Source organism: Gossypium raimondii, chromosome 4 (genome assembly GCF_025698545.1).
Source record: "Gossypium raimondii isolate GPD5lz chromosome 4, ASM2569854v1, whole genome shotgun sequence".
Classification (NCBI taxonomy): Eukaryota; Viridiplantae; Streptophyta; class Magnoliopsida; order Malvales; family Malvaceae; genus Gossypium; species Gossypium raimondii.
In genome coordinates this window covers 9,714,262-9,786,350 of record NC_068568.1, presented here as the reverse complement: position 1 = coordinate 9,786,350, position 72,089 = coordinate 9,714,262, and the positions used below count along the sequence as shown (strand labels likewise).

The 72,089-nt window shown below is 34.5% G+C and overlaps 2 protein-coding genes, 1 long non-coding RNA gene and 3 pseudogenes across 4 annotated transcripts; 4 read left to right on the top strand and 2 right to left on the bottom strand.

The window, feature by feature from the left end:
• Nucleotides 1-10,204: 10,204 nt before the first annotated feature.
• Nucleotides 10,205-16,366, bottom strand: LOC128040583 (uncharacterized). Of its 2 annotated transcripts, XR_008195354.1 has the most exons (3): nt 16,113-16,366; nt 11,262-11,428; nt 10,205-11,047 (listed from the first exon to the last, which is right to left on the bottom strand). It is a non-coding gene; the product is annotated as an uncharacterized LOC128040583 (long non-coding RNA). The 2 variants fall into 2 exon arrangements; XR_008195353.1 differs by lacking the exon at nt 16,113-16,366 and having other exon boundaries at nt 11,262-11,977.
• A 590-nt stretch (nt 16,367-16,956) lies between these two features.
• Nucleotides 16,957-17,304, top strand: LOC128040419 (josephin-like protein). The gene has a single exon (XM_052629164.1). It carries the CDS (start codon nt 16,957-16,959, stop codon nt 17,302-17,304), a length of 348 nt encoding a protein of 115 aa, XP_052485124.1.
• Nucleotides 17,305-19,369: 2,065 nt separating this feature from the next.
• On the bottom strand, nt 19,370-22,131 carry LOC105780415 (26S proteasome non-ATPase regulatory subunit 7 homolog B). The gene is given in 9 exon segments (XM_052629430.1): nt 19,370-20,095; nt 20,211-20,268; nt 20,449-20,571; nt 20,720-20,778; nt 20,863-20,938; nt 21,123-21,219; nt 21,308-21,389; nt 21,508-21,600; nt 21,822-22,131. Coding segments are annotated over 9 exon segments (897 nt in total). The 5' UTR covers nt 22,009-22,131; the 3' UTR covers nt 19,370-19,973.
• A 39,213-nt stretch (nt 22,132-61,344) lies between these two features.
• LOC128040380 (photosystem I assembly protein Ycf4-like) lies at nt 61,345-61,903 on the top strand (annotated as a pseudogene).
• An 827-nt stretch (nt 61,904-62,730) lies between these two features.
• LOC128040389 (chloroplast envelope membrane protein-like) lies at nt 62,731-63,585 on the top strand (annotated as a pseudogene).
• Nucleotides 63,586-63,817: 232 nt separating this feature from the next.
• LOC128040388 (cytochrome f-like) lies at nt 63,818-64,743 on the top strand (annotated as a pseudogene).
• The last annotated feature ends 7,346 nt before the right edge of the window (nt 64,744-72,089 follow it).

Sequence of the window (72,089 nt, the reverse complement as noted above, 5' to 3'; positions counted from 1 at the left end):
ACCCAAGGATTAGCTCAATGTGAATTCACGTATAAATGTGATGGTTACAAGAAGAAGATACGAGAAATGACTAATGCTTAGAGGCAGACTCGTGGAATGAAGAGGTTGGCAGTAGGTCCATCAACGACTTCTGAATATATCGAGTGGCTAAACAGAAGGATCAATGACAATATACCTGTGCCAAGTCAGGGAGACAATCAACTAGCAGAAAAGCATGTACGAGTTGTCCCTTCTGAGCTAGAAATTATAAGGCAGGATTTTGAAAGAAGAAATTCAGAGCTCGAAAAGAAGATAGAGTAAATAGAAGAGGAGAAGATGAATTTAAAGTTGGACATAGATGTTCAGAAGCTGGAAACCGAAGGCCTGAGAAAAGGAAAGCGCAAAATCGAGGAAGATTTGAATAGCTTGAAGACGGATTATAAAAGACTATGTCTGTCAGTAAGAACTGCTGGGTTGGGAAAAACCTCAGAGCAGTGGCGTCAAGAAGTTCAAGAAGAAAAGGTCAATGCTGGTAGGTGGGAAAAGAGATTTCAGGAGGCTCAGACGCAAAATAAGTCCCTTGAGAGGAGTTTGTCGGAAAGCCAAAATGAAAAGGATGAACTAAAAGCTAGGGTGGCCGAGCTGGAGAAAACTGTTCATCAATATCGAAATAGCAATGTTGTGATAGAGTTGCAAGCAAGCTTGAGCAGGATCGAGCAAATGAAGAGAACTGTAGAAGGATTAGAGATGGCATTACAGAACTGTAAAACCATGATTGAACATCTGGAAGCAAATGAAGATCATCAAAGTGAACAGCTTCACTATCTCCAGGACCAAGTCGTAAAAAGGGATCACATTATGAGAGAAGCTGTGGTTCAGATTCAAGGGGTAGCTGAGCACCTGCAGACTTTGGAAATACAAGCTGATATACTAAGTGTGAAGTACGAATTGGAATCAAATTAGGGGCAGAAGTTGGCATCGTTACTTAGGGAGATTAAAGTTCTAAGTGTTAGGGCAAAGCCTTATTTATAGCCAGTTTATGTAAAGATTTTTTTTTCTCTAGTAAAGTTTTCTAAGTAGGAATTGAATCATAATTAACACCTTTTTTGCATTCATCTCATGCATCGCATCATATGCATTAAAAACCTTTAATTGATCCTAATTAACTAAAATCATTGCTCAGTTAACCTGGAAACCAACCAACCAACTGAACACCGATACGGCACTCGAGCAAAGACAAAAGGCATGGATCAGAGATTGAAAAAGCTTGAACAGTACCAGAAGGAGATGCAAGACCGACTTCAGCTACAAGTACAGGAGCGGTTAAACAAGATGCAACAGGATATGTCTGAGAAAATGCAAGAACCCCAAAAGGATATGATGGCAAAACTAACCAAACTGTTGACCAGAGGAGATGATAAGGGAAAGGGTCCCATGGCTGATGGCGAAGAGGGTAATGAGGATGAATCACTCTATCCTCCAGGCTTTACTCCTCCACATGTGCGAGCTCAAGCTGAATATCCGCACAAGCCTGCTGTCACAATCAGGCCTCAGCAGTCCCAGGCCGGTGCTTCAAACTTTCAAGTTGGATTAGGCTCTAACCCAAGAAACAACCCTACTAGCTTTGCCATTCCCGACTTCGATGAAGTGGCTGAGAAGGAAAGAATAAAAGAGGAGTTACCGAAACAGTTAGAGGAAAGGTGCAAGTGGCTCGAGGAGAAGTTCAAGGCGATGGAGGTCACTAAAAGTTATCGAGGCATTGACGCTAAAGAGCTGAGTTTAGTTCCAGATTTAGTACTCCCTGATAAGTTTAAGATGCCTGAGTTCGAAAAGTACAATGGGACAAGCTGCCTAGAAGCTCATATCACCATGTTCTGCAGGCGAATGGCGGGATATGTTAACAATGACCAGCTCTTGATATATTGTTTCTAGGATAGCCTTGCAGGGGCAGCATCTAAGTGGTACAATCAATTGAGTCGTACCACGATTGGTTCATGGAGGGATTTGGCACAGGCGTTCATGAAACAGTATAGTCATGTAATAGACATGGCTCTTGATAGGATCACCCTTCAAAATATGGAGAAGAAGTCGAACAAAAGTTTTAGGCAGTACGTACAAAGATGGAGGGAAGTCGCAGTCCAGGTTCAACCACCGCTTTTGAAAAAAGAAATGACTATGCTATTTATTAACACACTGAAGGCACCGTTCATTACACATATGCTAGGGAGTGCTACAAAAAGCTTTCCTGATATAGTCATGAATGGTGAGATGATTGAGAATGCCATAAGAAGTGGGAAGATCGATGCTGGAGAGAGCAACAGAAGGTTGGCCTCGAAGAAGAAGGAGAATGAGGTTAACAATATGAATATGTACAACAAAGGTTATTCGAAGTCAATAACGGTGAATCAGCCAAGAGGGGTGGCCGCTAACCAACAAGGCTCGTCAAGACAGGAGCCCGTTACGAGACAAAACACTGAGAGGCCTTAATCCACGTCAATTATGATGTCGTATAGAGAGCTGTATAAGAATTTGTTTGATGCACACGTGGTTTCCCCTTTATATTTAAAGCCCTTACAACCCCCGTATCCCAAATGGTATGACGCGAAGGCACAATGCGACTATCATACAGGAATTATAGGACATTTCATAGAAAATTGTACTGCCTTTAAGAAAGTGATGGAAAAGCTCATCGATTTGGGTGTGGTCAAATTTGATGATTCGACCAGTGCAGAAAATCCATTACCAAACCACACTGACAATGGGGTAAATATGATGAGCGAAAATAGAAGAATTAAGGCAGACATCGCGGATGTAAAAACTCCTTTGAGCTGGGTCTAAAAAGAGATGGTGAAAAGGGGACTGATCATTTCGGAAGGAAATTGCGAAAAGAAGGGGAACTACTTTGAGTACCACCATAAAATAGGACATGAGATCCAAGAGAGTGCGGAGTTTAGAGCTATGGTACAATTTATGATAGATAATAAGAAGATGGAGTTTTGTGAAGGAATTAAAGAAGAGGAACATGTATACGCATTAGAGTCAGTATTGGAGGTCCCAAAAGCTAACTATCCTATGGTCATCATTTCGTGACCTAAAAATGGTGAGGCAGGAGCATGGGTAACACCGAAGGTTATCATTCAAAAACCTGCTATCTTTTCTTATAGGGATAACAAGAGGGTTCCCTGGAATTATGATTGCAATGTAACAATTTCAGGGAAGGAGGATGTAATAAGTAAGAAGGATCAGGATGAGGGTTCCTGTACTTATAGTGGAAAACACTACGATCAGATGAAAACTCGAGTAGAGCTAACAAAAGAAGAAGCGTCAACTGAAAAGAAGGGGAACGTGGTCGAACCTAAATTATTGGTTAACGAGCCAATAAAAGAAGAGGAAGCTAGAGAGTTTTTAAAATTCCTGAAGCATAGCGAGTACAGTGTTATAGAGCAGTTGCACAAACAGCCAGCTCGCATATCCGTGCTAGCTTTACTTCTGAGCTCGGAGGGGCATCGAAATGCACTGTTAAAAGTACTAAACAAAACCTATGTGGCCGATGATATTTCTATCAACAAACTGGATCGACTGGTCGGTAATATAAGCGCCGATAACTTCATCTTTTTCAATGATGACGAAATACCACCTGGAGGTATGAGTTCTACTAGAGCTTTGCACATCACTACTAGGTGCAAAGGATACACATTACCGGGAGTTCTGGTAGACAATGGATCAGAATTGAATGTATTGCCCTTATCCACGCTCAACAGGCTACCTGGGATAGTTCGCATATGAAGTCGTGCTAGAATGTAGTACGAGCATTTGACGGCACCGAGAGGAGGGTCATGGGACGAATTGACATACCCTTGTTAATTGGCCCAACTATCTATGAGGTAGACTTCCTGGTTATGGACATTAAGTCTTCTTATAATTGTTTATTAGGAAGGTCATGGATTCATTCAGCAGGAGCGATACCGTCATCGTCATATCAAAAACTGAAGCTAGTGTCAGAAGGCCGGCTAGTGACGATAAATGCTGAAGAAGATATCATTGCATCTGTAGTCAACGATGCACCGCACTTGGAAGCGAGTGATGATGCAGCTGAATGCTCCTTTCGGTCTTTAGAGTTTGTAAATGCTACATTCATCTCCGAGAGAAACGCGATCCCAATGCCGAGAATATCAAAGACCACAAAGATGGGTCTTCAGTTGATAGTTGGAAAAGGAGCTTTACCAAGAAAATGATTGGGGAGATATCTTCAGGGTCAAGTTGAAGCCCCATTGTTGAAGAACAAGAATGACTGTTTTGGCTTAGGATACAAGCCAGATGCTAAGCAAATGAAGATAGAGCAAGAGAAGAGGCGAGGGAGAAGAAGGGCTCGTTTGACAGATGATGAAGCCAAATGGGAGCCTATGACCTTTCCTCACATCTCCAAAACTTTTGTATCAGGAGGATTTGTTTATCAAGGAATGCCAGAAGTTGGAAGTATTAATACAGAGTTGGGAAATATTAATGTCGTGTGTGAAGAAGCATCAAAGGGAGGAACTTTGTTGGATATTCGCCCTTACGGACCGAGAAGTGTGCTAAATAATTGGACTACAGAAGACATTCCTGTAGTTTTTAGGACATCCTCAAAGTAATGTCCGGAACACCCTTATTGCTGTAGCCTAGAAGCGATAAGGATTCCTTTGTGAAATAGGCTCATGTCTAAATATCGTTATTTTAATAAAGTTCATATTTGCAATCATTCTTGGAGTAAACTTTTCTTTCTTTCCATATGAGTAGCTGTTTTGAATTTTTCTTTCAAATTATTCTTGCATCTCATTCATGACCATACTGCACAAGTAGTTATTCCTGAATCCATATTGTTTTTATACCTATAATATGTCCCTCGATATCAATGATACGAATGTCACTCTTACAAATTTAGAATCTCCTTTTGACCGAAACATGTGTTTAGAGGGGTCACAGGATTTTGAAGATGACGAAGATGGTGATTTGTCTCCTGATTTGTTGAAGATGGTAGAACGAGCCGAGAAACAAATCCTACCTCACAAGGAGTCGATAGAAATTGTGAGCTTAGAGGAAGGAAAAAAGGTGAAGATCGGATCTGATATCTCTGCAAAGACAAGACAAGACCTCATCAGACTACTCCAGGAATTCAAAGATGTCTTTGCATGGTCATACCAAGATATGCCTGGGTTAAGTACTGACATTGTAGTCCATCGCCTTCCTATAAGAGAAGATTGCAAGCCAGTGCAGCAAAAGCTCAGAAGGATGAGGCCTGATATCGTGTTGAAGATAAAAGAGGAGGTCCAGAAGCAGTTTAATGCCGGATTTCTGCAAGAAGTCAAGTATTCTGAGTGGGTGGCCAACATCATACCAGTTCCAAAGAAAGATGGGAAAGTACGAATGTGTATGGATTACCGGGATTTGAACAAGGCTAGTCCAAAAGACAACTTCCCATTACCCCACATCGACACATTGGTAGATAATACGGTAGGTTATTCATTGTTTTCCTTCATGCATGGTTTTTCGGGGTACAATTAGATAAAGATGCATCCTGAGGACATGAGAAAGATTACGTTCATTACATTATTGGGGACGTTCTGTTATAAAGTGATGTCGTTTGGATTAAAGAATGCGGGAGCAACATACCAAAGAGCCATGGTAGCCTTGTTCCATGATATGATGCACAGGGAGATCGAGGTTTATGTTGACGATATGATCGCGAAATCTAGAACGGAGGAGGAACATGTGCAGGTCTTGAGAAAATTATTCTTAAGATTAAGAAAGTTTCAGCTCAAGCTTAATCCAGCGAAGTGCACTTTTAGGGCCAGGTCAGGAAAATTGCTAGGCTTCATAGTCAGTGAAAAGGGAATCGAGATTGACCCAGACAAAGTGAAGGCAATACGAGATTTACCTCCACCTCGCACTCAGAAAGAAGTTCGAGGTTTCTTAGGAAGACTAAATTACATTGATAGGTTCATTTCACAATTAACTGAGAAATGTGACCCAATATTTCGTCTTCTGAAGAAACATAATCCTGGTACTTGGGATGATGAATACGAGGAAGCCTTTAACAAGGTGAAACAGTATTTGTCTAGTACTCCAGTGCTGTCACCACCTAGCCTGGATAGGCCGCTGATATTGTATCTGACAGTGTTTGATAATTCCATGGAGTGTGTGCTAGGTCAACATGATAAAATGGGAAGGAAGGAAAGGGCGATATATTACCTCAGTAAGAAATTCACTGACTGTGAAATGAGGTATTCGCCTATTGAGAAGTTGTGTTGTGCCTTGATTTGGACAACTCGAAGATTAAAGCAGTACATGTTATACCACACGACTTGGCTAATTTCAAAGTTGGACCCGTTAAAGTATATGATGGAGTCAATTGCTTTGAATGGGAGGATGGCCCGGTAGCAGATCTTACTATTTGAATTCGATATAGTCTATGTGAGTTAAAAAGCTGTAAAAGGGAGCGCAATAGCTAACTTTCTGGCTAGCAGGGCTTTGGAAGATTACGAACCGTTAAGTTTTGATTTTCCGAATAAAGACTTGTTGTATGTAGTCGCTACTGAAGAAAATCCCCAAGAAGGTAACAGTTGGAAGCTAAACTTTGATGGAGCCTCAAACATTGTGGGCAATGGAATTGGGACAGTCTTAGTATCCCCGAATGGTGATCATTATCCTTTCACTTGCAAATTGGATTTTGCTTGTACAAACAACATGACAGAATACGAAGCGTGCATCATGGGTATTCGTGTAGCTATAGAGAGAAGAATCAAAGTGTTAGAGGTCTATGGAGATTCGGCATTAGTGATATACCAGCTTAAAGGTGAATAGGAAACGAGAGATCCCAAATTAGTCAGTTATCGAAAGTTGGTCCTTGAATTGATTAAAGAGTTTGAGGACATTACTTTTCGCTATCTCCCGCGAGACGAAAACTAGATGGCTAATGCACTGGCTACTCTAGCCTCCATGATCAAGGTGAATAGACAAGAGGACATGAAGCCTATCCAAATGAGTATCTATGAAGACCCGGCTCATTGTTACAATATCGAAGAAGGAGAAATCGATGATAACCCTTGGTATCAAGATATACTACGACATGTAAAAAATTGTGAGTATCCTGGCCAGGAAACGGAGAATGAAAAGAGAACTCTGAGAAGGCTAGCCATTGATTACGTCTTAGATGGGGAGATCTTATACAAGAGGGGAAAAGATCAGGTACTGTTAAGATGTGTGGATGCCGTGGAAGCAAAGAAAATCTTGGAGGAAGTCCATGGAGCATCTGTGGAACGCATGCCAGTGGGTTCACAATGGCTAAACAGATTATGAGATTCAGGTATTACTGGTCCACCATGGATGAGGATTGCATCAATTATTCCAAAAAGTGCCATAAATGTCAAATTTATTGTGATAAAATGCATGCACCTCCTTCGCCTCTTCATGTCATGACTTCTTCGTGGCCTTTCTCCATGTGGGGTATGGATGTCATCGGGCCAATATTGCCGAAGGCTTCAAATGGGCATCGTTTCATATTTGTGGTTATTAACTACTTCACCAAATGGGTAGAAGCTGCTTCGTATGCTAACGTTACAAAGTCATCAGTCAGTAAGTTCTTGAAAAGAGAGATCATATGTCGATATGGAATGCCTAAAAGAATCATATCCGACAATGCATTGAACTTGAACAATAGCTCAATAGCAGAAGTCTGCAGTCAATTCAAGATCAGACATCACAATTCATCGCCGTATCGCCCAAAAATGAATGGTGCAGTGGAAGCAGCCAATAAAAATATAAAGAAGATTGTGAGGAAAATAACCGAAACTTACAAGGACTGGCATGAGAAATTACCGTTTGCTCTCCTTGCTTATCGAACGTCAATCAGAACCTCCATCGAGGTAATGCCTTTCTCTTTAGTCTACGGTATGGAGGCAGTTTTACCCATCGAAGTTGAAATCCCTTCTCTCCGGGTGTTGGCTGAGCTAAAGCTGGATAAAGCAGAATGGGTCCAATCTCGATACGATCAGTTGAACTTAATAGAGGAAAAAAGGCTAAAGGCTATTCAGCATGATCAAATGTACCTGAAAAGAATGATGCGAGCCTACAACAAAAAGGTCCGTCCCAGAGAATTTCATGAGAGGGACCTGGTGCTGAGAAAAATTCTTCCTCTACAAAAAGATTTTAAGGGGAAGTGGATGCCAAATTGGAAAGGTCCTTACGTTGTAAAAAATGCATTTTCTGGAGGAGCCCCGATCCTGGCTGAAATGGATGGAAGAAACTTTCCTAATCCAGTAAATTCAGATTCGGTCAAGAGATATTTCACTTAAGAAGGAGAAGGAACCAAGGTGAAAACCCGCAAAGGGTGCTTTGATTAAAAAAAAAGAAAATAGAGAGGCTAGGGTGAAAACCTGCAAAGGGCACTTTAAGACCAAAGAGGATTTGAGTTGAAAACCCGACAAGGGTGGCTCAAATTTTGATTGAAGAATGTGGTGATATTGTTGTACCTAAATCGGTAAAAAGGAATGTACGACATCTTGGGGCATCAACAAAGTACTGTGAACCTCCTAGACACGTGTTGAATTCAGAAGGGTTTTCAGAAAGTTGTATAGGGAAATTCAAGCAAAGATATCTGGGGCACTTGTTCATAGTATTTGTATTGAATTTGTTGTTTCTAAAACACTTCATTCTTTTTCAATATAAGTGTTTCCAGTCAATTTCTCTTTTAGACCTGTTTTTCTTTATTATCCATCGTTATGATCTTTTCACAAGCATGTTGCATTAGAATAACGATTAATGGACTAATAAAACTTTTACAAGGAAAGTTTTTTCATATTACTCTAGAAATTTCTAAATAATACAGGAACCTGAAACAGGACTATTGTTTAGACTTCACCGGGTTAAAAGCTTGGAGATATCTAGGAGTAAAAAGCCAAGATTAAATTTTTCAAGTTTTGTCGAAGCGTTGTTGTCACAAAGGAGGCTTAATGAGCAATAACGACTTTAACATTCAATATTCATTTTTCATGACATAACATTCAAATGTCATTCATTCACGCCTAGTTAGGAGCATTTGATTCATTTGATCATGACATCCTAATCATTAGGCATAATTAGGTTCATAAAGTGAATTATACAGGTCATGTTCCCCAGAGAACAGATCGGAAAAATCATAAAGCCTTAGCTCCCTGAGCAACAACGGAGCAGGTTGAAAAGTAGCAGGTCATGTCTTCCTAAATTGGTAACAAAGTGGATTAAATATAGCAGATCTTGTCTTTCCATACTGGTGGCGAAGTAGATCGAAGAAAGCAGATCTTGTCTTCATGTACTGGCGTGAAGTAGATCAAAGATACCAGATCTTGTCTTCCCATACTAGTGGCGAAGTAGATCGGAGAAAGCAGATCTTGTCTTCATGTATTGACATGAAGTAGATCAGAGATAGCAGATCTTATCTTCATATATTGATATGAAGTAGATCGAAGATAATGGATCTTGTCTTCATGTATTGACATGAAGTAGATAAGAGATAGTAGATCTTGTCTTCATGTATTGACATGAAGTAGATCGAGGATAATGGATCTTGTCTTCATGTATTGACATGAAGTAGATCAGAAATAGTGGATCTTGTCTTCCCATATTGGTGGTGAAGTAGATCGAAGATAATGGATCTTGTCTTCATGTATTAACATGAAGTAGATCAGAGATAGTGGATCTTGTCTTCCTATACTGGTGGTGAAGTAGATCGAAGATAATGGATCTTGTCTTTATTATTGACATGAAGTAGATCAGAGATAGCAGATCTTATCTTCATATATTGATATGAAGTAGATCGAAGATAAAGGATCTTGTCTTCGTGTATTGACAGGAAGTAGATCAGAGATAGCAGATCTTATCTTCATGTATTGACATGAAGTAGATCGAAGATAATGGATCTTGTCTTCATGTATTGACATGAAGTAGATCAGAGATAGTAGATCTTGTCTTCATATATTGACATGAAGTAGATCGAGGATAATGGATCTTGCCTTCATGTATTGACATGAAGTAGATCAGAAATAGTGGATCTTGTCTTCCCATATTGGTGGTAAAGTAGATCGAAGATAATGGATCTTGTCTTCATGTATTAACATGAAGTAGATCAGAGATAGTGGATCTTGTCTTCCTATACTGGTGGTGAAGTAGATCGAAGATAATGAATCTTATCTTTATGTATTGACATGAAGTAGATCAGAGATAGCAGATCTTATCTTTATATATTGATATGAAGTAGATCGAAGATAAAGGATCTTGTCTTCGTGTATTGACAGGAAGTAGATCAAAGACAGCAGACCTTGTCTTCCTGTATTGGCAGCGAAGAAGATCAAGGGTACAAGTCTTATCTCCTTGAAGTATCAGTGGAGCTGACCAATCCTATCTCCTTGAAGTTGCAATGGAGTGGATTAAAACCACAGATCTCATTTCTCTGAAGTTGCAGTAGAGCAAATCGCATCAGATTTCTCTTTAAGTTGTAGCAGAACAAGTTGAAGCTATAAGTCTTATCTCCTTGAAGTCGCAGTGGAACAGATTAAAGATAGCAAATTTCGTTCTTTTGAGAAGCTACAACGTATGAATCCTATCTCCCTGACATTGCAGTGGAGTAGATTGAAGCACCAGTTCCTATACCTCTGAAGATGCAGCAAGAAGGAACGATGCTACTTGAAGAGGAAGAACGCCAATGTCCATACGACCAGGAAAAAATTGGTCTTTTTAAGTCCTTGTTCCATTCTCGTTCCACGATAACGAGCAAAGAGGGGCAGCTATAATACCAATTATTTGCCCTAGCCCGCATGCAGAACCAAAACAAAAAAACAAAATAAACGGCCCAGTTTTTACAAAGCCCAATTACTAACCTAAGCCTAATTACCCAAACAACTAACCCAAACCCCCAAAACACCGAAACCCTAAGCAGGTAGCAGTAGCTTTGGTGCCGCAGCATTCAGCCCTCCAGTAGTCTCCAGCATTGCCAGCAAGACGCCAATCGGCGCACGTTTCGGAACCAACCACTCCCCACGATACCTGTAAACACGAACTAAGAGTCCAAGAAGAAAATATTGTAAAAATAAAGCATTTTATCGGGCTATATAAAGCCAAATTTGTATACTGAAAAGGGGAGAATACTGTAAATTGAGAGATTGAAAACAAAGAAATAGAATCAAAAGAGGTGAATTGCATATCTGTTTTTTTATTTTCGGTGTTTTATCTATTTTCTGTTTTTATATTGAATAAAAAAATAAAAATATTACCTCCAGGGTTTCGCCGTTGAGACCCATTCTGCTTCACCTGAATCGGAACCGAATTTGGTGCCGGGATTCGGATCGGCCGAATCACCTGAGAACGGCGGCGCGAAGGGCGGGTTGAAAGAAACCCTAGCAGAGAAGAGGGGCTGCACCTTTTGTTTTAAATTTTTATGCTGCAAATGTTTTGTTTTGGGAAATAAAACTGTTTTAAAAAGCAGAGCAAAACGGCGCCATTTGGTGCCTTGACCCGCGCGGTAACCTGACCCAGAGGGGAGGATTCGCGCGTTCTGGCCTGAATGGGGAAATTGCGCGTTTAGTCCCCCTTTTTTTGCATTGTGTTTCAATTAAACTCATTTGTTTCTTTTTAAATTGAGCCGCATATTTAATTTTTGTTTCAATTTGGCCCATCGCTGCGCAGCATTTTGGAAGGCGGGGATAATTTCCTTTTTGGTCCTCCATTGTTATGCGCGCATTCAAGTTGGTCCTGCTTTTTTTTAATTCATTCAAAATCTGCCCCATTTTTTCGTTTCAGTTCAATTTAGTCTATTTCAAGCTATTTTATTATTATTTTCTTCTGCTTTTTTATATTATTATCATTATACCATTTATTTATTTATTATCAATGTTATTTCTATGTTCCTAAGCACACATTTTTTATATGTACATATATGCATTTTTGTGTAGTGTATGTACTTGTATATATTTCATACCGTTTCTTTTTATTTTTATTTTTACTTCTTTTACTTCTATATACGTATATATATACTATTATGTTTTAGTTTTTTTCTTTTATAAATATGCATATACGTTTTTAATATTATTTTCACTTTTTTAAAACATATATATGTATACATACGTATTTTAAAGTACACGTGTTTCCCATATTTTACAATTCAAAATACACATTTTCATAAATATATATTATTTTATATATATCCTATTATTTATATACTTATTATACATATATATATAAGTGTTTTAATATACATATACGTATTTTCATGATTTTCCAACACATATATACTTATGCATTTTTATTTTGTAAATTTATACACATATTCATACTTTTGTTTATTTTCACGATTTTCAAATACATACGTGCATTTTATTACTTTTTGATTGATATATCCCATTTCATCTTTTTATATGTATCCTTGTATATTATACTTGTACATATATATTTTGTAAATACATATACACATGTACTTCATTATTGAAGTATTTGTTTTGATATTATACATCCACTTTTTAACATGCCCTTTAGAAAATATATTTTGGTTTTGACAATACATCAAAGTTATTCTCTTGATTCAAAGGTTTTTTTTAATAAAAGTAATATTCAAAAGTTTGAGATTTTCAAGGAAAATTGAGCCCTAACGTATTGGGTTCTGATTTTCTTTGATGATCTTAAATAACTGAGGATATTCTTTATTCAAAATGCATGAGTATAAAAATTATTTTTGGGAACTTAACTTGTAGTGTCCTAACGTATTGGGTGTGGCATGTTATTTTCTCAAAATGAAGATTTTCACATAAAATAAAGTGATATTCAAAGTTCGGGAATTATGAAGAATTGTACCCTAACGTATTGGGACTCGATTTCTTTACATGACTTGAGCAATTGATTATCTTTTTTTTCAAATTTCATCGTTTGAGTTGATTTTTAATTTTTTTTAAAACCTTCGACACTAAGACATCAAATAATCAATTTGGTACCGATTTTGGGCGTTACGAGGGTGCTAACCCTTCCTCGTGCGTAACTGACTCCCGAACTCGTTTTCTCAAAATTCGTAGACCAAAATAAATTTTAAAGGTGAGCCGATCACACCTTAATAAAGGATCGGTGGCGACTCCAGTTTTATTTTTAAAAGTCGACAACTAAATTTTTGTTTTCAAAAAGATAGTTTCGACACTTATAATATTTTGATACTTCCTCATAATTTTTGTTATGGACTTGGAAGGAGAAATATAATCTTGAAGTAAAAATTTTTTTTTTTAAATATTAATAAACTTCATTGGTATTTTGTAGATGGATAAAAATTGTAACATTTAAATTATTATTATTTTCATGCTATTGTTTGGTACGGAATTTTTCTTTATATGTAATGATAAGTTTTAAAATATGATAAATTAAATAAATGAAACAATTTTAATAAGACCAACCAAATTTTGTCTTTTTTCTTTTGTACTCTTTCATTTTTTGGTATTTCCTCGTAAATTTTAGTATCCCTCAAATATTTTAACATTTTCTCATAATTTTAGTATTTCATTGTATTTTTGTGTTCCTCATAATTTTTGGTATAGCCTTAGAAATTTTGCATTTCTCATATTTTTTTGTATTTCATCATAATATTTAGTATATTCTCCTAATTATTTTATGTTTTGGTATCGCATTATAATTTTTTTTCGTAGGTTTCAAATGAAGTTTTGAAATGAGATATAATTTTGGAGTAAAAAATATTAGTTTTGAATATTAAGAAATTTCAATAAGATTTTGTAATGAAAAATATTGGTTAACCTATAAATTATCTTTTCATGCTAATATTTAATACTGAATAATTATGTATAATGCTAATTTTTAAAGTTTTGAAAGATATTAAATAAATTAAATAAATTTAACAATACCAACCCATTTTTGGTAGACCCTCATAATTTTGGTACTCACTCATGTTTTTGGTACTTCCTTATAAGTTTTGGTATTTCTTCAAAATTTTGGTACCTTTTAATATTTTTGGTATTCTCTTATAATTTGTTGGCACACTATTATAATGTTTTGTATTTCTCATAATTTTGGTATCCCTTCATAATTTTTAGTATGGTTTGAAATGAAGATTTAGAACGAATTATAGTTTTAGAGTAAAAAAAATACAATTTTAATATTAAAAATTTCAATGGAATTTTGTAATGGAAAAAATTGACAAGTTTTAAATTATTGTTTTCTCATGCTAATATTTGGTAATCTTTAAAGTATTAATTTTTCAAATTAATATCTGGTACTAAAAGTATATAAGATTAATAATATTGAAAATTAAATAAATAGAATTTTATAAGATGAACCAATATTTGGTAATCTCTTATAATTTTTAGTTAGATCTATTCATGGGTTGGACTATCCGTCTAAGCTTGAAGGTCACCCAAATTATGGGAGGATTTGGTAAAAATATTAGGCCAAAAAAATGGGCTTAGACAACAAAATTAAGCCTGTTTAAAATATGAATTGGGCTCGGGCTTGAGCATTCAAGGTCCTAGCCTGACCTATTTTAAAGCTTATAATACTTTATATTATTAATTTTTATATATTATATAATTTATAACATATTAAAAAAAATAAACCTATACTAAATATATAATACTACTATAATGTAAACATTAAAATAATGTTAAGATGATTATATAAAAATTTAAATAAAAAATAAAAATTATTAAATACTAAATTAAAATAATATATTATTTTTAAAAATTTAAAAATAATATGGGTGTGCCTAAAATGGGTTTGAGTTACTCTTTTACAAATATAGACAGACATAAATTATATTAATATCATGCTTAGACCCGATCCGAACTTAACCCAACCCATGAATACCTCTATTTTTTGTACATCCTCTTGATTTTGATATTTCATGACTTTTTATATTCCCTCATAATCTTTAGGACTTTCTCTATATATATTTTTTGGTATTTCCTCAAAATTTTGATATTCTTTCCTAATTTTAGTATCCTCGTTGTTTTTTATTCCCTCATAAATTTTGATACACACCTTATAATTTTGTATATTCCCCATGTTTTTTTGCACTTCCTCGGATTATTTTGGTATTCCTCTTAAATTTTGGTACAAGCCTCATAATTTTTATACTTCCCATTTTTTTTATATTTCCTCATAATTTTTAGGCTCCCTCATATTTTTTGGTATGCTCTCCTAATTTTTGGTATTCTTTCATAATTTGTTTTGCATGCTTTCGAAGTAAGGATTTGGGATCAAAAATATATTTTTAGTGAAAAAATATTATTGATCATATTAATAAATTTTAAGGAAATTTTGCTAACGGAATGATAATTTTTAAATTATTAATTTTACATACTGGTACTAAAAATATTATATATAAGGATAAATTTAAAATAGTGAAAATTAAATAAATAAAATAAATTTTATAAAATGGACCAATATTTGATAATCTCTTATAATTTTTATACTTCCTCATATATTTTGATCTACTCTTAGAATTTTTGTATTAATATTTCCTCTCCTCATATTTTTGATATTTCATCATTTTTTTGGTATTCCTCAAAATTTTACCAAAATTACGAGAGAATATAAAAAAACATTGGGGAGATTACTTAAAATATGAGGGATTACCAAAATAACGAGGGCGTGCAAAAATTACGTGAGATTACCAAAAAATATGAGGGACTACCAAATATTGGTTCGTCTTATAAAATTTGTTTTATTTATTTAATTTTTCATTTTTTAATTTATTAATATATATAACAACTTTTTAGTATAAAAAAATTATACCCAAAATTAATTCCGTGCTAAAACTCATAGTAAAATTTCTAAGGAGATAAAAAATTATGAAAAATTACTTATAATTATGGAGTATAAAAAATTACGTGGAAATATCAAAATTTTCTCAGGAAGTATTGGATACCAGAAATTTTTAGAAAGAATAAAAGAAAATTATAAGAAAATTCCAAAAGAATATAAAGGATTTTTCTTCATTTTTTTTTTTTACAAGGGAGCTTAATGGGAAGCCCTCTAATAAACATGTATTCGAGAAAATGGACCACTCCTATTTCCAGAACAGATCAAAGATTAGAATGGCCAATAAAAGCTAAAAAAGGTAAGCTATGACATTGTACCTCAAATGCAACGCTGCTGCTACAAGGAGTATTTGAGTGCTTGTCCCCTTGTCTTTTCCTTGTTTGTTACTGCTACAAAGAGCAGTGAGTGCCCTTCTCCTTTTTCCTCTTTGCGCCTACCAGTCTTCTTCTTACGAACTTACTACGTTGAACTAAACCCTAATTGTTATGGAATCCTGAAATCAGAATCAATGAACGATGAACCCTAATTCCGACGAACAATGGCGTATCATATCTTTTTATCTGATGGTGAGTTTGGCTTCATTAATGCGACAATTTTGAAGATAAATAGCAATATTTATACATTCAAACACGGCTGCTGCATGGCTCATGCACGTTTTGTATGTGAAAAATTTTGAAACCTCTGTTGAAAAAGTGGAGTTAAAGAGTTAGCCAAAATGTTCTGTCAACATCTATGGTCACCTCACAAACCCAATTACTCATTTCAATGAATAACTTATCTTTTGTTGCATGATTTTTTTTTATCTTGAGGCGTGAATCATTTTCCTTATCGCTTTATCTTTTTTCTTTTTATTTGAGGCGTAAATCACTTTCCATATCGCTTTATCTTTTGACCGATATATATAGAACCATCAAGGAGAGCTCACTTACATAGTGGGCTGAACACTTAATTTAATTACACAAATAATAAAGAATTTGTTATTTAAATTCTCTAAATTATGTATCTCTTTGCAATTTAGAATTACTAATAACATTGCAAACTACTAACATAAATACCTCGAAAAACCTTTTTCTACTATCTTCCCAAAATTTCTGAATGTAAAGAAGAAGAAGAAACAAGCAGGTGAGTTTCAATCCAGACATCAACGAAAGGCCAACAATAATGTTTCTGAAAAAAAGGGGCAGTGGCAATAGCAGAAGAAGATCAGGTAATAGAAACAGGATGGTCGTCGTTGGGATGTTTATGTTTAGGCTCGTCAAAAGACCAAGATTTATACCAGCAAAAGCATTGTTGGGGCGTGTCGGAGCTAAAGTTGCAAGTGCTTTGCGTTTTGAATCCATTCGAAGGAGCTGTCGGCATAAGGTTTCTTCTTCGAATCTGCCGAGGCCACGTTCATTGACGGAATCTACTGAGTCTCATCATGCTGAAGCTATTGAAGATTGCATCCAGTTCTTGAATACTTCTTCATCTTTGTCAAGATCAAACTCGGTTTCTACATGTTCTAGCTAGAATTGCAGTCCTTCTGCGAGAGAAATATATATATGTGTGTATGTATGTGTAAAAATACCAGATGTAAAAGGTACATTCAGTGCCCATAGGTTTATTTACATGAACTTCATGGAATAATTTAAGTAACTCTTTGCAATTGCCTGATTATTAGTTGCACAATTTGTGTTAATAGTTTGCAAGGTTAGTAATCTGATATTGTTATATAGTATAAAAATTTAAATAACTAATTTTTATAGCTTATGTAATTGAGTTGGGTGGGAATAGATGGATTACCTATTGGGTTTTATATATGTGGTCAAAATATTTGCACTTAATATGGATTTTGGTGGTGCAATAAATTTTTATGTTATTTTGCATTTGCATCTGAATAAATTTATTAATTTATTGGCATGGCATAGCTTTCCTGAAAAGTTTAGAAATGAAAAAATATGATTTCATGAAAAGTTATTATGTTATGATAATAGATAACTTATGAAAAACATATAATGTCTATATAATACTCAATAATGCTATTTTTGTTATTTTGTTTATAACTTGTTATATCCTAGATGTAAACTTAAAATCTTTTAAGTGTTTTCCACACCTCAAGGTTTTATCCCAAATCCTCTTCGTTTTATTACTTGCAACACAAGTTTCTTAGTGATGACCAACAGAAAAATCTTACGAACCCTTCTATGGCAGGGACTTGAACCTGAAGGAATGTTGAAGGAGGTGAATAATTCTCACATACAGCCAATGCCTCTCTAGAAGAAACAAGAAATAAGACAAAAGTATTAGCTTGCGAAACAGCTGTCTACTTATTGCAAATTTGTTAAGAAGCTTCTGTAAGGAATAAATCCAAAGAAATTATTAGCCAAGAAGTAAAAAAAGGGAGTAATATAAACAAAGTGAGCTGCCGGGGACAAGTAGACAAGCTTATCCACACAAAGAGATCAGCCTGACAACCAACAAAATGTCTAATTACCTGCAAAATGGGCCAATGAATAACAAATGACAGCATGCATACACATTCAATACACACCGTATGGTAAAACAAATTACACCTAGCTCCAAACAAGTAGAACAAATATAAGCACCATCTATATTTTTGAACTCCATAGTGAGTGATAGGCAGCTCCCTAACGTGCTATTAGTGATGAATCTAGAGTGCCTGGCATAGGCCCCGACCCCCTTAAAATGTAAAATTGTTATTTAAGTCTTTAAATTTTTTTAAAAATTTTAAATTAGTAAAGGTAAAATTATACTTTGACCCCCTTAAAATTATAAAAATTCGATTTAATCATTTAAAAATTATAAAAATATAGACTATAAAAAATTAAAATTTCATTCGCCCCCTAAAATATTGTTCTGGCTTCGCCCCTACGTGCTACCATCCCCCAAAAAAAAAACAGCAAATCCTATTTCTCATTAACTGAATGACAAATGACAAAGAATTGAAGTGTCCTCACCACTTCATCAGTTGTGGCATTAGTTATATTACACCTTCAACTGGAGCCATTGGCTACAATTAAAATAAGATCACCCTCCCCCTCCTCCGTGCACTTTCCTCGTCTGTTTCTAACCAACTTTTATGGGAGCAATTGATTTGCGGGTGATGGGGTTCTTCCAGGTTGAAAAGGAGTTATTAATACATATCCGAATCAACAGCATCAATATACTTTCAGACTACAAAATCACAATTTATCCAAAGCCAAACTGGAACAAGTCAAAAAAGAAATCCAATAAAACGACATTTAAATCCGAACCAACCTGGACTTTTATCTGCATTTCATTGTTTTCTTTTTTCCGTTTGAGTTGGAAACCTGCCTGAGGTTGCTGGACAGCAAATAACTAAATTTGTGCCAACCTTAAAACCAGAGAAAGGAATAAGCGATTGGGCCAATGTTTTTAGATTTTCATTTACTTTGCTTCACTTCGATTCCCAGCTGTAAATCGACCTCCAGCTTCAGGCCCCACCAACCATTTTTTATCAACGTTAACATTCTTCTTTTATACTTAGGGAAATGATAGAAATGTAGACAAACTAAATGAGATTCAATATAGAAAAAAGACATAAAAACATGAATTTATCGAATCTAAAAATACTTTAAAGATTTAAAATAAATTATTAAACAAGCTTCAAACGAATCCATGAATTTAAAAATATCACAAATATTATATTTCTAAATAATTTACATAATTTTTGAAATCTAATCCAAATTCTGAAATACTAGTTCCCAAACGCAACCTTAGAAAATTTTGAGATTACCTTCAGGTATCCTAAAGTAAATTATATGATCAAAACAGATAGAACCCAAACTGCTACGAATTAAATACAATTTTTTTTCTGGGGGCCGGGGTTGGGTCGGGGAGAACACAGTATCTAAAACTCAAATGATTCGCTTCCACATACTGTATAACGCTAATGGAGGGACACTTCATTACCAGTCTGCAGTTGTATGAAAAACAAAGAGGATTAAATATCATGTTTGGAGCCTGGGGATATCTGACTGATCAAGGATACAAAATCTCAAGAATGTCGAATCTATGAAACCCAAGATGATATTCAGCTTCAACTGGCAGCTTGGACAGTTGCCGGCTTTGCATCCTCAGCTTTCTCATGTTCTTTGTTTAGCATCTGAAAACCAAATGTTGCCAGTCAAAACACCATCACATGCTCCAGCATGGTTCTAATATAATGGTGATATTACGAGTTGGTTTCTCACGTTGTTGTTGATCAAGTTATGGAGTGCAATTACACTTCGAATGAGAGACGACAGATTTATAACCAACATCATATCATTTGTTTGTACTGCAATAAACGGAAAATCTGGATCAGAACTTCAAAACTTAACAAATATCGCCATCTAATCTGAAAAATGAGCACTTTCAGCAATTTTTGACGCGGGTTGTTAATTTTATATTACCTGCAAAAGCCTTGATTAAATCATTTACTTTTAGGTTTGGCAGTAAGTTGAACACATCCTGTAGTTTTAACATAGCAGACCAGGAGTAAGATGGACACTAACCAGAAAACATTCACAAGTATATATACTCCACTCCATATTCTAGATACATTAAGATACTCCAGAATATTAAAACCTAAAGTTCATAATTGTAAAATATCTTTAGCTTCATTTTCTGCTTTCACTCAACTTAGTTTACCTGTTAATGGTAAAGTATTTCATGATTCAAAGGAAGCTTCTCATCAATAACAAGATCAAGGTAACCGCGTATCTCCCGTAACCTCGCATCCAAACCCTTCAAAGCTGTGAGTTTCCCTGTGACCTATAGAAAAGACTAAGGTATATGTACACACTTTTTCTCATTGTTCATTCAAATAGAGCTTCAATTTTCCAGAAAACTAAAAGCTTTAATTACGAAGGTATTTAGATTTGACAATAAAATAAGGTTGAGACGGAAGTAAAAAAGAAACCTCAGTTGCAAGTGTACTAATTGTTGTATCCTTTACATCCCTAAGCAAGTGTTCCACTCCTGTTTGCAGGTGAAAAAGGGGTTATCTTAACCACAAGGGTAATATCCTGAAAAGATGACACCAAATTTCATCAAATGGCATACCAATCTCCTCAACTTCGTGAGCAGCAATTTCAGATGGAACATGAACAAAAACCTTTTGACTCTTTTGAGTAGCATTCTGCAACATTACTGCTGTATTAGTTCAAATGCTGACCAAATATGAACAAAAGGTGGCACTCTTTAGAGAAAGGTTATTATTAGTTGCAGTCGCATTTAACATCCAAAGGGGTGCCTATCTGCCTCAACAGTTAAGCCCTTCTGGCTACACACACACACAGAAGGCGCATCCTAATTGTCCATACCTCCTTGACCTCTTCAACATCATAGTAGGCCTTAGTGGGTATCCCCAACTCCTTAGGTTGGACATCAATAATCACCAAGACAGGATTTGGGACATAGCTGAAACACCATAAGCAGTCAATCAATGGACTGAACTTCAAAATGACATGAAAAGCTAAATAAGAAAAGAAACCCAAAAGAATCTTACTTGTGGAATAATCTGTGAATGTCTAGATCATTTTCCCGTAATTTTGGGCCAGTGCTATACCAACCAACAACATGCTCCTTGGCTGCAACAGATCTCATAGGTTCAGAAATCCAGAGAAAGAATATAACTTCCCCCCATCCAAAACAAGAAAGGAGAGATAAACAAGAAATTAAAATTGGCCAAGTTGAGAAAAGAGTTACCATTAATCCTTTTGAACATTGAAAACATTGATTCATGGTAGTTGTGGTCAAGGAACCATATACTCGGGTCCTTCTCATCTTCCTCAAAAGGCACTGAAAATTGAATAATAATAATAATAATAATAATAATAATAATAATAATAATAATAATAAACTCAACAGTCCTTAAAGTAAAACCCTAAAACCCAAAATTTAATCTCAAAAGGAGTAATCTTGCATGGATAAGAAGATAAGATTTCAGAAGACAGCATTACGAAATCAGAAATCAAAACAAAGCAGATCTAGAAGGAATTTCCAAGAAACCAAGGGGGAACCTGCATAGCTGTTGGTGACGTCAACGGTGCCTTTGAAGGAGGTGCCAAGAAGGACTCCGATGACACGCTTACGGGTGTCTTTGGCGACGCGATTGTAGTTGTCGACGATACTGAGGAGAACCAAAGGGTGGACTATCACCTTCTCAATCGGCCGAGACGATATTTGCTGTGTTTTGATCACGTCCATTTCTATTTTAGTCCTTTTCTCTCTCTGCCTTTTCTTCTTGCTTTGCCTTGCCTTCCTTCTTCTCTAATCTCTACTCTGTATTTCTTGCCGCAAAGGAAACCAAATAAACACCGAATCTTCTGCTTGGTTTGCAGAAACTGGTTTTTCAAAATATTGTGAAAATAAATATAGATAAAAAAAAAAAGGGTAAACCTCACCAAAAATTACTAAACCATTACTAAATTTACATTTTAGGATATTTAGCTTTACAAAATTATTATTAAATTATTTAAAATTTTTATTTAAGTCACTAAATTATCTAAAAAAATTATTTAAGTCACTAAACTATTAAAAAAATTATTTAAGTTATTGGATTATTAATTCTTTTTAAAAACTTCGAGTAGCGAACTCGAAGCAAAGATTTGATGATCGGTAAGATGGATCAGTACCCATCGACAAGTAGAAGAACATTCCTTAGGTTCAAGTCGATTTGACAGTCAATGTCAAAGATTAAAGAAGAAAACTGTTTAAATTTTGATTCGCATATTGGTGACATTCAAAACTATTCCATGAGAAAAACTGAACTTTAGAATAATACAAACGGTGCGAATAGAGAATGCCATACAACAACGATTTTAACAGCGCAATGACTTAAATGAATACTTTTAAATAGTTGAATGATCATTTTGTAACAGTTGAAGTTGAGTGACAAAATGTAAAAGTACTAATAGTTTAGTAACATTGATGCAATTTATCCAATAAGAAATATAATTTTTAGTTTTAAGTGAAAATATCACCCAACTAATTTTTTTGTTATATTTCCAATTAAATTTAGTTGATTTTTTTTTAAGATTTTAGTTGATATATATATATTTTTAGATTTTTAGGTGGAAGAGTCACAAAGAAAAGCAATATATATATATATATATATATATAGAGAGAGAGAGAGAGAGAGAGAGAGAGAGAGAGAGAGAGAGAGAGAGAGAGAGAGAGAGAGAGAGAGAGAGAGAGACCAAATTATACAATATATAAACGTTGAGGGTTAACTTTTTAGAATTAGAATTAAATTGATACAATGTATAAATGTTGAGGGTTAAAATTACTATTATGTTAATTTTAAAAGCTAACACATCATCTCCCCATCAACCATTTAACGACTGATGACCAAAAAGAATTGAATAATTAAAAGATTATTTTGTAGCTTTTTATAATTGAATGACAAAAAAGAAAGTTACCAATTGTTGGGTGACTGCAATCGTAATTTAGGCTAACAGGATGCTTAAATGATATAAATACTAATTTTTATCATAGGATGGACTGCTCATATGTATTAAAAATATTATTATTTAAACAATGACATATTATTTAAAATTATTGATGAGAAAATATTTGAAATATATAAAATATACTTAAGTTTTATTTGAAAATGCTTTTTATAAAATTTAGATTTTTTAACATTCTTTTAAAATTATATTTAATGTATATAAAATAATTATAATCTAAACTTAGATGATTAGTAACAATATTTTCAAAAATATATATTAGAGAGATAATAAACAAATAAAGAATTGAATAAGAATAATTCAACTATATTTAAAAAAAACATCTTAGAATTATTTGTCAAATTATTAACTATTATTCTACATAACTATAATAAAAACAACATAAATATATTCTATATTTATAAATGTATACCAAATATTAAATGAAATAAATAAAAAGTGATAAGCAAATAAATGAATTCGCAAGTTCTAAATAAAACTAAATACTTTCGTTTACTTTTTGTCAACAATAAATTTTAAAGAAATCAAAATTATTAATTAACCAAATCATAACAACGGAGTGTAGGCTGTTGTCAATTGTCTCTTCACGGGTTGTTGCTTACAAAAGTCATTGAATTCTGTAGAATTGAACTCCCCTCCTCTATCCGTTCTCAAGTACTTAATAAACTTTCCAATCTCTGTTTCTACACGACCCTGGAAATGCTTAAAGTAATAAAATGTTTCTGACCTCTCCAAAAGAAAATAAATCCATGTCTTTTGAGAAAAATCATCAATAAAACACAATAAGTACATTTTATGGCTGCTAGTGTCACAGACATAGAATTTCCGCCTCACAATCCGTGTGCCTTAGGCAATTTCTTGCTTCCTAAAATACCTAAGTCAGCCTAACTCCCACGAGTTGAGGATTCAATAGAACTCCCCTTTAAAACCAACACAAACGAAAGCAACTCGAAGATCAAACAAAGATGAACGAAGAACGAAATAAGAACAAGCCGCAGAATATCAAGAGCACTAGAGAGAGAAGTTTGAGTGAATACTCTCAAGAACTCTTATTACTCTTCGAAACTCAAGTGATTTACAATGAGGGGAGAGGCCTCTATTTATAGTAGAGCCTCCCCAAATCCAATGGTACAGATCAAGTACATCAACGGCTAAGATCGAAAGGTATCTACAAATCAAATCTCTAAGATTACAAAATCATATCTTCTAAGATTACATATCATATCTATGATTGCATATCCTCGAAGATTATGTTTCCATATGTGACAAGCTTGTAGATGGGCCTTCAATCTCTTCAAGCAATGGGTCAGTCCGATCGGGCCCAATGACCTCCTTCCCACTTGATGGATAGCACGAATGTGTCATGGTTGCAGGCTCCCATGCGCAACCCATGACATTCTCCCCCACCGATTCTAGCGACGCCCTCGTTGCGTCCTCCGCATGGTACCGATCTATCTTGTCTTGGAATTGCCACAAGGCTTCGGCGGGTTCCCAACTTGTCTCACTATCGGGAAATCCCTTCCATCGGACTAGGTATTCATGCCGCGGTCGATAGTACTTCCGTATGATCACACGATCCGCCTCGATGTTTTCAACCTCTCTATCATAGGCAACTTGTACCCCCATTGGTGCTTGTTTAGACTCGTTTCATTTTGGGTCTTCTCCATCTTCATGGAATGGCTTAAGCATACTTACATGGAACACCGGATGGAGTTTGAGTTTTTCAGGCAACTCAAGCTTGTAGGCCACCTTGCCTACCTTCTTCACAACTCGAAACGACCCCTCATATCGTCACACAAGCCCCTTATGCAACCCATTGTGTCGCAAAATCAGGTATAGTTTAGCAAGGACTAAGTCACCAACCTGACATTGCACATCCCTTCGATTCTGATTCGCCCACTTCTTATTGCGCTTACTTGCCTTGTGTAGACAAGCTCTAACCAAATCTTTTTGCTCTTGCCAATCTCTCGCAAATCGATAAGCTGCTGGATTCGGTCCCGCAAACGAGTTGTAATAGCATTTCGTGTAAGTGGTTGTTGCCTTGTCATTGTCTCGAACGAACTCTGGTTTGTCGCCCCACTTCTTTGCAAATTGTATGAAAATTGAGCCACATCCAACAACCTTGGACAGTCTCTTTGTATGGCACTCACATAGTGCCGAAGATACATCTCTAATAACGCATTCACTCATTTAGTTTGCCCATCAGTTTGTGGATACATGCTGGTTGAAAAGTTCAAGTTTGAGCCCATTAACTTGAACAACTTTGTCCAAAACCATCCCTTGAATCGCCCATATCGATCACTGATGATAGACTGCGGTACTCCCCAATATTTCACCATGTCTAAGAAACAAGCGAGCGGCCTCCTCAGCAGGACACTCCTTGGTTGAAGGGATAAAAGTTGCATACTTCGAAAACCTGTCCACCACAACAAAAATGCTTACAAATCCATCAGATTTAGGCAAACCTACAATAAAGTCCATGGATAAACTCTCCCATGGGCACTCCGGAATAGGTAAAGGTTGTAGCAAACTAGCAGGAGCCTTCAACTCGAATTTATCTTGTTGGCACACCAAACAAGTCTTCACATAAGTCTCCACATTGTCACCCATGTGAGGCCAATAAAATTGATCCTCCAAGAGAGCCAAAGTGCGGTGTATATCCGGATGACCAACTCATTTTGAATCATGACATTCTTTCATGACTTCCTTTCGCAAGTTCCCATGTTGAGGCACATATAGACGTTGTCCCTGAGTGTATAGTAATTCTCCCTTGAGCAAAAACCGCATTGTTTTTCCATCTTTGGCAAGCTCAATCAAATTTTTGGCCGTGGGATCGTGGGACAAACCTTCTTGAATGCGCTCCAATAAGGGACTATTAGGTTGGCTTATCGTTGCAAATTCCATCTTTTGGCTAAGTGCATCAGCCACAGTGTTGGCACTCCTCGGCTTGTACTCCATGCTAAAATCAAGCTCCGCTAGGAAAACCTGCCAACGAGCCTGTTTGGGGGACAAATTTTTCTGGGTTAGGAAATAACTATTTGCAACATTATTAGTGAATACCACGAACCTGGAACCTAGCAAATAGTGCCTCCATGTGCGCAAACAATGCACCACAGCAGTCATCTCTTTTTCTTGGACCATGTATCTTCGTTCCGTCTCATTAAGCTTTCGACTCTTGAAAGTAATTGGATGCCCCTCTTGCATCAATACTCCCCCAATTGCATAGTCTGAAGCATCCGTGCGTACCTCATACGCCTTTGAAAAGTCCGATAAAGCAAGTACAGGTTCACTCATCATTGCTTGCTTTACTTGGCCGAAGGCTTTTTCGCACCGAGAGTCCCAATCCCATACTTTAACCTTTTTCAACAAGTCTGTCAAGGATACAGTGATCTTGGAGTAGCCTTCAATGAAACATCGATAATAATTTGCTAACCCAAGAAAGGACCGCAACTCTGTTACCTTGGTTGGTGGCTCTCAATCGACAATTGCTCGAACTTTGCTTGCATCCATTCTAATCGTGCCACCTCCCACAATATGGCCTAGAAATGCCACCTCTTGTTGGGCAAATGAGCATTTTTCCTCTTTGACATACAGCTCATTTTCACGTAGGACTTGGAACACCTCCCTCAAATGTCCCTCGTGCTCCTCAAGCGTCTTACTATACACCACAATGTCGTCAAGATAAACAACCACAAAGCGATCTAAGAAGGGTTGCAATACCTTATTCATTAGGGTGCAAAACATGGCCGGAGCATTTGTCAACCCGAACGGCATCACTAGGAATTCAAAAGACCCGTACCGAGTCACATAGGCTATTTTGGGCTCATCCCCTTCGGCTACTCCCACTTGGTGGTACCCCGATCTCAAATCCAACTTAGTAAACCATATTGCGCTACCCAGTTGATCAAACAAATCTGCAATAAGAGGAATGAGATACCTGTTCTTCACAGTGATCTTGTTTAATGCCCTATAGTCAATGCACAATCTTAAGAACCCATCATACTTCTTGGAAGGCGGAGACATTTGATATGTTGCCTTTGTTGGCGGCTCAATATTGGGTAACAACTCAATCTTGTGATCCACCTCCCTCTTAGGTGGCAATGTTTTGGGCAACTCCATAGGTATTACATCTTGAAATGACTGCAGCAGCTACTTCACTTCCTTTGGAATTTCCCCCTCGGATTTCTCATCCACATTGTCCCTAAAGGTGGCTAAATAGGAGACTTCATTTCTAGGTACTCCTTTGGCAAATTGGATTGCCGACAATGTTTTTCCTTCCATGCTTCCCTTTCTTTTCATTTGCACCATATATCGATGGTTCAAATCAGAGATCGTCATGTAATTCTCGGAAGGATGAATTACAGCTCATTTTTCCTCTTTAGGGTACCTCTCGTTGAGCAAATGAGCATTTTTCCTCTTTTACATACAGCTCATTTTCCCGTAGGACTTGGAACACCTCCATCAAATGTCCCACGTGCTCCTCAAGCGTCTTACTATACACCACAATGTCATCAAGATAAACAACCACAAAGTGATCTAAGAAGGGTTGCAATACCTTATTCATTAGGGTGCAAAACGTGGCCGGAGCATTTGTCAACCCGAACGGCATCACCAGGAATTCAAAAGACCCGTACCGAGTCACAAAGGCCATTTTGGGCTCATCCCCTTTAGCTACTCTCACTTAGTGGTACCTCGATCGCAAATCCAACTTAGTAAACCATCTCGCGCTATCAAGTTGATCGAACAAATCTGCAATAAGAGGAATGGGATACCTGTTCTTCACAGTGATCTTGTTTAATGCCCTATAGTCAATACACAATCTTAAGGACCCATCATACTTCTTTTGGAATAACACTGGCGCACCAAATGGGGCTTTAGAAGGTCTAATAAACCTGGCATCCAAAAGTTCCCTTAACTGATTCCGCAATTCTTCCAACTCAGGCGGAGACATTCAATATGGTGCCCTTGCTGGCGGCTCAGTATTGGGCAACAACTCAATCTTGTGATCCACCTCCCTCTTAGGTGGTAGTATTTTGGGCAACTCTATGGGTGTTACATCTTGAAATGACTGCAGCAGCTACTTCACTTCCTTTGGAATTTCCCCCTCGGATTTCTCATCCACATTGTCCCTTAAGGCGGCTAAATAAGAGACTTCATTTCTAGGTACTCCTTTGGCAAATTGGATTGCCGACAATGTTTTTCCTTCCATGCTTCCCTTTCTTTTCATTCACACCATATATCGATGGTTCGAATCAGAGATCGTCATGTAATTCTCGGAAGGATGAATATCTGCCTTAAGTCGGTCAAGCAAGCTCAATCCTACCACAAAATCATAATCATCAAGTGGGATTACCTTAATGGTTGCCTTGCCTGTCCACTCGCCAAGCCCGAGTTCCACTCATTTAGCCACACTCGTTATGGGAATGATTTCTAAGTTCACCATTTTGATTCGACCCGAATCTTCCTCCATTTTGAGACCGAGTTCCTTCGCCATCTCTTTAGACATAAACAAATCGGATACACCGGTATCAACAAGGGCATTCAATCTTTTGCCCGCGATGATGATATCCACAAACATCAGCCCATTACTTGCCTTATCTTCGACACTGCCCAGTATCGTACTAAGACTTTTGGTGTCATCATCAGCCTCTTTGCGCGCTTCGATAGCATTGAAAGCGGATTTCTTTGGACAAACCCTCATTTTGTGTGGGCCTTGACAAAGATAGCATTTCAATGGCCCTTTCTTATCCCATGGTCTACCTTCATTAGTCCTTGGGGCTTCGCCATTCTTTTCTGTTTGATATTTGTCTCCCCCACCATTGCCTTTGGGTCTCGGTTTAGGCTTGGAAGCATCACTATTTTCAAACTTTCTCCCCCCACATCGTAGAACTTTTCTGCCTGCCACGATGATATCCACAAACATCAGCCCATTACTTGCCTAATCTTCGACACTGCCCAATATTGTACTAAGACTTTTGGTGTCATCATCGGCCCCTTCGCGCGCTTTGATGGCATTGAAAGCGGCTTTCTTTGGACAAACCCTCATTTTGTGTGGGCCTTGACAAAGATAGCATTTCAATGGCCCTTTCTTATCCCATGGTCTATCTTCAGTAGTCCTTGGGGCTTCGCCATTCTTTTCTGTTTGATCTTTGTCTCCCCCACCATTGCCTTTGGGTCTCGGCTTGGGCTTAGAAGCATCACTATTGTTAAACTTTCTCCCCCACATTATAGAAGTTTTTTGCCTCGGCCATGGCTACGGTCAAATAAGTAATACCCAGGTGACGCAACTCCTGCTTAACCCACATTTTTAGCCCATCCTCAAACCAATAAAATGCTTCCTTCTTATTCAAGTCTGAGATCTGAAGCATCAACTCACTAAATTCCTGAACGTAATCTCGAATGGTGCATTGTTGCATAAGCCGGCGCAACTTAGCATGAGCCTCCTTTTCAGCATGCTGCGGATAAAACTGCTTCTTTAACTCTCTTTGGAACTCCTCCCAAGTCTAATACCCTTGCCTCCACGTTTCTCATCCGTGGACCTACATCGCCACCACAAGAGAGCAACATCAGTATAGTAAATCGAAGCAGTGTTTACCTTAGTGGCATCATCCTCAATGCCCATTGCTCAAAAATATTGCTCCAATTTTCACAGGAAGTTATCCACTTTTCTGGCGGACCTAGCCCCCTTGAACTTCTCTGGTTTTGGAACATCTACATGACGTTGCTTCGGTCCTGAAGCCGACATCCCACTTCCCAAGGCAGCTTTATAGATTGTGAGCTCCCCTTAAGCTCATCAATCTCCTCTTTTATGGCAGTCACTAGGGCCTTAAGAGCTTCGTCCCTTACTGTCAATTTTTCCGAAGTGGATCTAAGAGTGTCCAGTACAAATTCCTTGCTGTCTTCCCTCAGTTCTTCCATACAGGTCAGGACCACTTCGAGTGTCTCCCTCATGTCACCAATAGACTCCTCGAGTTTGACCACTCAATTTTCCAAGCTCGACAACATGTCCCTCGATCGACTAGCCTTTCTAGCCCTCTCACGGGTCTCCATTGGCTCATTCTCACCAACTTCTTTTGATATCCTTCAACAGTTCTTTCGTAAGACTGGCTCAGATACCAACTGTTACGGACTTAAAATTTTTGCCTCACAATCCGTGCAACCCTAAGCAGTTTCTTGCTTCCAAAAACGCCTAAGTCAACCTAACTCCCACGAGTTGAGGATTCAATAGAATTCCTCTTCAAAACCAACACAAACGAAAGCAACTCGAAGATCAAACAAATATGAACGAAGAACGAAATAAGAACAAGCCACAGAATATCAAGAACACTAGAGAGAGAAGTTTGAGTGAATACTCTCAAGAACTCTTATTACTCTTCAAAACTCAAGTGATTTAGAATGAGGGGAGAGACCTTTATTTATAGTAGAGCCTCCCCAAGTCTAACGGTACAAATCAAGTACATCAACGGCTAAGATCGAAAGGTATCTACAAATCAAATTTCTAAGATTACAAAATCATATCTTCTAAGATTACATATCATATCTACGATTGCATATCCTCGAAGATTATGTTTCCATATTTGACAAGCTTGTAGATGGGCCTTCAATCTCTTCAAGCAATGGGTCAGTCCGATTGGGCCAAATGACCTCCTTCCCACTTGATGGATCGCACGAATGTGTCATGGTTGCGGGCTCCCATGCGCAACCCATGACACTAGAGGCAGGTGTAATTGGGCCGCCAAGATCTGTATGAACCAGTTGTAATCTCTCTGTTACTCTCTAGTGGCTCCTATTTGGAATGGAAATCTAGTGTTGCTTGCCTTTCATGCATGCATCACATATGACATTTTTATCAAAAATTAGCGGCAAACCGATCACCATTTCTTTACCTTGTAAAGTACGCAAACTTTTTGATAAAGAATGAGGCGGATGAATGCGAAAGCAGATTGTAAAGTTTGTCAAAGTCGCGAATTTGACTTAGGGCTCTAGACGTTTGAAACGTTCGAAAAGAAACTTAGATTTTTGACACAACCTGAAATGCAATCAAATCCAAGTTCGATAAAACAATTAAAATAAATAACTAAGATAATTAAAATAGAATAATAAATCTATGATTAGAACAATAAGGAAGAAAATAAAGAAGATAGATGAAAAGATAGAACATAGTATGTAGAAGTCCTATGAAGCATTGAGAACACGGAGAATCCACAACTCCCTTCAAGTGGCTCTAATTTCCCCTTCAAGTGGCTCTAATTTCCCCTTCAAGAAACAAAACTTGGCAAGAAAAAGTTTGAAGAGAATTTATAAACTCAAAAGAGAAGTTGAATAATAATGAATTCAATGAATTGTGTACAATGTAAAGGCCTATATATAGGCTAGCTAAATAAATCTCTTAAGTATACTAGAATTCTAATTTAATCTAAACAAGAAGTAGTTTTAAACTAAACTTTCTTGTTAACATAAAACTCCTAAATATCTTAAAATACTTAATAATTATAAAAATTTTGAAATAAAATAATAATAAAATAATAAGAGCTTATAAATACAATATTGGACTCATATATAATAAAAATAAACCTAAAACCTTAACACAATATGATTTAAACTCGAATTAAAAGCCCGAAATTCATAATTTTCGTCATAGTCCCGTTCAGAAATTCTGCTTGCACAGTCTTCACTAAAACGGTCATAACTTGAGCTCCCGAACTCAAAATCGAGTGATTCAAAAAGCGTTTCGAAGCTAAGAGATAGATATTCAAACTCCATCAGACATCTCGACCTAGAAATTTTAGAATCCCATCCAAAAAGTTATCGCAAATCTGGTGATTTCTTAAGTTTGAAAATTGGTAGCTCCGGTGAATGAAATTTAAGAAATTTCACCCCATCCATGCATGTATCATTTCCCCTTTCGTCATAAATATTTATCCTTTAATCTTGTCTTTGATTGAACCCTGATTTGATTTGCTTAACCTTTGACATTGTTGTTCGGCCTTGAGGTAGTGTGAGTCCATCACATTCATGGGTTTGAAATTGGGCTTTGAGACTCGTATCACCTTTATAGCTAAGATGAACATAACGATAATGCCAGAGCTTGGACTAGTCTGTAGTACTGATTAGCAAGCACTTTTCTTCTTTTATAGTGATGGGTGAATCGACAATCAACTTAAACATCCTGTTTGCAGTCATGTTGGATTCTGCCATTTTTCCTTTTTGTGGATGATAAATGCTACACATACCATCTTTAATTAGTAGTTCCAAACCCTTATCTTGCAACTGACCCATGCTCAAAAGATTAATTTTAAGTTCAAGCACATAATACACATTATAACAAATCTGGTGCATTTCAAAAACAACTTCACATCACATCTCCCTTTCCAATCACCTTCATTTTTGTATTTTTTCCAAGCTTGACAACATGAGAGAAAGTCGTATCTAAGTTTGAAAACATACCTTGATTCTCACACATGTGATTTGAGCATCCTGAATCCAAAAACCACATATCACTTCTCTCGTCTTCATGTGGCTCTTCATATGCTATTAACAACAAAACATCTTCATCTTTCTCTTCTACCTCTTCATAATTTGCTTCCTTATTCCATCTTAGACATTCATACTGAAAATCTCCTAAATTGTGACATTTATAACTTTCAACCGTTGCCTTGTTGAAGGTTTCTCTTGCTCTTCCTCGACCTCTGCCTCTAGACGATATTCCTCTACCCCTTATTCCAAATCCTGAATCTACCTTCAAAACTTGATCCTCATCCTCACTACACACCTTTCAAAACTTTTGTTCATGTACCACCAATGAACTCTGTAATTCATCAACGAACATGTTATCAATATTCTTTGATTCCTTGATGGACACCACAACATATGTGAACTTCTCTGTTAAAGTTCGTAGAATTTTCTCAACAATCTTTGAATTGGATGTATTTTCTCTATTGCTCCACATCTTGTTAGAAACGGTCATCACTCTTGCAAAATACTCAGTGATGGTTTCATCTTTTCACTTTGACAGAACCTCGAATTCCCTTCTTAGTTAATTAAGAAGAGATTTCTTTATCCTGTCATTTCCCCCAGACACTCTTGGCTATAGTACGATCCAAGATTTGGTCGAAGATAGTATGATCAAGTGCCTGGAAAAGATAATGTTTGACTTGATAATCCTTAGTTTTGGCATTATCGAGCAAACTTTCTGTGCCTCTTTCAGTATCGTCCCATCTACCGACCTTTTGAAACCATTTTCACCAAACTCCACAAACCCTTTTCTCTAAGTAGGTTCTCTATCAATTCATTCCAATGGTCGTAGTGACTGTCGAAGTGAGAGATCTTCGTTAGAGTCTTGTCATCATTCATACTCTCAGTATATGCTCTCTGGAAGACTGTTGCTTCTGTCTAACTTCTACAGACCCAGTAGGGGCTTTGATACCAAAATTGTTAGATATTAAAAATTATTGCAAAAAATAACACATAACAATCTTAAGCATGATTTATTGAAGAACAAAACAGGCTTTTATAAAGCCACGCGAGTAACAAACTAATCGAAAATTCAACTCACTAAGCACTTATTTAGCTAACTACTAAGACTAATTCAAACTAGCTAAAAATACTCTAACAAACATTGAAGATTATCTCTTGAAACAACCAAAATCTTTCAACAATCATGACCACGCGGCCTGAACATCCGGTACTCACCCTAACCATATTAAATTACAACATTAGTTAAAATCTTCCAATTAAATAAAAAATTACGTGCAACTGTCATATATACTTGTGAATATAAAATAACACATTTTTTTACCGACACATCAATTATCCTTGCTATGTGATCGCTTGCTCTAATCAAAGAATCCATTTCGATATCTGCACAAACAATTAAAATTTTAATTATCGACTTAAAAATAAAAATATACAAATAACAACAATATTTTTTCTAACCCATTTTCATAATTAACTTTTTATATACATTTTTAAAATTTTAAATTATATCTTAATATTACTTTTTACACAAATCTAGTCATTCAAAAAAAATGTTCAATGTTATATCTTAAAATATACAAATTATTATTACAATATATAAAAAACCATACACTAGTCAAACCAATCTTAATATTACTTTCAACACAAATCTAACCATTCAAACAAAAATATAATGTTCAATGTTATATTTAAAATATACAAATTATTATTACAAAATAAAATAAACATACACTACCAAAATTATCTTAATAAACATACACTACAAAATAACAAAAATATAATGTTCAATGTTATATCTTAATACACAATTCTAATAATTCAAACAAAAATATAATGTTCAAAATTAACATACCGAATAGCAATCTAATTTAATAATATATCAATAAACCTTTAACACAAACCTAATCTAATATTAATCTAATCTAAAATATAAATAATACTCATTTTTCAAATTTAATATTACAAAAAATAATTAATATATCTTAATAATCTTTAATTTTTCCTCCTCAAACCTCCAATCAAACACTTAACTTTTTATCCTAACTCTTATTTTTTTTCTGGCTCTAGCTATGGGGGGACCTTTTTTTTTCCACCGTCTGTGTGGGGGTTAGGGGATCAAATCCACCCCCTTTTATACTAAAAATCATATATAAAATAAATATAAGACTTTTAAACAACAACAGTTGAAAAAAAAGGCTAAAAAGCCAAATTTAAACCAGAACTTCTGACTAATTAGTCATATCGGTGGCAAGCCGTCAGGCTGGTGCCACCACGCTGTCAGGCAGCACTAGCCTGACGGCCTTCCACTGATTTGACCGGTCAGTCATGGGTTATGCTTTAAATATGGCTTTTCAATCTTTTTTTTCCATCTTTTCCAATTAATTAAAAATTAATTAAATAATAAATTACACTAATGTCATCTGACACGTCGACGACACCATTAAAAAAATATTTTTTTGGGTAATCGTATAAAAATACATGTATCTTGTGGCCAGTACATATCGGTGCCGCTGATTGCTCAGGTGGCACCAGAAAAATTATTTTTTTGAAAAACAATCATTAGTTAATCATTGGTGGTAGGTGAGGGTGGTGCCGCCGATTGCTCAGGTGGCACTAGTGGTCCACTGTTTGGTTTGCCTATTTTTGTAAATAATCTTTACCCCATCCCATTTTAGTATATAATTATTATTTTTATATTATTTAAGTAAAAAAGCCATTATATATCCAATATAAATGAGTATGAGACTTTTAACCATGAGATTGTGGTGATTTCTCACCTTATACCTTATTCATGTGGTCTAGGATTTGATCCTACTCGTGAGAATGCAGCACAACTTATGGTTAGCCGTTTACCTCTTTGGAGAGCACTCACGATAAAAAATTAGTCTTTGTTGTCGTGTGGATACCCTAATTACGATTGGAAAAGAAAAAGTTTGTTTTATAATTTCACATTAAACCTAGTTGCTCCTCGAAGTTAAAAGTTTTAAATCTAGATTTTTTGTTTGGATCAAGAACCAATTTGAAAAGCTATTTTGAAGGTTAAATTTTGTTGTTTAGCATTGTTTTTTGTCAAAAAAAATTAAGTATTAAAATAGGTATGTTTAAAAGTTATATTTTATAAAATGTTTTGAGGAACCTTGACACTTAGAGGTATCGAGTTCCCTTATGGGTTATTTAGCCATTGTGTTTTCCAATATCAATATTTTTTATAAGTACAAAAAATGCATCTAGTACAAAATGAAGGATCTTGTTTGTTAGAGTTGTGTGACCCGAATTCCGTCACTTGTGTAATATCCCAAAAATCGGGGTTAGTAGAATCGAGTTTGTGTATCAAGAGAGAGTGTGGTCATGCCAAATTTATGAGATTATCTATGTGTTTTTAAGAAATATATGATGGATTGGTTTGCTAGGGAAGTGTTAGTGAAACGTTCCTTGAAACTCAAGTTCAAATCTCTTCTGTTGCACCATTTTTATTATTTTGCATCAAACCCTAGTATGTGACATGCCTTGTTTTTAAAATAAATATTGTAAAATTGTTTCAAGAATGAATAAATAGCCCAGTGGTTAAAAAAATATGAGAAAGTTTGGGAATTAATTTAAGGTCCCAAGTTTGAATCTTTTCCCTTGCAAAATAATTAAATTTTGCAAAATCCATTCTTTTTTTTATGTGTGTGCTGTCCATACCCTTTTAGACCTAGGTATAAATATTATTTTTAGGCAAAATAATCAGCCTTTAGTCTCATTCTTCCCACCCTAGCCGTCCCTCTTCTTCTCCTCTCCTCTTCTCTTTCAATTTTTTTTCCTTTCTTCCTTGTTGCTACTGCCCATAGCTTTTTGATCTACCATCTTTTTCTTTTCTTTTTTTCCACAAGATCTTGTACCATCTCCCCTCCATCTTGTTTCCATATTCCCCTTAATTTTCCAGCCCAAAATATAAAATTTTGACCTCCAAGATTGATCCCTACTGTTGCCAAGACGTGCCATTGCCACCCCTATCACCTAGTTTGTGTAAGTTCTCCTTTTTCCTCAATTTCTTGATGAATCTTGTGAGTTCAAAACTCAAATTTCTAGATCTGGAATTTTAGGGATTTTTAAAAATTTAATGGGTATTTTTCCAACCTTTTAAAAAGTGATTTCAAATCAACCCCAATTTGGTCGTCATTGGTGGTGGTGCGTGCGCCTATGGGCAAGAAAAGGGGGCTATTTTTTTTATAACTTTTCCCATATTTTTCCATAAATATATTGGGTTATTTAACCCTTTATAATTATAATTTAATCATGGTAAATTAGGAAAAATCAATCTTGATCAATCAACAACTCAGATCTGACAATTCGAGAAGCATAAGTATGGTTGATTGTAAACTAGTTTATAGTTTCAGTTTAGATATTGGGGATAGATTGTTAATTGATAAAAATAGAAGATTTTAATAATATATTAGCTAATTATTTTACAGTATTTAAATGTGTTAGGTGCCAACTTAAACACCCCAAATCAACAGTGAGGCCGAAAGACGTTCGCGTGTTCGATTCGTATCAAATTAGTGTAAGAAACTTAACTAGTTTGGATTCAAAATTTTTTTATAATTGTAAAGGTTGGATTGAACCAATATATGGGTGCTTGGGGGCTGTTTAAGAGGCATACTGATTAAGTTTAATACTAATTTTGAATTTAGGTTAATTTTAAAGCTTATTAGAGAAACAATAAGATTTACAAGTATGTTGCGAAAAAGCATAAAATAAGGTGTGGGTCCTAAATAAAAAACTTGAATGTTAATAATGATTTTAATGATATAAATGATGATTTAGATTGCTGTCTGGGCTTGGCTAATTAGCTAAGTAATTAAGTTTGTGAGTGGCCGAATCAGGTATGTTTTGAGCCCTAACTATTTGACATGGTAGCAATGTTGCTAGTTTGACTGAATGATTGAATGATTGACATTGCCATGAATGTTTGGTTAATTTGATGTATGATTGGTTGCATGTATAGCATGTTTTTGAAAAAAAATAAGGCTTATGCATAATATATTCCTACAAGTGATTTTCTATGAAATGTTTGAAAGACTACTATACATGCACACAAAAAAGTTGTAAATGTACACAAAATTGTGATTTGTTAAATGATACCACCTTGATGGTAAATTGAAAGTTGGATCAATGATCCTATTCACTGAATGTATTTGATAATTCGAGGGCATGTTAACATGCTAAAATTGTGAAAGTATTGAATTATGACTATGTGTGAGATTGTATGACATATTGCATGTGCATTGGGGTGAGTCATTATTGTGGTTGATAGAGGAGTTCCGTGGAGTACCAGGGACATAATAAGTCCGTATTTATTTGTAGTTAGTGCACTACACCTGGAGTACTGAGGAGATTGGCTATTTTATCGCATTATTCATTATTCGATAGATTTTCTGCATTTATGATTATTTGGTGGTTTTACCACATCAAGCTTTGTTCGCATTTGTTGGTGTTTGGCGGATGCTTTGGGGAACTCGTGGTGTGTAGTGAATGGTTGGGGTAAGAACATTTTATATTGCATCATGCTCATGACATACTCAAATGTTATTCATTTATGCTACGTATTGTATTGAATGGTATCAAAATTAATGATTGTTACTCGAATGGTTGATGACTCATGCTCATACACCATTTGACATCGATTTTGATAATGACTATGTAATGATATGAAATTCCTATGATGGTTTTGTGTTCTTCTGTTAATGCTAATAAGTTTCACTGTATTTGATATTTATGTCCGTTTAAATAACTGTTTGACTCACACTGAGCTTTCATAAGCTCACCCCCATAGTGTCTAACTTTTTAGGTAAACCTCAAAACAAGGACCAGACCCGGCATTCGGAGAATCACCTTGGACGTTGGACTATTTTTAATATTACTAATAAGTCTCTATTGGTTTTGTTTTGCAATTTTCAATTATTTCTGGTCTGTGGCTTGGTAACTTTTCATTTGGGGACTTTTGAATGCATGGATTACTCAAGCATAATAATTGAAAAACGCATGATATCTGGCTTAAGTAAAATTTGACATTGGTCCCTAACTTCTGTTACATTGTAAAGAAACCATTTCTAAAAAAAAATTAAATCGTTAAGGCGACTAGATTTCCAAAATGACTTGAATAATTATTTTTTTCACTGCATTAGTTAACATCAAGTTTTTACAAAGTAAAGCGACGAACAAGTGATTTTTCTAAAGCAACACTGTCAACAATAAAATGAATCTTAAGGGAAGATGACCTAATAAATGAATATTTTTAAACTAACTCAAAGTACAACTACAATTTTTTTTCTAAAATGAGTTTAATTAAGGTCTTCAAAAGTGTTGTAAGTTAGCTTAACCATTTTGGTAGCTAATGTAGCCTTCTTAATCTAGCCATAATGTCTAGGCCGAGTTAGGAAGGTTACAACTTGTTAAAAAAAAATTAAAAAAAGATGCAAAATAGGGGGATTTTTGGCGGTGAAGGACCGAGACCGTAGCCTACCACAGATCCCCATTAAGCACCAAATTGGACTGGGATTGCGATCGGGGGTGTTGGGGTAGAGCCTCCGCGACATGAACATGTCACACAAGTTGAATCCATGTAAAACTATACTTGTTCTATTTAACATTGATTATAATAGGGTTTTTTAAACCTTAAATAGATGTAGTCAAACTACTCTTGTATTGTGTGTTTTTCGACATAGTGAATTTCTCCTCCTCTGCCATTGAATTTTCTCGATAAGGGTTTTCCATGTAAAATAAATTTACTTACTGACGTTGATTATAACATCATCACTTATGATTTTTGAGTTACAGATAATTTACTTTCGTTTAATTTTGGTGTCGAGTTCTTAAAATAAATTTCAACCATTTGGAAACCTAAACTCTAATAAATGCATTCAATTGAACTCCACGCCTATGGATGTTGAGGTTTTCATTAATTTAAGTTTCATTGTTTGGGGCTAACTTAATCCTTATAAATGTATTAAATGGGCCTCAATTCCCATTAGTGCTGAGTTTCATGTAGACTTTTTTAATCGTGCCTATAACTACCCCATTTCCTCTTTTCTTTTTTAACTTAACAAAAAAGTGTCTCAATGTTGTGGACTTTTTAAGCCAACCTCTCTAAATTCTTACTTTTTTGTACCTTAAACTTGATTTTTTAAACACTCTTTTGGCTCTATTGAGGAACGATAATTATATTTCGTTAGGTGTTGTAAATATGGTAATTTTTTAACTTATAATCTAAGCTAGTATTTATTTGACTTCATTATTTAATTTCAATGTTAATAATATATATTTCAACATAAAATATTAGTTTTTTCCAAAGTCATGGTTTACTAGCATGAGGAACAACCTCTTTGAAATCAACGAATGTAAACTTTTGATATCAAATAAGGAGAAACATTGACTAAAAGCATGGTTAGATGTAGTTATTTTTTGAAGGTAGTAAAAATACCTCACTTTCCAATATGAATGTTGTTGCTTCTAGCCCTGGCGAAAAGCTGGACATCAAAGACTTTTCCCTTCCACTTTTCAGGCAATGAAACCATAATCACCTCAGAAAGTGTAGCACTAACCATGGGCAACCCATCAAAAGCCCTCAAATTAGATAGTTAGGTAGTCTCTACCACTGCATGTACTTGCCTTTGTTTAAGAACCTCACCTATGTTCCCACATACAGTTAGTGGTCTACTTTATTGGCATTCCTATATTGGTAACTCACAAGGGCAACCCATCACAAAGCCGTCGAATTAAACTAAATGACTATTGCAACCCTTTACAAGTATGAGTGTGGATGCAAATTGTGAAGCTACTGTCAACAACAACAGTAGCAAAAGTGGAAGCAAGAAGGGAAAATTTCTTCCATGTCAACATTGTGGTGGAAAAAGTCATCTACAATTCAAGTTCTAAAGAAGGCATGATGCAAAATACAATAAATATAATTAGTTAGACATGAGGCTTGTTGGGAATCGACTTGTATAAACAACAAAATAGAAAAGGACAAAAAACCACGGGCAAAGGAGGCTCTGACTTTTCACTAAAATAGTAAACAAAGGAGAGTACAATATGAAGAAAATAAACCTAAATGTACTAAATGTACAAACCCAAATGCCAAATACAAAGCCCTAACTTGGGAAGAAAATTTTCTCCATAATTACCACAAAAACTCTCAGCAAAACTCATCTGCGACTACATCTTGTTGCTTCTAAACGAAAAGCCCTGTAGTACTACATATTCAATTGCCTCTTATTGGTCTCTCAAAAAAAGGATACAACGCCCCTTTAAATAGGCTAAGATTAGAGGTCTAATCATACTAAAATATCCTTGGAGTAATTAGAGTTTGACAGGGAGAAAAAACCCAATTTATGTAGGGAACACGTCACCATGTCGCAACATCCCCATTCGTGTCATCACGACATTTTCTATTGTTGCAATGTTGGGAAGCTTCTCATTATGACATTGCTGTTTGTTTAGCCAAAATATGAGGCGCACCCCACAAATCTCCACATTGTCTCGTATTTACAATAACTTCTTCTCCGGTCCCATCACGAATCAAACTCAATTTTTGTAGAATGTCAAACAAGCCCAAACCGTTCTCGGTTGGAAACTGGTAGACTCTAGTCTTCAAATCAAGGTTGTATAATGCAACTAGGGCCGTTGATTCATGAAGATGTGTGTGATGATCACTAAACTAACTATAAATACGCCTAAAGCAAGCGCACCTATCGAACAATAGTATAGTTATGATGAGTAGGAATATTGTATCCACGAGGACTAAAAGTACTAGTAGTTATCATTTTCTATTATTTAGCCGACAAATTGGAGGATTGTTTTAATCTAAAATTACTAAACTAATCTAACTAAGATTGCAAAAAAGAATGAAATAGGAAAATAATTGAAGATAACCAATGAGATAGACAATACCCAAGAAAGAATCTACCTAGACTTCACCTATTATTATGAATCTTAATTAAATGATTTATTCACTTGTGTCTTGATCCGTAGAAATCCCTAAATTATGTTAAAATCTCTTTCGAGAGTAAGAACAACTGACTCTAGGTTAATTAATTGAAATCTCTTTCTAATTAAAATCCTTATTGTCGCATTAACTCGATCTATGGATTCCCCTATTAGATTTGACTTTAATTCGGTAGATTTATGTTGTAACCTCCCAAACCCGACCTAGACATTATTGCTAGATTAAGAAGGCTACATTAGCTACCAAAATGGCTAAGCTAACTTACGTTACTTTTTAAGACTTAAATAAACTCATTTTAGAGAAAACTGTAGTTGTACTTTGAGTTAGCTTAAAAGCATTCATTCATTAGGTCTTGTATGCTTAGAATTCATCTTATTGTTGAGAGTGTTGTTTTAGAAAAACCGTTTACTTGTCACTCTTCTTTAAAAAGAAACTCGAAGTTAAACTAATGCAACGGAAAAACCATTTTTTAAGTCATTTTGGAAAATTAGTTGCCTTATCGATTTGTTTTTCAAAAACAGTTCCTTTGCAATGTAGTGGAAACTAGGGAACAATATCAAATTTTACTTAAGCCCGATATTAGTCATTATCCGGTTATTATGCTTGAGTAATCCATGCATGAAAAAATCCCCATAAGAAAATTTACCAAGCCTCAGACCATAAATAATGAAAAATTACAAGCCAAAATCAATAAAGACTTAATAATACTTAATTAAAAAAATTATCCAAGGTCCAAGGTGATTCTCTAAATGCCGAGTCCGGTCTAAATTTTAAGGTTTACCTGAAAAGTTAAACACTATTGGGGGTTAGCTTATGAAAAGCTCAGTGTGAGTCGAATAATTATTTAAACGGGAAAAAACATCAAATGCAGTGAAACATATTAGCATCAATAGAAGAAAATAGAACCATCATAGGAATTTCATGTCATTACATAGCCATTGTCAAATTGATGTCAAACGGTTTATGAGCATAGGTCATCACTCATTCGAGGTGTAGGAGCATAGGTCATCACTCATTCGAGTAACAATCATTAATTTCTATACAATTCAATACAAAAAAATACAATGCGTAGCATAAATCAATAACACTCGAAAATGTCGTGCACATGATGCAATGCAAAAAAATTCCTAGCCATACCATCCGCTACACACCACGAGTTCCCTAGAACTCGTCTGCCAAACATTATGAGCATAGCTCAATGTGGTAAAACCACCAAGTAATCAATAATGCAGAAAATCTGTTGGATATCAAATAGTATGATACAATCACCAATAACATATAATATGCGAGAAAATTGCGAATCCCCTCAGTACTCTAGGTGCAGTACATTGACTACAAATAATACCGACTTAATATGCCGCCAGTACTCCATGGAACTCCTCCGTCTACCACAAAATCCCAACCCAATGCATATGCAATATGTCACACAAGCTCATACATAATCATATCTCAATACTTTTCACATTCATTTGACATGCTCAGCATGTCCTCAATAATCACATACTTTCAGTAAATGGAAATAGTGTTCCAATCTTTCAAATTATCATTGTGTTGGTATCAATCAATATCGTTCAATTTCACATACTTTACGGATTTTCATTGTGCATAAATAACATCCTTTTCAGTACACAATATAACAAACATCTCATGCGTTTAAATCATACACAAGCTTAATATCTCAACACATTATATATTTAGTAAAAAATTCTCATATCTCATAACTCAAATGTGCAATTACAAACTCAATCGAACATCCATACTATCAAACTAGCAATTTTGCCAACATGCCAATCTTTTAAGACTCGAAACATACCTGATTCGGCCACTCACAAAATAAATAATTTGGCTATTAAGAAAATCCAATCAGGAAGATAATTTATCATATATAACATGATATTTAACATTTTCAAACAATTTTATGAGTTTAAGACCCACACCTTATTTTTCGCTTCCTCGCAGCACACTAACGAATCTTCCAATTTTCCTTAATAATTCCTTAAACGAACCTATACCAAAATTCAGTATAAATTTAATAAATTTACCATTAAACCAGTCCCCAAACACCTACTTATGAGTTCAAACCAATCATTGAAATTATAACTATTTTATGAATCGAAACTAGTTAGATTCCTTATACTGTATCGATGTAAATCATACGTACAATCATTCTTCGCCTTTACGAATGATTTGGGGAATTTGGGTCAGCACCTAATTCAATAATATACTGGAAAATTAGTAGCTAATTAATTATTAAATTCCTTCATTTAATCAATTCATAACCTTTACCCAACAACTATGTCGAAATAACAAACTAGTTACCCTTAATTGCACTTATGCTTCACTATTTGTGGGATCCGAATGACCAATCGATCAAGAACATTTTTTCCTAGTTGAAATGGGTTTAAAAGCTGGTTAGGAGGGTTCAAGAACTAAAATTAGTGCTAGAAAAACATAGGCAAGAAGTAAGAAACAAAACAACTCCCTTTCTTGCACATAGGTGCACGCATCACCACCCATGGTGGCCAAAATTGAAATGAATTTTAAAACGTTTGAGATCTCAATAAATTCTAGAAAAATACCTTTTAAATCATTTAAAATCAAAAATTCCATATCTAGAAATTTAGGTTTTTAATGGACAAGATTAATTAATAAATTGAAGAGAGAAGAGACCTTACCTAAGCTAGTCGAGAGAAACAACAATGACACTTTCTTGGAATTGTTTGAGATCAATCTTAGAGTTCAAGATTTCAGATTTGGGGCTGATTTTAATGAGGAAAAATGATAGAAATATGGTGGAGAATATGTTAACAAATCTTGTGGCAAAAAGAAAAGAAGAAAGAGCTGGTAAAACTAGGTGTAGGCAACGACAACAACGGGAGAAAGAAAGAAAATTGAAGAGAAAAGAGGAGAGGAAGAGGGTGAACGGCTTGGGTAGGTAAAATTTGAATTAAAGGCTGAAAAATAAAATAAAAAGTTATATTTATACTTAGGGTTCAAGGGTATGGATGGCACACACATTAAAAAAAGAAGGGATTGTGCAAAATTTAATTATTTCACAAAGGAAAGGATTTGAACTTGGGACCTCATTTAATTTCCATGCTTTCTCATATTTCTTTTAACTATTAGGCTTTTTCCTCATTCTTGAAATAATTTCTCAATATTTATTTTAAAAACAAGGCATGTCGCATACTAGGGTTGAAGGCAAAATTTGCAAAATAATAAAAATGGTGAGAGAGAAGGTATTTGAACTTGGGTTTCAAGGAATGTTTCACTAAAATTTAACCAACAAGCCAGTACCTTATTTATTTCCTAAAAATGCATAGGTAATCTTAAAAATTAAGGCATGACCACTTTCTCTCGATTCCCAAACTTGATTCTACTAACCCTCGATTTTTGGGATGTTACATATGTCGTCCTATTTCTAAGATTGCATGCAACTCCACTCAATTATGCTAGATCTACTCTTAAATAGGGAATTTTTTCCCACTGAAATAAGCATATTAAACATGAATTAATATCCTAAAAATATTAAAACACGAAATAAGCATACATAATTGAGAACAAGAATCAAGTATTTATAGCGTAAAAACAAAAATTAAATAGTAATACTCATCATAGGTTTCATCCTCCCTAGGTATTTACGGAATTTAGTTCATAATCCTGAATAGAAACATCTCAAAGTTAGGATAACAACAAGACATAAAGAAACTCAATAAAACTTCAAAGGAAAATAAATGGAGATATTCAATCTTGAAGGAGATCCGCTTCTGAGTTGATTCTGATGGCGTTCTTTGAGTCTTTTCTTCGATTTTCTCTGAGTGCTCCCTTAGGTCTTCTTCTAATTGGTATTTATAGACTTTAGAATGCTCATAAAGCCTAAAATTTGGGTTTTTTTTTGCATATTTGGGAAGCAGGGTGTGATATCGACATGGGCTGACATATGGGGGTGTGCCCAGCCTGTGTGGCTCACACGGGCGTGTGTGTAACAACCCGGTTTTGACCCTAATCGGAATAGCGGTTTCGGGACCACAAATCCGAATAAAAAAATATTTTAATATTATTTCATGTGTTTATTATATGTTAATTTACATGTGTGAAAATTTCGTGAATTAATTTTATTGTTGTGTGCTTAATTTAATAAAAGGACTTAATCGCGTAAAATGTGAAATTTACTAATTAATGTGTAAAGTGCTAACTTGCTAATGTCTTTATAATGTGAAGTCCTTAATAGGAAATTAGGCCATTATTCAAGATAGTGGATGGCATTATGCTTATAAATTATAGTTTTATATTATGTATAAAGGTTATAATAATATATTATATTATAAAGTTAATATATTAAAAGACAAACAAATTAAAAGCCACACTTTTCATCTTATTTTGACCGAAACTAGAGAAAAGAAAAGAAAGAAACCTAAGCTAGGTTCGCCATCTTTTGAAGCTTAATTCAAGGTTAGTTTTTGTTCGGTTTTTGATAACTTTTACGTTTTGAGATCGTTGCTTTGAATACTACCCGACCCATGCTTGAATTTCGATTTTAATGAATATTTTGAGTTATGCCATTGATGAATATTTGTGCTTTGTGATTTTTGATGATGAATAATGGAAGATATGTCTTAGATTAACATGTTTTGTCTTGGGATTTTTGATGAATTTGAGTATTTAGGGCTAAATTGTGAAAATAAATTTTGAGGGACTAAAATGTGAAATAAATGCAATGTGTGGACTTGTATGAGAACCATGAATATTCGCCCTTGTGTGGTATGGGCAAATTTTGTGTATTTTGTGTTTTGTGCAAAAGGACTAAATTGCAAAAAGTGTAAAATGTTAGGGGCAAAATGGTAATTTTCCCATTTATGTATTTTTGGACTTAATTGAATGTTTTGATGAATAAAAAGGTTAAATTTGATTATGTTTAGATCAAGAAACGAAGAAAACGAATTTGGATCGGGGAAAAACAAAAGTAATCGAATAGTCGATCGTGTCTGCTGATATCCGAGGTAAGTCTATTAGCAATTAAAAGTTATTAAGTTAATATTTACACATGTATACTAATTGTATTTTGTTGAGCTATATTTAAAAGTATATTGATTGAATAAATTTTGAAGTATGGATGATATTTATATATATAGCATGTTCGAATATACAAGTATAATCTTGTATAGATTTATGGGTTGAAATAAAGGTAAGAAATGTATAAGAGTATAGTTGATATTTGAATAAGCATGTATATGTATATGTATATATAATGCTAGGATATATATACATATATATATAAGTTATTGAAATTAGTTAAAGTATGAATGTTGCATAGGTATAAATTCTTGATTTTAAGCAGAGGTATGTATAATACATATATGGTACGAATATATATATAAGTGGTTCAAGGTATGTTTCAATTCTTGTGAAATGAATCTAATGTTATGAATTAAAAATATTTATATATTGTTCGAATATATGTGTATATAAATATATAGGGTTTTGAATTGATTGAAGTATGGAAGTTATGAAAATATGTATATGAAGTCTCAATATATATATGTATATAATTGTATAAATTTTGGAATTGAATTTAAGGTATGAATTATATATTATGGAATAAGTGTGGTTTGAATGGGTATAAACGTATATACAATTATTTGTATTGAGCTAAAAGTATGGATTGTAAGTACAGATATAATCGAGCTATGGTCCGCCAATTTCTTGAAAGTGTGATTAATGCTACATGAATTATACGTATATGTTTTAAACATGTGTAATGCCAGTATGAGAAATTATTCTCGTATTTGTGATATTCAGGTTCTGTACCTAGCAGGCTTTATGCTAGTGAATTTTTCAGACTTTAAGTCTAGCAGGCTACGTCTTGGTGATCTGAATCAGGTTATAAACCTAGCAGGCTACGTGCCGTTGATCTGAATCAGGCTATAAGCCTAGCAGGCTAAGTGCCGTTGAATCTGTTTAAATTAAGTGATTCTATGTATTGAGTATAAATATATATGATTTTGTTTATATGAAATGGATAAGTTTATGAACATTGTATCAAGGTGGTTGATGATTATATAATCGTTCAATCTTTGTGAATAGTAAGTATGTATATATATATATATCGGTTGACATGAAATTGTTGGATATATATATATATGTGTATATATGTATGCATTCGGCATAGGTGGGTATAGGTGTAAATGTGCATTCGGCACTTATAGTGGATAAGTATAAAATTATGCTTTTGGTATATGTATTTGAACAATTATATTTAAATGGATCCGATGAAGTGCGAACAATAAGTACTATAGAAATCAAGATATGCGTTAATGATTATGTTAGTAAATTGATTATATGCATATAATGTATATACATTTGTTCGTTTATGTGTATTAGATAAATACACATCCATTTAGATTTAAACAAAATGACTTAATATAGCAATGTTTGATTAGTAATTATTATTGATAATTGTGATTTCAATAAATTTAATTAAAGAATTATATGATTCTTTTATATGTATTTTAGATATGCTATAGACTTACTAAGCTATAAAAGCTTACTTTGACTGTTTTTGTCCATTTGTTTTTTTTATATAGATTTTGGAGACGCGTTACGAGCTCGGGGATCATCAGCATAGTCTATCACACTATCGACTACTTTTGGTATTTTGTTAAATATTTGAACTCAATCTTATGGCATGTATAGGTTTGAGTACGATGTTGATTAGATTTTGATTGTAATTTATAAATAGCTATGCAAAAGTAATTTAATTTTCATATTTGTGATCAGTTTGATTATAAAAATGGTTGTGTTTGTTCAGTAATGCCTCGTAACCCTAATTCGGCGACGGAGACGAGTTAGGGGTGTTACATTTTATTGGTATCAGAGCTACGGTTTAGTCGATTCTTGGACTAACGTAGTATGTATGAGTCTATCTATACATGCCATATTTTTATACCAAGATAGTGTGATGACTGCTGACGTCTAAAAATGTGTTTTCGTATAGTAATGGATCCCGAACGAGCCGTAGCAGATGATGTTGAGAGTATAGCGCTGCTCCCTTTGAAGGGACAGAGCGATAGATTCTCGACCAATCTCGAGTAACCAGGAGGGAGAGGCTAAACAAGCCTTTTTCGAAATGATGAATGACTGGTTTACTCAATATGTCCGAACTAATCCGGTTGCACAACAACCTCCACCCCCGACTAATCCATCTTCGATTCCTGTTATACCTCAAGTAAGTGATCCGATGAGATTACTTAAGCCTCCTGTTGACAAAATTTGAAAACACGGGGCTGAAGAGTTCAGAGCTACTGATGATGATGATGCTGAGCGAGCTGAATTCTGGCTTGATAATACTATTCGAGTGTTTGATGAGTTATCTTGCACCCCTGATGAGTGCTTGAAATGTGCCATATCTTTGCTACGGAACACTGCATATCACTGGTGGAATACACTAGTATCGGTGGTTCCGAAAGAGCGAGTGACCTGGGAATTCTTTCAGACTGAGTTCCGTAAGAAATACATTAGCCAGAGATTCATTGATCAGAAGCGTAAGGAATTTCTTGAATTGAAACAGGGTCGTATGACAAAGATGTAATATGAGCGGAAATTTGTGAGACTCAAGAGATATGCTCGAGAATGTGTTTCATTGAAGCTATCATGTGTAAAAGATTTGAAGATGGGTGAATGAAGATATTAAACCGTTAGTTGGTATACTTGAGATAAAAGAGTTCAGTAGTACTTGTTGAACGAGCTTGTAAAGTCGAGGAGCTCGGAAAGAGAAGAGGAAAGTCGACTATGAAGCTCGAGATTCTCGTAAAAGATCATTCAGTAAATCGTTCCAGTCGACCTCAAGGAAATCCAGAGAGGATCATAGCCGATCTAAAGCTACTGCAGGGTTTCCTAAGTATGATCGAGATCGACCCCCTGTGAGTTCACGAGCTACTTCAGTTGCTAGCGTTGGTAGTGTTCGACAAAATAGATCAGAGTGCAAGCATTGTGGGAAATGGCATCCTGGAGATTGTAGATTACATGATCGGTCTTGCTTTAAGTGCGGTTCAAAGGATCATTTCATTCGAGAGTGTCCAATGGTAGCTGAGCAAAACACTGTGCAGAATACCAGACCGAGTAATGTGCCAGTACGAGGTAGACCGCCGAGGCATTTGAGTAATGTAAGTGGCAGTCAAAGAGAAACAAAGGACACGGCAGTTCGATCTGAGGCTCGTGCACCTGCCAGAGCATATGCCATCCGTGCTCGGGAGGAGGCTTCTTCTCCAGATGTTATTACTGGTACTTTCACTCTTTATGATACTAATGTTATTGCATTGATTGATCCTGGTTCGACTCATTATTATGTGTGTGAGACTTTAGTATTCAGTAAGACTTTGCCTGTTGAGTCTACTGAGTTTGTAATTAAAGTATCGAACCCCCTGGGCCGGTGTGTTTTGGTTGACAAAGTGTGCAAGAATTGTCCGTTGATGATTCGAGATTTATGTTTTCTGGCTGATTTGATGTTGTTACCATTCGACAAGTTTGATATAATTCTGGGTATGGATTGGTTAACTCTGCATGATGCTATAGTAAACTGCAAACGGAAAACTATTGATCTACGGTGTCAGAATGATGAGATTATTCGGATTGAATCTAATGATCTGAATGGTTTACCAGCAATAATATCCTCGATGTCGGCTCAGAAGTATGTGAGAAAAGGTTGTGAAGCTTACCTTGCATTTGTTCTTGATAGTAAAGTGACCGAAAAGAAGATTGAATCTGTGCCAGTAGTGTGTGAGTATTCAGACGTGTTTCCCGAAGAATTACCGGGTTTGCCACCTATTCGAGAGGTAGAGTTTGGTATTGAGTTAGTACCAGGGACGACTCCAATTTCGATAGCTCCGTACCGTATGGCACCGACCGAATTAAAAGAATTGAAAGTACAGTTGCAAGAGTTGACTGATAAAGGTTTTGCATGACCGAGTTTCTCTCCTTGGGGTGCACCAGTTCTAGTTGTGAGAAAGAAAGACGGAACGATGAGAATGTGCATTGATTACCGGCAACTCAATAAGGTGACTATAAAGAATAAGTATCCGTTACCACAGATTGATGATTTGTTCGATCGGTTGAAAGGGCTCTTGTGTTTTCAAAGATAGATCCGAGATCGGGTTACTATCGATTCTGAGTTAAAGACTCGATGTGCCAAAGATCGCTTCCGAACGAGGTACGGACATTATGAATTTCTTGTTATGCCTTTCGGACTTACTAATGCACTGCTATTTTCATGGATTTGATGAATCGGATCTTTAGGAAGTATCTGGATCGGTTTGTGGTAGTATTTATTGATGACATTTTATCTACTCGTGATTTAAAATGAGCATGCCGAACATCCGAGACTTGTGTTACAAACTTTACGAGATAAGCAGTTGTATGCAAGGTTTAGTAAATGTGAGTTCTGGTTACGTGAAGTCAGTTTTCTGGGACATGTTGTATCAGCATCGGGTATTCGGGTTGATCCGAGTAAAATTTCAGCTATACTTGATTGGAAACCTCAGAGGAATGTTTCGGAAGTTCGAAGCTTTCTGGGGCTCGCTGGTTATTATAGACGGTTCGTGAAAGGGTTCTCTATGATTGCGACCCCGATGACAAAGCTACTAAAAAAAGACGTTAAATTCGAGTGGTCAGAAAAGTGTCAGAAAAGCTTTGATCAGTTGAAAGTTCTTTTGACCGAAGCTCCAGTCCTAGTTCAGCCCGAATCGGGTAAAGAGTTTGTTATCTATAGTGATGCATCTTTAAATGGTTTGGGCTGTGTTTTGATACAGGAAGGCAAAGTTGTAGCCTATGCCTCGAGACAGTTAAAGCCGCATGAAAAGAACTATCCGGCGCATGATTTGGAATTGGCCGCTATTGTATTTGCGTTAAAAATATGGCGCCACTATCTGTTTGGCGAAAAATGTCATGTTTATTCCGATCACAAAAGCCTGAAATATTTGATGACTCAGAAAGATCTGAATTTGAGACAACGTCGATGGTTAGAATTGCTGAAAGATTACGAGCTTGTGATTGACTATCATCCGGGAAAGGCTAATGTTGTTGCTGATGCCCTAAGTCGAAAATCACTTTTTGCTTTGCGTGCAATGAACGCACATATGGTATTGTCTGATGATGGTGCGATAGTAGCTGAGTTGAAAGCAAAACCGTTATTTGTTCAACAGATTTGTGAAGCTCAGAAAGTCGATAATGATTTAAGTGCAAAACGAGCTCAATGTGACTTAGATGTTGATTCGGAGTTTTTAGTTGATGCTGAGGATTGTTTGAGATTTAGAAACCGATTATGTGTTCCGAAAAATTCAGAGTTAATTCAGATGATTTTGAAGGAAGCTCATAGTAGTCGATTTTCTGTTCATCCGGGTAGCACGAAAATGTATAACAATCTGAAATAGCACTATTGGTGGCAAGGTATGAAACGAGACATTTCTGACTTTGTTTCGAAATGTTTAATTTGTCAGCAAGTTAAAGCCGAGCATCAGGTACCATCTGGGTTGCTTCAGCCGATCATGATACCTGAATGGAAATGGGATCGAGTCACGATGGATTTTGTATCCGGTTTACCGTTGACACCGAGCAAGAAAGATGCAATCTGGGTTATTGTTGATAGGTTGACAAAATCGACACACTTTATTCCGATTCGTACAGATTTTTCGCTCGATAAACTTGCGGAATTGTATATTTCACAAATTGTGAGGTTGCATGGTGTACCTATTTCTATTGTTTCAGACAGAGATCCGAGATTCACATCGCGATTATGGAAGAAACTACAAGATGCTTTAGGTACGAAACTACATTTTAGCACAGCTTTCCATCTGCAGACAGATGGTCAATCTGAACGAATCATTCAGATACTTGAGGATATGTTGAGATGTTGCATTCTCGAATTTGAAGGTACGTGGGAACGATACTTACATTTGATTGAATTTGCTTATAATAATAGCTTTCAATCTAGTATCAAAATGGCACCTCATGAGGCTTTGTACGGTCGTAAATGTCGTACACCACTGTATTGGACCGAGCTCAGTGAAAATAAGATACACGGGGTTGATTTGATTAAAGAGACCGAACAGAAAGTGAAAGTGATTCGGGACAGTCTGAAATCAGCATCGGATCGTCAGAAATCTTATGCGGATTTGAAAAGAAAGGATATAGAATTTCAGATCGGGGATAAAGTGTTTTTAAAAGTCTCACCATGGAAGAAAATACTCGATTCTCGGTCGTAAAGGCAAATTGAGTCCGAGATTCATTGGACCGTATGAGATTATAAAGCGTGTTGGATCGGTTGCTTATAGATTGATGTTACTGCTTTGAGTTAGAAAAGATTCATAACGTGTTCCATGTTTTGATGCTCAGTGAGATACCGATCGATCCTTCACATGTGATTAGTCCGACGGAGATTGAAATTAACTCGATATGACATATGAAGAAGAACCGATTAGCATTCGCTCGTGAGATCAAAGAATTACGAAATAAGAAAATTCCGTTAGTTAAAGTATTGTGGCATAAACACGGGGTCGAAGAAGCAACTTGGGAGTCAGAAGATACAATGAAAGAGCGTTATCCAAACCTATTCACCGGTAAGAATTTTCGGGACGAAAATCCCTAAAGGGGAGAGTTGTAACAACCTTGCTTTTGACCCTAATCGAATAGCGGTTTGGGACCACAAATCCGAATAAAAAATATTTTAATATTATTTCATGTGTTTATTATATGTTAATTTACATGTGTGAAAATTTCGTGAATTAATTTTATTGTTGTGTGCTTAATTTAATAAAAGGACTTAATCGCGTAAAATGTGAAATTTACTAATTAATGTGTAAAGTGCTAACTTGCTAATGTCTTTATAATGTGAAGTCCTTAATAGGAAATTAGGCCATTATTCAAGATAGTGGATGGCATTATGCTTATAAATTATAGTTTTTATATTATGTATAAAGGTTATAATAATATATTATATTATAAAGTTAATATATTAAAAGACAAACAAATTAAAAGCCACACTTTTCATCTTATTTTGACCGAAACTAGAGAAAGAAAAGAAAGAAACCTAAGCTAGGTTCGCCATCTTTTGAAGCTTAATTCAAGGTTAGTTTTTGTTCGGTTTTGATAACTTTTACGTTTTGAGATCGTTGCTTTGAATACTACCCGACCCATGCTTGAATTTCGATTTTAATGAATATTTTGAGTTATGCCATTGATGAATATTTGTGCTTTGTGATTTTGATGATGAATAATGGAAGATATGTCTTAGATTAACATGTTTTGTCTTGGGATTTTGATGAATTTGAGTATTTAGGGCTAAATTGTGAAAATAAATTTTGAGGGACTAAAATGTGAAATAAATGCAATGTGTGGACTTGTATGAGAACCATGAATATTCAGCCCTTGTGTGGTATGGGCAAATTTTGTGTATTTTGTGTTTTGTGCAAAAGGACTAAATTGCAAAAGTGTAAAATGTTAGGGCAAAATGGTAATTTTCCCATTTATGTATTTTGGACTTAATTGAATGTTTTGATGAATAAAAGGTTAAATTTGATTATGTTTAGATCAAGAAACGAAGAAAACGAATTTGGATCGGGGAAAAACGAAAGTAATCGAATAGTCGATCGTGTCCACTGATATCCGAGGTAAGTCTATTAGCAATTAAAAGTTATTAAGTTAATATTTACACATGTATACTAATTGTATTTTGTGTTGAGCTATATTTAAAAGTATATTGATTGAATAAATTTTGAAGTATGGATGATATTTATATATATATCATGTTCGAATATACAAGTATAATCTTGTATAGATTTATGGGTTGAAATAAAGGTAAGAAATGTATAAGAGTATAGTTGATATTTGAATAAGCATGTATATGTATATGTATATATAATGCTAGGATATATATACATATATATATAAGTTATTGAAATTAGTTAAAGTATGAATGTTGCATAGGTATAAATTCTTGATTTTAAGCGGTATGTATAATACATATATGGTACGAATATATATATAAGTGGTTCAAGGTATGTTTCAATTATTGTGAAATGAATCTAATGTTATGAATTAAAGATATTTATATATTGTTCGAATATATGTGTATATAAATATATAGGGTTTTGAATTGATTGAAGTATGGAAGTTATGAAAATATGTATATGAAGTCTTAATATATATATGTATATAATTGTATAAATTTTGGAATTGAATTTAAGGTATGAATTATATATTATGGAATAAGTGTGGTTTGAATGGGTATAAACGTATATACAATTATTTGTATTGAGCTAAAAGTATGGATTGTAAGTACAGATATAAGCGAGCTATGGTCCGCCAATTTCTTGAAAGTGTGATTAATGCTACATGAATTATACGTATATGTTTTAAACATGTGTAATGCCGATGAGAAATTATTCTCGTATTTGTGATATTCGTGTTCGTACCTAGCGGGCTTTATGCCGTGAATTTTCAGACTTTAAGTCTAGCGGGCTACGTCTTGATCCGAATCAAAGTTATAAACCTAGCGGCTACGTCTTTGATCCGAATCGAGCTATAAGCCTAGCGAGCTAAGTGCCGTTGAATCTGTTTAAATTAAGTGATTCTATGTATTGAGTATAAATATATATGATTTTGTTTATATGAAATGGATAAGTTTATGAACATTGTATCAAGGTGGTTGATGATTATATAATCGTTCGAATCTTTGTGAATAGTAAGTATGTATATATATATATATATATCGGTTGACATGAAATTGTTGGATATATATATATGTGTATATATGTATGCATTCGGCATAGGTGGGTATAGGTGTAAATGTGCATTCGGCACTTATAGTGGATAAGTATAAAATTATGCTTTTGGTATATGTATTTGAACAATTATATTTAAATGGATCCGATGAAGTGCGAACAATAAGTACTATAGAAATCAAGATATGCGTTAATGATTATGTTAGTAAATTGATTATATGCATATAATGTATATACATTTGTTCGTTTATGTGTATTAGATAAATACACATCCATTTAGATTTAAACAAAATGACTTAATATAGCAATGTTTGATTAGTAATTATTATTGATAATTGTGATTTCAATAAATTTAATTAAAGAATTATATGATTCTTTTATATGTATTTTAGATGTGCTATAGACTTACTAAGCTATAAAAGCTTACTTTGACTGTTTTTGTCCATTTGTTTTTTTATATAGATTTTGGAGACGCGTTACGAGCTCGGGATCATCAGATAGTCTATCACACTATCGACTACTTTTGGTATTTTGTTAAATATTTGAACTCAATCTTATGGCATGTATAGGTTTGAGTACGATGTTGATTAGATTTTGATTGTAAATTATAAATAGCTATGCAAAAGTAATTTAATTTTCATATTTGTGATCAGTTTGATTATAAAAATGGTTGTGTTTGTTCAGTAATGCCTCGTAACCCTAATTCGGCGACGGAGACGGGTTAGGGGTGTTACAGTGTGGCTAGCGTGTGTGTAAATGCCTAGGCTGTGTGGATCTTGGAAATAGCCCTTTTTGTCCGATTTTGGCTTGTTTTTCGCTTCTTTTGCTCCCAGATGCTCTCCTAAGTATAGAAACATGAATTTAAAGGATTAGGAGCATCAAATTCACTAATTTACATAATTAATCATCCAAAAACGCATTAAGAATGAGATTAAAATATGTTAATTTTACAGCTTATCAAATATCCCCACACTTAAGCGTTTTCTTGTCCTCAAGCAAAGTCCTCAACTCACATTAAAAATAATATTTCTCAACTTGTAATTCCCATCAATAATGTCTCAAAATAATCCATAAATAATCATGCATTGGCAATTCAACTAAAAGAGCACCAAAGTCTCAAACAATCTAAGCTAAAATTTTTAAACACGAAAGCATATGTGTTTCTCCTTATCTAAGTAATTACCTTTAATTCAAAATCGACAAGAATTGACATCCTCACTAAAGATTCACTCAAATCACTCAAAGTGTTTAATGTTCAAGAATAAACACTCAATAGTCAAACATGAAAAGTCATTACCATAGGCTTGCTTGAAAAGCAAATCTCCACCACTATAAAATGATATGATACACAAATCAAAAGGTCTTTAAGAGGTTGTAATTGGGCTTAAGTTAAGGGTGTGGAGAAAGGCTACAAAAGTTGGTTATAATCGAGATTGAATTGATAAATTACCAAACTAGAAAAAATAAACAAGTGCTGAATTAAAAGCAATTACATCAATTGAAAACTATTCAAGAATAAAAACGAGCTTCTTCTCAAAATATGAATTTAACTGTTCAAGCTCAATCAACATAAAACTAAATAATAATCAATATTTTTTTATTATATTTTTTTATTTTTTTCTCTCTTTTTTTGAACAATAAGAAATAATTCAACAAATTAAACAAAAGAGCATAATGAGGCAACTAACCAAATCAAATCTCGACAAAAAGGGAGTCAATAAAATGGGAAAAAGTTTCAACGAAAAAAATGAGTTACGGGTTAGCATTAACGGGTAAATCAAGAAATGGTGTGTTAGGCTCAACGAGGTTCAGTAAGAGTTAATTATATAGGTAGGCTTTTTATGGAATAAGTGGGTTAAAACCTAAGTGTCTTTATCATCTCAGTATATGAAATCAAAAGAAGTGGTCTCGACATGCATAATCGAAGCAAGTTCTAGAATAACAAATCAAATTGACACACTCATAACCAATAATATAATGAGTAATAAAAATGTATGCTCTAAAGGCTCAAAATCTCACAAAAAAATTATGGTTTTTGATGTCAAACTTGTAAATTTAAAACTTCAAGGTAATACCTCAATTCAGGGAAACAACCTAAAATTTTTAATTCTAAAAATAAACTTATCATGCTTGATTCTCTCATGTCTTAAATTTTAAAACAACCAATGCACAAATATCTATGAATTTAATCAAAAACACATCAATAAAAATCACAAATCGATAAAAATTCATTCTAATAGAAGTATGAGAGAATTACTTAAACACAAGACATAATTCCTCAATGTACAAACATATATAATCACAGTATAAACAGAATATCATAAGAGAGGGAGAAAACTGAAACTGCCCTAAATATTGGATGAAATCCCCAGAATAGTGAAAAGCAGAATCGTAGTCAAATCTAAATGTAATGCATTCTTTCGAGCAAACTAATAAGACAATAAACACAAATAATAGAGAAGATTAAGGAGTTATAACTCAATTAGAAACAACCATAAAAATATATTTCAAAAGATAATAGTTAATATAAGTTTAAGAAAAAAAAAGGCAACTAAAACAAAATTAAAAGAAAGATAAATAAAAATAAAACAAAAAATGAAAAAAATAAACTCAATGATACTAATAAACTTAAAGGTAATTGTAATAATAATAGTAAAAAAATACTAAAAATAATAGAAATAGCAAAAAAGTTAAAATAAATTTAAAATTTAAGTATAAAAATAAAAAATAAAAAAATTAGTAAAATAAAAAAATAATATAAAAATAAAATAAAATAAAAGGGGTGGCTTGGTTGGGGAAGAAGAAAAAGACAAATTGAGAAAGGAATTCTAGGGTTTGGGCCACATGGCCGTGTGACACGCTTGTGTGTCCTACACGGCCGTGTGCGAGGCCATGTATGATTTCCTTCGATTGTCTCACGTCCGTGTGGCTTGGCCATGTCTCTCACACAGCCGTGTCTCCTGGCCGTGTGTGTTTTCCTTCGCTTCTCCCATGCCCATGTGAGATCCCACATGCCCGTGTGGCCAGGCCGTGCGGGTCACATGGACATGTTGCCAGGCCTAACTCACTGTCGATTACCCCATTTCACTCACGGCCTGCGACACACCCATGTGTCCAAGCCATGTATTCCACATGCCCATGTGTCCAGGTTGTGTGGGTTAAAAACACACATTTTTTTTAAGATTTTAAATTAGCATGCAATGCAATTAAAAGCATTAGCAAAATTTAAACATTCGGATTGCCTCCTGAGAAGCACTTATTTAGAGTCTAAGCTCGACTTACCTTGTGTTCGCACGGTCACAGTGGTTCGCGGAGTCGAAACTCCTCTTTCTCGTTATCAATTTTATTATCAAAATAAAGTTTAGGTCGAGTACTATTTACCTTAAATGTGTCAAATTTAGAATAAGTTACCTCGACTGTACCGTATGGGAAGACATTTAGTACCGTAAAGAGATTTGATCCGTTTGCATCAAGCTCCAAAGTGGCAATTCAAGGATCTGTTTTATCTAGAATTACCTTGTCTCCAACCGTAAATTGGTTCGTTCCATCCACATGCTTATCATGGCGTCGCTTTGGTTCTTCATCGTGCCTTTTCGGTTTCTCCTTGACATGTGTTTTCCATTCATCTAGTTCATCGATTCGTAACATTCATTGTTCATGAGTCATTCTATTGTATTGACTGGAACATGACTCCATTGCATTTTTCTGAGGGGTTTCCTACAAAGAAGGTTGAGCCATATGGTTATTCATATTACCAGAACTTGTAAAATCATCTTGATCATTAGATGTCTTAACAGAATCACGAGCTTGGAGAGTAATCACTTCATCACCTACACAAAGTACTAACTCACCCATACCAACATCAATTATAGTTCTAGCAGTTGCTAAAAAGGGCCGACCTAGAATCAGAGGTACATCACTATCCTTATCCATGTCTAAAATAACAAAATCAATTGGGAATATGAATTTATCAATTTTTACAAGTACGTCTTCAATAATACCCCTAGGAAATCTAATGGTTCTATATGCTAATTGAATACTCATCCTAGTTTGTTTGGGTTTTCCAATACCTAATTGATTAAACATTTTATAAGGCATGGCATTAATACTAGCCCCTAAATCAGCCAAAGCATTATTAATATTCAAACTACCCGTTTGATCGAATATGCTACCAATAATTTTTTACCTCTTATTCTAGTGTGTGCTTCCGCAGGAGCACACATGCAAGAAGGAAGTTTGAGCCTGACGCAAATGGCTAAAATATCTTCCGCTTTATATGATTATCAATCAAATAAAAAGTTATTTTATATATCAATTCTTACATCTCCTACTACTGGTGGAGTGACTGTGAGTATTGGTATGTTAGGGGATATCATTATTGTTGAACTCGATGCCTATTTTGCATTTGCGGGTAAAAGAGTAATTGAGCAAACATTTAATAAAACAGTACTAGATGGTTCACAGGCGGCTGAATATTTATTCCATAAGGGTTTATTCGATCCATTCGTACCACGTAATCCTTTAAAAAGTGTTCTGAGTGAGTTAGTTCAGCTCCACGGTTTTTTTCCTTTGAATCAAAATTCAATCAAGTAGAGTCTTAAGTGAATTTTTTTTATTTGTAGTGAAAAGGTAGTTAGTTAGTTTATCAGAATCAAAGTCAAAGCCCGCGTAATGGGCTTTGACTTTGTGACAAAAAAGGAATTGTCGAAAAACAAATTATGTGGATAATTATGATTATCATTAACTGATATTACTAATAAGTAAATCTCTAGCAACATAAAAAGCAAATTTTTCCTTCTGTGAAATGAAATTCAAATTTGGAGAGACAAATAAAACAAATTTTATCTTTCTCAATTGCGTATGTATATATAATTTAAATAGAGAAAAAATAGAATAGAAATATAGAGTTTTGCATCTTTCTATATCTCTAAAATTCTATTTTACTAATAATCCTCGTTCTTGGATCGGATTCTAACGAATCGAATCTTTCAACAATTTGTAATAAACTCTTTCTTTATTAAATTCAAAAATTCATATGAGAAGACAAGAGCAATAGAATAATAAGAAAAGTAAGAATAAAGTAAGATAATAAAGAAAGTGGATTATCTTATCATATACACCTATTTTATTTGATTTAAAAGATGGGCAAGTCCTTTTATTTAATTCTACATTCCTTGCACTTATTAGATATCTATTAGATATATAGACTCGCTTAGATATACTTAGTATTTAGATATAATTAGTATAATATACGAACTATAATATAATCGTTATAAGATATATTTCTAACTAAACAATATAACAATAATAGGTACAAATATTAAATTGAGGTACACATTTTATGATAACTTTCAACAGTTTTCCCTCTATTTTTGTGCCTTTAGTAGGCCTACTATTTAAGGCAATTGTAATGGCTTCTTTATCTTTGTATGTTCAAAAAACTAAGATTTTTTAGATTTGATGGGGCCAAGACCAAATTTTTTCTCTTTTTTTTTTCAAGACTTAGATGTCATGGATACCTATTTAGAAGAATATTGTATAACACACGGCTTACCCGAACCGAACATAAATGCAAAAGCCCTTCTTATGCATACGTAAACATGGTATAGGGTTAAATGAATTATAGTAAATGGATCGGTACCGAACGGATGTATGAAATTAAAGTCTATATATCTAGTAGATTCGTATAGGCGATCATATAAAGGGGATGATTTTAGATTGAAGCATTTTGATGAATTCCTTCTAAAAGTTCATATCAAAATAGTCCTAGTTGATGAGAGTTACTTCAAAAACAAAAAAAAAAAAAAGTAAAGTTGAATTTTTTGGTTATTCTCTCAATTTGAATAAAATGCAACTGGATCTAGTCTGTATGAGTTGGCGATCAGAATCTATATGGATAGAATTTATAGTGGGATCTCGAAAAACAAGCAATTTCTGCTCAGCCTTTATCCTTTTTTTTTTTGGTTCATTAGGGTTTTTATTAGTTGGAACTTCTAGTTATCTTGGTAGGAATTTGATATCTTTATTTCCGTCTCAGCAAATAGTTTTTTTTTACAAGGAATCTTGATGTCTTTCTATGGGATTGCAGGCCTCTTTATTAGTTCCTATTTGTGGTGAACAATTTTTTCGATAGAAAGGAGGGAATAGTATGTATTTTTCGTTGGGTTTTTCCTGGAAAAAATCGTCGCATCTTTCTACAATTCCTTATGAAAGATATTCAGTCCATCGGAATAGAAGTTAAAGAGGGTATTTATACTCGTCATGTCCTTTATATGAAAATCAGAGGCCAGAGGGACGTTCCCTTGACTCGTACTGATCAGAATTTGACTCCGCACAAAATTGAACAAAAAGCTGCTGAATTGGTCTATTTTTTGCGTAGACCAATTGAAGTCTTTTGAATTGAATTGCAGAATAAAAGCTTTCTCGCCGAGAGGAAAAGCTCAATCCAAGAATCCTTTTTTTTCTAGAGCAGAACCAAACTGAAGTTTCTTCAAAATGCCCATTCAAACCAAAGCGGACGTATACGAAAGAGTCATAACATAAAAAAACTATTTTTTTGTCCATAAAAATAGTTTTTAATGCGTCTGTAAATGTAAAACCGCTCAACTTAGTTCAGTAACAAAATAAGCAAGAAATAAAAATATTGGATTCATCTCATATATCAAAGTATTTTGAAATAAAAGCTTTTGCTTTTTATTTGCAATATTTGGAGTTGATACGTTAGATATAGATAGATCATATCTTGTAAATTTTCTCTACTTTTCTTTTCTTAATCGTCCCTCCCTTTTATCCTTTCTTTTGTGCTCCTTAAGAACTAAAGAACTAAACAAGTGGATTTCTTTCTTATAACATAATGATAAACGTAATGATACATTTTTTTTCTTTTCTTTTTTGTCGCTCATTTTTTATCAGCATAATATTTTTCCTAATTTTTTTTCAATTATTACTAGACTCTAGACTATATATAGTTTGGATAACCAGCGAAATTTTTTGACATATTTTATTGCGATCTTAATATAGACAGGGCCCTCATTTGTCTCAAAATTTGAATAGAACAAGCTTTATTATTTGATGCGGTTCTTTCGGGCAGTTATCAAAAGAGGGCAATTGATTTGAATTTGATCAATTGAGATATCTGGAAACAATAACAATATCAATATAACAATAATATAAATATTTCATTCGAATTCAAAGTGGATTCTTATTTTCTATATTCTATATTCTTTTTAGATTCAATTAGATTCAAGGGCTAAGCACTGAATAAAAAAACAGTGAATAGATTCATGGGCCCCTACTTTATAATATAATGAAAGGCATGCTTGATAGAAAGATTAGATCACATAAAGTCAACGAATGAGGTGGGTTCATTAACAACTCACATATGAAAAAATGGAAAAAAAAAAAGCATTCACTCCCCTTCTATATCTTGCATCTATAGTATTTTTGCCCTGGTGGATCTCTCTCTCTCATTTAATAAAAGTCTGAAATCTTGGATTACTAATTGGTGGGATACTAGGCAATCCGAAAATTTTTTGAATGATTTTCAAGAAAAGAGTATTCTAGAACAATTCATAGAAGTAGAGGAACTATTCCTGTTGGACGAAATGATACAAGAATACCAGGAAACACATCTACAAAAGCTTCATATAGGAATCCAAAAAGAAACGATCTAATTGATCAAGCTGCACAATAAGGATCATATCCATACGATTTTGCGCTTCTCGACCAATCTAATCTGTTTCGTTATTCTAAGTGGTTATTCTATTTTGTGGAATGAAGAACTTCTTATTCTTAACTCTTGGGTTCAAGAATTCCTATATAATTTAAGCGACACAATAAATTTTTTTCTATTCTTTTATTAACATATTTATGTATAAGATTTCATTTTCCCCACGGTTGGGAACTAATGATTGGCTCTATATACAAAGATTTTGGATTTGCTCATAATGATGAAATTATATCTGGTCTTGTTTCTACCTTTCCAGTCATTCTAGATACAATTTTTAAATATTGGATCTTTCGTTATTTAAATCATGAATCTCCGTCACTTGTAGTTATTTATCATTCAATGAATGACTAAAAAATAATTCATGAATTCAATTATAATCGTTCTTACGTTCGAGATAAGCAAAGCATGCAAAGTCGTACTTACTTTACTCTTTCTAACCATCAGGAGAATACAATTTCTCCTCTGTTTCGGTCATTTTTTTTTCAGTTTTCAGTAAAAGCAAATAGCAGAATCGTGGCTAGGGAACTATACTAGTGACCTACCTAATTTTATTGTAGAAATTTTTGGGATCAATGATTGGAACATGCAAACTAGAAATATTTTTTCTTGGATAGAGGAGATTACTCTATCCATTTCTATATCGTTCAAGATGTATATAACAACCGAGGCTTCCACTTCAAATGCATATCCCATTTTTGAGCAGTAGGGGTATGAAAATCCACAAGAAGCAACTAGGCGTATTGTATGAGTCAATTGCCATTTAGCGAATAAACCCGTGGATATTGAGGTTCTACAAACAGTACTTCTTGATACTGTATTTGAAGCAGTTGTTAGAATTCCTTATGGGTGTTGTTCTTATTTTACCAGAGGGGTTTGAGTTAGCCCTGCCTGATCATATTTTGCCCGAGATGAAAGAAAAGAAAAGAAATCTATCTTTTCAGAACTACCGCCCCACTAAGAAAAATACTCTTGTGATAGATCCTGTTCCTGGTAAAAAATATAGTGAAATCACCTTTCCTATTCTTTCCCCAGACCCGGTCAGTATTAAGGATGTTCATTTCTTAAAATATCCCATATATGTAGGTGAAAATAGGGGAAGCGGCCAGATTTATCCCGACGGGGAAAAAAGTAACAATAATGCTACGGCAACAGGTATAGTAAGTAAAATCATACGAAAAGAAAAAAGGGGTACGAAATAACCATAACGGATGCCTTAGATGGACATCAAGTGGTTGATATTATCCCGCCAGGACCAAAACTTCTTGTTCCAAAGGGTGAATCTATCAAACTCGATCAACCATTAACAATTAATCCTAATGTAGGTGGATTTGGTCAGGGGAATGCAGAAATAGTACTTCAAGACCCACTAGGCATCCAAGGTCTTTTGTTCTTCTTGGCATCTATTATTTTTGCGCAAATCTTTTTGGTTCTTAAAAAGAAACAGTTTGAGAAGGTTCAAGTGTCCGAAATGAATTTCTAGATCTGTGGATTTATCAACATCAAATTTGTAAAAAATATAAATTCTTACTGGCAATTAGGTTAGGTATAATGAAAAAAAGGATGAAAAGTCTTTTGCTTGTTTCTATTCTTTCTCTGAGAATTGCTTTTACCGCCTTCTAGAGGTGCTCATGGTAGGCCGGCCTGAAAAAATTTCGACTGGTCCTAGGCAGGGCCCACCACTGAAATATGGGCCTAGAATTTTGCCCAGCCCACTCGAAAAAAATTCATAAGCCCGAGCCCAGCCCACCTACCTGTTTTTAAATAAATACCAAAAATTATTTTAAAAATTAAAACAAAAATTAAAAATTTATTTTAAAAATATTTTAAAATTAAAAATTAAAAAGTATTTTAAAAAAATTTAAAAATTAAAAAACTATTTTAAAAGTATTTTAAAATTAAAAAAAATAAAAAAATAAAAATATTTATTATATTCGGGCTGGGCCCGGGCCAAAAAAGTGGTGCCCGAGGCCCGGCCAATTTTTTAATCGGGCCTCGTTTTTTGTCCAAGCCCATATTTCGGGCCTATATTTTTACCCAAATCCTCACATATTTCGGGCGGGCCGGGTCGCCCGGCCCATGAGCACCTCCACCGCATTCAAAACAAAATATGTATATTGTGAAGAAGACTATTTGCCTTTACCTCATTTTTTTTCTTTTTTCAATCTAAATTGGACTAATCTTGGTTGTTAAACAAACTTATTTTGTTAAGTGGTTTTTGATGAATTCAGAGATTAAGGACTTATTTCTAAAAATAGTAAAATTTTATGGTAACATGATGAAATGATGATTTCATTGGGCTGGTATGGGTCCCTAAGAAATTCGAATAGCATATATGGAGGGTAAAAATAGTATTTTTACAAGTTTCGAGCTTAAGAACCAATTTGTGAAAAAGTTAAAATAGGAGGGTAAATTTCATAATTTTATGATAATGTGACTTATGGATTAAATTGAATGTTTGATGTTAATTGAAGTACTTAATTGAATGTAATTATCTCTTTAGGTCAAGATAAACCACAACCGGACTTAAATCGAGGAAAAGTTAAAGCTTGGGACTAGATTTCAACTCAATTATTGCAACCATAGTGGTCAAAGTAAGTTTGTATAAAGTATAATCTTATTAATGATAATTTAATAGGTTATTTGTTTTTATAATATGTTAGTATAAACCGACTTGGTTATATGAGTATATTAATGCTTTGATTAAATGACGAATAAATGATCCCATTTTAACCTTAAGAATTCTTAAGATACTAATGACATGTCATTAGGGATTTCATGTTTTGGGTGCTGGTCTTGAATGTCCTACCAGTGGCTAATGTCCTGCATTTGTTGCAAATTCTTCACAGCTCATGTGAGCAGCATCGTGTAGCTAACATTCTGACCCATAGTGTAACACCCCTAACCCGTATTCTTCTCCAGAATAAGGTTATAGAGCATTACCGGAGTTTACAAATTAATTTTTAGACATTTCATTTCATCAAGCATTCATATTTATAACCAATCAAAATCAAAACATTTATGAGCTAACATTAACCAATTTAACTTATACAAGTCATTATAACCAGAATCAAATCATCCAAAATTACCAATAGAACCAATGGATAATGTGATATATCTCCAACAAGCTTTTAACCCAATCGAGCTTACGATAATCATTTCAAAACATCTAATAATTATACCTATTACCAATAATAATTCAATTCCAATAATAAAACACACATATATATAATATTCATTACCAAATAGCATTCACTTCTATTAAAATTATACAAAATATAGTTCATACGAACTTACCGGGCTAAATTGCGAAATAGCAAAATTCGAGGACATTTTGGAAAATTTCTATTTTCTCAATTTCCAACCAATCTTAATCTAAATTAATATTTCATTCAATTTACTAATTTAAATAATAAAACAATTCATTTCATGCAATTTGGTCACTTTTTGACATTTTACAAATTTACCCTTAAAGTTTTACATTTTTCAATTTAGTCCACGAACCTAAAACATGTAAATTGGTCATTTTAATGAAAACTCATGCTATTTGAATAATCATATATTTTCCTCCTCCTTCTCTCCATTCTACATCCTTAATGTATATAACATGCTTATATGTAACATTATCTATAATTTCACCATTTATTTATATATTCATTCAAAGTTGTTCACTTGAGTCATAGTCACTAAATTATTTATATCCTGAGATAAAGAACTCCAAATTGAGATCTGTTAATTTTATCTGAAACTAGACGCACATATCTTCTTACCATAAAATTTTTAGAATTTTTGGTTTAGCCAATAAGTATAGTTTATTCTTTAAATTCACCTCTATTCTGCTATCTGACAGTCCCGACACTTCTTCACCAAAACTTAATTATATCCTTGTACAAAATTCGGATGATATCCCTATTTATTTATATTTAAAATAGACTCTTAAAGGATTTTAAACATATAAATTATAATCCATGATTATTTTTTACAATTTTTTATGATTTTCCAAAGTCAGAACAGGGGAACCTGAAATCATTCTGACATTGTCTTACAATTCCATTACTTACACCGTTTCTTTTATGAGAAACTAGACTCAGTACTATTTAATTCCTTACTTTTTTCATCCTCAAATTTCATTCCACAATTTATGGTGATTTTTCAAAGTTAACCTACTGCTGCTGTCCAAAACTATTTTAATGCAAAATGTTAATTTCTAAGTTTATAAATTCCTTCTCCCTTTCTATATAATATTTCCCATCACTTTCACTTATTTCCCTTCACTAATGTATCAAGAACATAAGACTTTATATAAGAAAACTCTACTATAACATCTTTTCCATGCTATTTCAATAATATCAAACTTAAAAATATATTGAAATCTCAAAGTTCTTACCTTGTCCTATTGATTTCAATCTTTAATTTGATTTTCTCTCTCTTCCAGCTTCAATTTCTTGAATCCAACTTGATATTCTAGCTCCCCATAGTCTCCTTGTTATCTTTCTCTCTTGGTGGATATGGAAATTCTTTTGAAATCTAGGTGAAAATGGTAAGTTTTTGGAGGAAGGACCAAATTGTAAAGAAAGCAAAACTTTTCTTCTTTCTCTCTTCTCCTCACGTTGGATGCATGGAAGATGATGGGTTGGTTCCTTTTCATCTTTCTTTCCACATATATATATTCTAAATAAATTAATAATAAAATAATAAAATATCATTTAAAAATCAAATTAAAATATTAATAAACTAATATTTAATTAATTAATTAATCTAAAATATCACCAACATCATCATTGCCTTCTAGATTTCTCTCTCTTCTAATTGACCATTTTTCCCTTTATGTTCTTTTAAAATTTCATCCTTGAGTCATCACTTAATTTGGTAAAATTATGATTTAGTCCCTCAAAATTCTTCACCTTTTTCATTTGGTCCTAATTCATCCATTTTCCTTGGTTTCTAGATTATTCTACCCTTAAAATATTTTCACTATTGGTCCTTCAACTTTTTCATATTTACACTTTAACCCCTTAAATTTTAAGTATTTACTCTTGGGCCACAAAACTTTTCTCACTCTTGGGCCACAAAACTTTTCTCACTTTTGCGATTTAATCCTTTCTTGAATTAATATGTCATAATATACTTCTCAGTGTTGACATAACTCAAAATTACCCTTTTTATCACTTTATTTCCTTATTTTACTATATCAGAAATATTATCTTACTTTCTTACTGTAGTATTTTTTTTTAGGTATTACACATAGCTCATGTGAGCAGGCTCATTTCACAGCTCATGTGAGCACTATTAAAAAGGAAAGGTTACGGTTATATGGAAAGGCACACTATGTGTGTGCATTCCCCAGTATCTTATGTAATTCTAGATGGTTCAACGGGTATGTAAAGGTTTATGACAAGGTATGTATACAACTGGATAATTATTCATAATCTTATGAAAAGTAAACTTGATGAATGCAAATGAGTTGAATGAAATTAAATGATTATGTGAAGGATGTCATGTTCATGAAGATTCATTTGAGAAATGGTTGATTTCTTATATGTAATATACATGAACTTACTAACTTGTGAACGTGGTGATGTTTATAGAATTGTATTAAACATATGAGTATGGTAATAATGCTACGCATATCTCATAAAATGAGTTTAAGACGGGTAAGTTATGTTTTAGTTTATATGAGCTTACTAAGCACTAGTTGCTTACATAGTTATTTTTCTTTCTTTCGTAGATTATCGAAAGCTCGAACGGTTGGAAGCTTGTCGGAGATCTATCACACTATCCAACAATTATTTCAATAGTTTTTGTGTTATTTTGGCCAAGGTTATAAATGGCATGTATAGGACTTGTGTAATGGTAATTGTTGAATATGCTAGTGATCATCTTGGTATGAATATGTACTTTGAATGTTAAACATATGGCTTACACGATTTTAAGACTTTTGGTCACCTTTAGGCACTTGCAACATATGGTCTTTTTGATATATTTAGTATGAAAAGTAAATGGTTTCTAATAGATGTCACTAGGTAACTAAATTGGGTATGTTTTGTTCTTGGGATGTGACATTATGGCCTTGTGTTGTTTGAAGTTGTTTTGGTTAAAATGTGGTGCCTTTGAATGGCATATTAGTTAGTTGAGATAGGTTGTTTGAATTGGTATGTTTATATGTGCTTGAATATTATTTAAGGCTATTGAATGCATGCATAATTGGAGTAGATGATTGGGTAAATTTTGGCCTTGAAATGGCTTGTTTTTAGGGTCAAATTATGGAGCACACGGCCTGGGACTTACGGGATGTCACATGGTCTTGTGACACGTACGGCCTGGCTATACAACTGTGTGTAACTTATTATTTCAATTCAGTGAGTCATACGGTCAAGCACATGGCCTACGACACGGCCGTGTGTCGCAAGTCAAAGAGTTACACGGTTTGGCACACGGCCTGCAACACAGTTGTGTGACCAAACTCAGTCAGTTACACGATTTAAAACATGGGCTAGGACACGGTTGTGTGTCCCTTTGTTAGAGCATCACTCAGTCTAGGCTATGTCAAATGGCCGTGTGACCCCTGTTTTCAAAAGGTGCTACTTTTTCCTAAATTTTTTGATTTATTTCAAATTAGTCCCAAATTATTTCTAAACTGTTTTTAGGGCCCCGAATGCCTGGTTTAAGGATCAAATATATTTGTTTGATAGGTTTGTAATAATTTTAAGAATTTTTATTAAATAAATGTATTATTTTGATTGTACAGTAATGCTCTGTAACCCTAGTCTGATGTCAGAGACGGGTTAGGGGTTTTACATTTAGTGGTATCAGAACTACAATTTAGTCAGTTCTTGCACTGAACGTATCTAGTAAAGAGCATAGAATACATGTCATTTATATAACTTGTGATAATGTGATATCTCCTGACCTAAAATTAACTATGTTTTGTATATAGATAAAAGATGTCATCTAACAGAGCCGGTTCTGTTTAATGAGCAAATAGTAATAGGCCCATTGTTGAGGGCTAGGGAAATAAGGCGAAAGAAGCCTTCTTCTATATGATGTCTGAGCAGTTCTTTAAATTTGTTAGAACGAACCCAATGGCTCAACAACCTCCACCCCCTTCTGTAACCTAACCTATTCCCTCTATTTCTTAAGGTCGAGAATAGTTACGTGTAAGCAAGCCTCCGGTTGATAAAATCTGCAAGTATGGGCAGAAAAATTTCGTGGAACAACTGAAGATGACCCTTAAAAAGAAAAATTTTGGTTAGAAAACACTGTTAGATTTTTGATGAGCCGTCTTGTTCTCCAGTTGATTGTTTAAAAGACTCAACATATCAGTGGTGGAATACATTGATTGTTGTGGTACCAAAGGATCGCGTGAATTGGGATTTATTTCAGACAGAATTCAAGAAAAAATACATCAGTCAGAGGTATCTTGATAAGAAAAGAATGAGTTTTTAGAGCTGAAGCAAGGTCATAGGTCTATAGCGCAATATGAAAAAGAATTCATGCAACTTAGCAAGTATTCTCGGGAATGTATACCAACAGAAGTTGTTATGTGCAATCAATTTGAAGATGGGTTAAACGAAGACATCAAATTATTTGTGGGGGTTCTAGGATTGAAAGAATTTACGGTAATGGTGGATCAAACAAATAAGGCTGAAGAACTTAGTAAAGCTAAAAGAAAGGCAGATTTTGAGGCTCGTGACACAGGTAAACGACCGATGGGAAAATCATTTTCATTTTCATCGAAGAAATTGAAAGAATTTCATAGTCGTACGTCAGCTTCAACCAGACTTTCAGGAAAAGATAAAGGGAAGCATCATTCAAGTTCGAGACCTCAGGTTACTTCCGTAGTGAATGTGGGGACTGTTCGTAATAATAAACCTGAATGTCAATAGTGCAATAGACAACATTTTGATGACTGTAGATTGAAAGATAGGTCATACTTTAAATTCATTTCTTATGATCATTTTCTCCGAGACTGTCCTAAAATATCTGATAGAGAGAAAATTGGAAACACAAACATATATAGACTTTTCATGCCCTTTTTAACTCAAATTCATGCAGTTTCGGAGTAATTCTTGTCGAAAAATATAATATAATTATAAAATAATTAAAATGTACTTAAATTATTAACATGTTTAATTTTAATTATTTTACAATTAATTTTCATTAATTTTGATTTATTTTCGACAAATTTGCACAAAGGGTGAAAATTGGCTCGGTAGACACTACTAGAAGCTTAAAATCGAGAAGCGATTTATGAAGCATCGAGGTGAATTAATTTCTTAGCCTAAGACAGACCAAATAATGAATATTAATACATAATATAATTAATTTTAATTTTATTCCAATTTATTTTGGGTTAAATAATTAGTATTAATTAAATTATGAAATGGGGCCCAATTGTGCCAAACCAGAAGACTAGTCCAACCGAGCAAACAGACTACCCAAAACCGTTCAACATGCTGACCCAATCACCTCAAATTAGCTGATTTATTGGCTTGCAAATCATTCCTTTAATTCTCCTTAAAATTGCATCCAAACCCCTCCACTTTCTGTGCTTTCAAAGATTAACCCTAAGCTAAATTTAGTAGGTTTGAAACATTCAAACTTCCCACATGTGTGGCCGGCCAAGGGGGTATATGGCTGCTGATTTTTTTCTATTTTTAACAGTCAATCCAACCTATAAATACCCCCTTCACCTATTCACTCAACACACCTTTCATCTCACACATCTCTCTCTCTTTCCCTCATATTTCTCTCCGTCATTTCCCCTTTTTTCATCCATTTCCCTTGCTGATTTCCCTCTTGGGAAAGAGCCCTTCAAACACCTTTGGTAGTCGCATTCAAGTGCTTATAGAAGCTTC

Bases quoted from the DNA above. Each gene is read 5' to 3' on its own strand.
- LOC128040419 (XM_052629164.1), top strand. From the start codon at position 16,957: ATGTTTCTGAAAAAAAGGGGCAGTGGCAATAGCAGAAGAAGATCAGGT.